We start from the raw sequence: 72,089 nt of genomic DNA on the forward strand, positions 1-72,089 counted from the left end.
GAACATATTAATGGAAAAGATAATTTTCTTGCGAGATGGATTATCCAGATCCTTATTTGGAAAATAATTTGCGGGGAACTAGATTTGGCTGTTTCCCAGCCCAAAGATATGGCTGATTCCCAGCCCAAAGATTCTGAAGATACGACTGGTTCCCAGTCAAAAGATGCTTCTATTGAAGAGATTATAGCTTCTGTGGTTAATACCCGGAGCAGCAAAGATAAAGTTCCTCAGATGGGAAGTGCTATCTTGAAAAGGAAGCATGTACCAAAGAAGATTATGTATGGGCAGAGATATCTCTATACCATAGATGAAAGATTTCAATTCAAGGTTTTACTTGAAGTTGAAGAAGAAGATAGAACAATTTTAGATAATCTTTGGATTTCTCACCATCAGAGTGTCCAAGAACCAGCAGATAAGAGCAAACGTGACTACTTCGATTCGAGTCATGAATTGCTTGAATTATCGGGATGAACATGGCTTATTCCAAGTCAAAATCCAGTTATAGATATTACGTTGTGTTTAAAGGAAAGCTGCCTGGAATTTATACACAATGGTCAGATGTCTCTGTTTGCATCAGAAATTTTGACAAGCCTCTTTACAAAGGCTATGTTGATTTATCCTGAAGCATTGAAGGATGCCAGAAGACTCTTGGTATAAACTTCTACAAAGACCCGAAGATTGAAAAAGTTGATCAAAAAGATTTCAAAGGAGCACTTATGGCGTGCGATGAGTGTTCTATCACAAAGATGGAGATAAAAGATCTCACTGAGCAATGTGAGATAAACAGGGTGTCTGCACTACGCCTTGTTGAAGAAGTAAACAGCTTAAGGCTTACGAATCGTAAGCTTGAAAGCGAGAAAGTAGAGTTAACAGCACATCTACTTCGTGCCAAAGATCTCTTAGGCATGAATGAGTCAGAGATTATGGCATCATTTGTCAGAAAGCATAAGAAAAGATCAAATGAAGATTCCAAAGATAAACCTTCTACGAGATAAAGCAGTTGTAGAAGCTTTAGAATCTCCTATCCGGCAATATGTAAAATCAATTGATGAAATCTTTGGTACAGGTCAAGAAGCTATTATCAGCGGAAGATGGTGGACCCAGTTCATCCAGTCCTACAGGATCAGATGGCTCGTAGAAGGCCCTCCAGAAGAGATGAATATAATAGAAGATCCAGAAGAATAGTCCTTGCCCAACTTGGAGATATTTCTATTCTAAGATGGGTAAACAGATATGGCCAGATACTTGGACGAAGGTTCAAGAAAAATAAGAAAGCAACCTGTTTCCTGAAAAGATATGAAAAGCAGCATGATGAGAAGGTGACCAAGAAAGCTAATAGAAGGAGCAGATCCCAAATCGTGGAAATGATGGATGATCAGCCCTTGATATACAACGAGACTATTGCAGAAATCATTAGCCTCGCAGCTGAAGATTTTGAAGTGGGACAGGTAATTACCTAAAAGATTCCACTCACAACAAAGATGCCGCTGACGTCATGCTGATGTCATAAAGATTCCACTCACAACAAAGATGCCGCTGATGTCATGCTGATGTCATGTAACCACTAAATAAGAGTCATTTTTATCTTTTATTAAACTACTTTTTATAGTTTTTTGGATTCCACTTTATCTTTTGTTAAATTATGTTGTATAAACTTTGAAGTCCATGGTCTATAAATAGGACTTCTTGTTTTAAAGAGAATATGAATGAAGGAGAGAAGAAAGGGAGCTTGAGAGAGGAGTGAAGCTCTGTAATAGTAACTCTTTGTAATAGATGTTTATGAAGTATCACTTTCAAATATTGCATTTGTCTTGAGAAGATCAAAGCGAAGAAAGACTGCGTCTTCTTCCGTAAGTTTCCTTTTTCAATTTCTTTAAGATATGGGCTTGTAGTAGTGTGATAATTATGTATTTCATGTCATTTGCATGCATATTCGAGGTGGATAACCGTGGAACATGCCTACAGTAGTGCCTCTGTTCTTGGTGACGACCACCACTGCATTCATGTAGGATCATCTGCATCAATAATCCTAGATGAGTAGTTTCAGTGGATAACCGAAACTAGATGTATGCTCGATGAGTACAGGTTGAAAGAGACCCAACTCCATTTGTCTAGAATTGGTGAAAAAGCATTCGAAACGATGTTAAAAATAATCCTAAGAATTATTCAGAAGTTCAGACGACTGTTTATAACCCCGTGAAATAGTCGGTGAGGTGCCTGACGGTCTGAAAGTCTGTTTAAGTCTTAAAGAATGAGTAAAGTTAAAGGACCCTATCTGATAAAGTCAAGAGGTAAAGGCTATAACAGTCAAGGTCGGGTAAAGGCCTCGACAGAGCCGTGAAGGGCAGTAAGTGTAAGTCCCGTTGTGCCGGCGAGGTTGCAGAGGTGCCAGATGAGTCTGTTTATGGAAGCCTCTCTTGACCTAAGGAGACAAGTACCATTAGTTTGGTTGGGTTACTCCTTGAAAATTAAAAATTTTTCACTTGACTTTGCATATCATTTAGACTTTGCATCAACTCATATAGAACTCAATAAGAGTTGAGATCTGGTTGAAAGCAGACAGAAATGCATCCCTTGGCCCAAAAGGAAATGCAGAAAACATCCCTGCTTTGCAGTGCCACTTCCAGAGCGAGCTTGGCTATAAGTCTCGGTGGGTACGATGTAAGTATGCAGGAGCCCTGTAGGCCTTGTGTTTTGCGTCTGTTTGTCTCAGATATACTGATCAAAATACTTTGAGAGTATAGGTCATATTTGCATATAACTTTGCATAGTTCGATCCAGCGAACTTAAAACTTTCTGGATAACCCATATATTCTTCATGATCTACGGTATGCTGGAAGCATATCTCATTAACAATTTCTTCAACTATTCTTAGGAAAAGAAATTGCTTAATCATAACAATAATTATGAAAGAAATATAATCAATCATTTCTTCCAAATAAGTGTCCTAGACATCTTTCAGGAGTTGGTAAGTTATACTTCCATCCTGCAGATACATATCTTTTTACATAAGGATCTAAATCAAAATGGATATTTTGATAATTATCTAGACATTTTTCAAAAATGATATCCTTTACTTCATCAGGAAGTTGATGTAAATCTGATTCTTTGTTGTAAACTATAAATCTAAGAAAAGACTTATAATAATCTTTCATAAAAGTTGTCTGAGAAGCCAAATTCACCATAAATGGCTAATCTATCTATCAGCATAAAAAACATCTGATAAATGTAATACATCAAAGAAACTAAGGGCTTGTTTCATGTAATAATTATGTAATGCAAAACTACTACTTACACAGTCACAGAGAAAGTAACTGCTCTGATACCATTAATATAGGGGTTATCCAGAAAGTTTTAAGTTCGCTGGATCGAACTATGCAAAGCTATATGCAAATATGACCTATACTCTCAGAGTATTTTGATCAGTATATCTGAGACAAACAGACGCAAAACACAAGGCCTACAGGGCTCCTGCATACTTACATCGTACCCACCGAGACTTATAGCCAAGCTCGCTCGGAAGTGGCACCGCAAGCAGGGGATGTTTTCCGCATTTCCTTTTGGGCCAAGGGATGCATTTCATGTCGCTTTCAACCGGATCTCAACTCTTATTGAGTTCTATATGAGTTGATGCAAAGTCTAAATGATATGCAAAGTCAAGTGAAAAATTTTTAATTTTCAAGGAGTAACCCAACCAAACTAATGGTACTTGTCTCCTTAGGTCAAGAGAGGCTTCCATAAACAGACTCATCTGGCACCTCTGCAACCTCGCCGGCACAACGGGACTTACACTTACTGCCCTTCACGGCTCTGCTGAGGCCTTTACCCAGTCCTTGACTGTTATAGCCTTTACCTCTTGACTTTATCAGATAGGGTCCTTTAACTTTACTCATTCTTTAAGACTTAAACAGACTTTCAGACCGTCAGGCACCTCACCGACTATTTCACGGGGTTATAAACAGTCGTCTGAACTTCTGAATAATTCTTAGGATTATTTTTAACATCGTTTTCCGTAACAGTTTTTCACCAATTCTAGACAGCGCTGGAGTTGGGTCTCTTTCAACCTGTACTCATCGAGCATACATCTAGTTTCGGTTATCCACTGAAACTACTCATCTAGGATTATTGATGCAGATGATCCTACATGAATGCAGTGGTGGTCGTCACCAAGAACAGAGGCACTACTGTAGGCATGTTCCACGGTTATCCACCTCGAATATGCATGCAAATGACATGAAATACATAATTATCACACTACTACAAGCCCATATCTTAAAGAAATTGAAAAAGGAAACTTACGGAAGAAGACGCAGTCTTTCTTCGCTTTGATCTTCTCAAGACAAATGCAATATTTGAAAGTGATACTTCATAAACATCTATTACAAAGAGTTACTATTACAGAGCTTCACTCCTCTCTCAAGCTCCCTTTCTTCTCTCCTTCATTCATATTCTCTTTAAAACAAGAAGTCCTATTTATAGACCATGGACTTCAAAGTTTATACAACATAATTTAACAAAAGATAAAGTGGAATCCAAAAAACTATAAAAAGTAGTTTAATAAAAGATAAAAATGACTCTTATTTAGTGGTTACATGACATCAGCATGACATCAGCGGCATCTTTGTTGTGAGTGGAATCTTTATGACATCAGCATGACGTCAGCGGCATCTTTGTTGTGAGTGGAATCTTTTAGGTAATTACTGTTCCCACTTCAAAATCTTCAGCTGCGAGGCTAATGATTTTCGCAATAGTCTCGTTGTATATCAAGGGCTGATCATCCATCATTTCCACGATTTGGGATCTGCTCCTTCTATTAGCTTTCTTGGTCACCTTCTCATCATGCTGCTTTTCATATCTTTTCGGAAAACAGGTTGCTTTCTTATTTTTCTTGAACCTTCGTCCAAGTATCTGGCCATATCTGTTTACCCATCTTAGAATAGAAATATCTCCAAGTTGGGCAAGGACTATTCTTCTGGATCTTCTATTATATTCATCTCTTCTGGAGGGCCTTCTACGAGCCATCTGATCCTGTAGGACTGGATGAGCTGGGTCCACCATCTTCCGCTGATAATAGCTTCTTGACCTGTACCAGCATTTCATCAATTGATTTTACATATTGCTGGATAGGAGATTCTAAAGCTTCTACAATCTGTTTATCTGTAGAAGGTTTATCTTTGGAATCTTCATTTGATCTTTTCTTATGCTTTCTGACAAATGATGCCATAATCTACGACTCATTCATGCCTAAGAGATCTTTGGCACGAAGTAGATGTCTTTGTTAACTCTACTTTCTCGCTTTCAAGCTTACGATTCGTAAGCCTTAAGTCTGTTTACTTCTTCAACAAGGCGTAGTGCGAGACACCTGTTTATCTCACATTGCTCAGTGAGATCTTTTATCTCCATCTTTGTGATAGAACACTCATCGCACGCCATAAGTGCTCCTTTGAAATCTTTTTGATCAACTTTTTCAATCTTCGGGTCTTTGTAGAAGTTTATACCAAGAGTCTTCCTGGCATCCTTCAATGCTTCAGATAAATCAACATAGCCTTTGTAAAGAGGCTTGTCAAAATTTCGATGCAAACAGAGACATCCGACCATTGTGTATAAATTCCGGGCAGACTTTCCTTTAAACACAACGTAATATCTATAACTGGATTTTGACTTGGAATAAGCCATGTTCATCGATAATTCAAGCAATTCATGATCGAATGAAGTAGTCACGTTTGCTCTTATCTCTTGGTTCTTGGACACTCTGATGGTGAGAAATCCAAAGATTATCTAAAATTGTTCTATCTTCTTCTTCAACTTCAAGTAAAACCTTGAATTGAAATCTTTCATCTATGGTATAGAGATATCTCTGCCCATACATAATCTTCTTTGGTACATGCTTCCTTTTCAAGATAGCACTTCCCATCTGAGGAACTTTATCTTCGTTGCTCAGGGTATTAACCACCGAAGCTATAATCTCTTCAATAGAAGCATCTTTTTGACCGGGAACCGATCGTATCTTGAGAATCTTTGGGTGGGAATCAGCCATATCTTTGGGCTGGGAAACAGCCAAATCTAGTTCCTGCAAATTATTTTCCAAATAAGGATCTGGATAATCCATCTGCAAGAAAATTATCTTTTCCATTAATATGTTCAAAGGTTATATCAAAACCTTTGTTAATAATGATATCTCTAAAAATCAACCATCTTCTTTGTGAGATCTTTTTCTCATTTAAGTTTTTATAAAATCGACTATGGCTTGGCGATCGGTTCTAACAAGAATCTTTTTATTTTGAAGAAAAAGTTCAAAGGCTTCTAATCCTTTAATAATGAGACTCAACTTCAAAATCTATTGCTGCCAAATTTTTGTGTTGGTGCAAACCAGAGGCATATCTGCAGATTTCTTCACTGGATCTAGGTGAATACTCATTTGGTCTAATTTTGAGTATTGCTCCCCATCCTTCTTGTGAACCATCTGTTTCAACAATATGGTAATAATTATCTTTGGGATATCTCATGGGTTTAACTTTTGAAATCAATTTGTTTTATTCTTTGGACCAACTTAATGTCTTGTTGGTTAAATCTTTTCTCAGCTTTTGTGGAAGTCTTGGCATATAGGGGGCCTAAGATTTTTCCCAAATCTTTTATAAAATTTCTGGCTTGGTTGACTAAGCCAACAAAAGATTTAATCTGGGTTGTTCCTTCAAGGACATCTGGGAATTCCAAGATTTTTCTCGAAATATGATCTTGTAAAGATATCAGGTCCTTTCCTAAGACTAAGCCCAGAAAGTTAATCTGTTCTTTGGCTATCTCTAATTTTTTCTTAGAAATGACTAGACCATGTTTAGCAAATAGTCTAAAGGTAGTGAGCAAATGCTCAACATGTTCTTTTTCATTTCTGCTAAATACTAAAATATCATCTATATAGACTGCAATAAATTCTCTCGTAATCTAAGAATATCCGATCCATTACTGCGTTGGAACACGGAAGGGGCATTCTTTAGTCCAAAAGGCATTACGTTCCATTCGTAATGTCCTCTCGCTTGTTGTAAAAGCAGTCCATGGAATTGAATCTTTGTGGACCTTTATCTGGTGGAAGCAGATTTAAGATCAAACTTGCTTTGAATATCTCTTGGGATATTGTATGCATCATCTTCAGTATTGTCATTCAATCTTTTGTAGTTTATCACCATTCTACTTTTACCTCTTTTCTTTTCTCGATTCTTTCATTACAATGAAAGCAGCTGACCTATGGGGGCTATTTGAATCTTGTACTAATCTAAGTTCTTTGAGCTCTTTAAGGTGCATATCGAACTCTTCATCATCTTTGGGATTATACTTAGGGTTTCCTGTAATAATCCTCATATCCTGATTTTTTATCTTTAGCTCAATCATTGGCTTATCTATATGCCAGAATTCTAAGGGATTTTTATCCTGTATAATCTTTGATGTTTCTAGTTTTTCTAGAACCTTTTGAATTGTAAGTTCATGAAAATTAGATTCAAATCTTCTAAAATCCAAATAATCTGTTTCAATCTCATAACAAGAATTAAACTCATATTCTTCTTCTAATAATTCTTGTTCTATTCTGAACTCAAAATTTTCATCTTCTTCAATATCTAAAGCAATCTTACAAGAACCTGGTATTTTGCATTTGCAATCAGGATCAGGAATTTTTCTTATCTTATCCACCACGTTTCGCTCGCTACTCTGAGGGCTGGAGTAGGGAAGAGTGGGAATCATAATACTCTGTCTATTAATCTGAACATAGTGCTTGTTAATTTGTAAGGCACCATTAAAGCTTAAAATAAAGTTTAGTCCTATTAGGAGGTTATCCCACGGAGTTGGTCTTGGACAAACTTTACCCATCTGAAACCACTGACTTTGGCCACAATTAGTTTTAAAACTAATTAATGGATTCTTCAGCATCTTATCTATTGTATGGGGTATACCATCTATTCCTCTACTGATAGTGGGTGGTATATCTACTAAAAACTTAGGATCATTGAACCATTTAGGATTCAATGTACTAATGGTACAACCCGTATCTATTATTCCGGTTAAAGAAACTATCTTAGTACCAACTTTGACTTGACATTCTACCTCAATAGATTTCAAATCATCTTTTGTTTGGCAAAGGGGTATCTGTAGTTCTTCGGAAATCTGAGCTGAGGTACTTGGTTGATTGGTAGAACCAAAACCTCCTTTCCTCTTAATTTCAGGGCCAATACCATAATTTGGTACAATTATGATCTGGGCAATCTTTTCTCCTTCGGAGATAACTATCTCTTTGTTATTGTGGTTCATCATACAGATCTTTATGGAATCTGTATAATCTGCATCTAACACACCTCCAAGGATTTGTAAACCTTGTGATGCGTAATAAGATCTATCTTTGACTATCATTCCGAACTTATTACGGATTGTATAAGTAACGAATGTATCAATGATAGTTAACTTCTGGGGTTCTAGGATACAATCATATGGGATAAATATGTCATATCCTAAGCTATATTTTGTGGATTTTCGAGGATGTAAAGCTACCTCAGAAAACCATCTGATATCAGGGTCTGGATCTTCATCTATTTTAGCATTGATAATTGCTAACTCATCTTGTAAAAGTTCTAACTTAGTGGAATCTCTTTTTTCTTGTAATTCCGGGATAGTAATTTTACTTTCCCTTTCTTCAACAAGAATTACTGAATTATCTAGGCAAAAAACACATCTTTCGTCAAGGCAATTTCTGCATTGGTATCTTAGGTCTAATCCAGGGTATTTTCTACAACCTGAACAAGCAATATGGTATCTTCCACCTTTGTGTTTCCACAGATGTTTATCTTTTTCACATTGGTTCTTAACCATCCTGATATACAAATCTGTAGGGTTAACCAACTGGTTAATCAAATCTGGGTATGGTTCAGTATCTTCTTCTTGGATATCTGGTATTTCTACTGATATAACACTATATACTGATTCTTGATCTGACATCTCCTGATCTACTGCAATCAAGCATTCATTGGTATTTTGTACCACCATTGCTCTTTTGCTATCTGTATTGACTAGTTTGGGACATTCTTTTACCAGATGACTGGTATCTCCACAATTATAACATGCCAATCTAGTCTTATAATTCCTATTTGGGTTATATCTCCTAGCATGTTTCTGGGGATCTGAGAAGGGCTTCCTCCTAGTGGATCTTCTTAAATACCAATTTCTCCTTTCCTGGTAGGATCTTTTTCTAGGTCTTTCATAATAACCTATCTGAGGTTTCCTAGGTGCTTGGAAGTATCTAGGTTTTCTCCTTGGTTTGTGATCTTGATTTCTTTCACCAAATGCTTGTGTGGTGAAAATATCTTTACAAAATCCAAAATCTGTACTTTGAAACTGTCTTTGTATCTGTATAAAAGTACATTCTTCAACTAATTTTGTAATTATATGTGTGATTCGTATACACACATTATCTTTTGCAGGGTCACCTTCTACTGGGGTCCAGCTATCTTTAATCTTTGTTCCAAGGGGTCCTGGTAACTTCTTAAATAACTTGTCCATTATCTCCTTAGTAAAAATATTACCACTTATACTGGTATAATAGTAATACAACTTAAGGAATGGCTTTATGTATCTGTAACTCTGAAGGCTTAACTGTTCAAGATTAGTTAAAGCCATAGCTTGAACCTTTGTTTGTGCACTATTGGGATCTTGTCCAGTACATAACATATGGATAAAACTTGTAAAATTATAGGGATTTACTCCTAGACTTACAAGTCCGGTATATGACTGTGGGTATTCTGTTTTATACCTTTCCCAATTAGCTTTCATGGATTCCCCTAAAAAGGTTTCCAAATATCTGTACATCTCTTCTGCCGTCCAATTACGAGTTTCTTTAAAGAATTCGTTAACGACATTCTGTTTCCAAACATCTATGACACTGTCCCACCTTTGAGGATCATGGTGTCCTAGGTTCAGTAATCTTCCTGTTCCTGTGATAGTATCTAATCCTAATCTCACTGGAGGCTCTACAGGCATCTCTCTTCCTCGAGGCCTGATTATATCTCCTGGTCCAATTTGTTCAACATCATAATCTAATTTTTCTATCTTTAATCTAGGTCTGTCTCCAAACCTCATATCTGAATTACCTGGTCCATATGGCTTACTAGGGTCATATGGAGCTCCTTGCATATTCATTCCTACAAAATTTTCTTTGTCTAATTCTTCACCAACATCTTCCAAATCAGAAGGAATCTGATTCAAATCTCCATCCTGCTTATCCATTCTAATTCTTATGCTGTCATTGGTCGATTCAGGGATTGACCTTATCTCATCTTTTTCGGTAGGCTCATCATCTATTTTTGCCATAAATTTGGATTCAATCTCAGCAGCTTCTGTATAGGTATTATCTTCAAATATGATTCCTCGTTTTCTGAGAACATCTTCTGCCATTATCCTCATTCTTTCATCTCTTCTTTTTATAGCTCTTTCTCTAATTTCACAGAGTTTTCTGGTTTCTTTGTCCATCAAAGTCTACTCAAATTCTGATCTTATGCTACTACTATCTTCATCTCTCCTATCTGTAGATACTCTTTGTTGAGTTTCTAAATAATTATGGAATCTAAGCAAAGTATTACCTTGCGAATCTTGGTATAAGGTATTCTCTGTTGGAGTAATTACCTTATTATCCTTTTGGTGGATGAGTTGTGTGACATCCCATTCTAATCCTGCCAATCTTATCGGGTCAATCATGCCGCCGAACGGGTGAGAACCCAAGACCTCCCCTAGGGAAGTTTGGCCTTTAACCGCTTTAGTAACCCATCATTGGCGTAAGTTCAGAAGTTCCCCACCTCATTCCCTGCCTCCCTCTCTTGTTCGCCCATCCCTTGCCTTGTGCACCGGGGAACCCCACCCCCTTTGCTGATGTACCCTAACAGCAGCATCCCCCTGCCCCATGGCTACCCTAGTCGCTTCCTCTATGCCCCACGACTCTCCTAGCCCCTTCCTCTATTTCCCCTTAGTCCCCATGACTTGCCCACCCCTCTCTTTTACCTACAGCACCCTAGAAACCCTTCACCTGTAGATTCCAAACCCCAGCCTCATTAACCTCTTTCCCCTTCCAATGGGTTGCACCTGGTACTAGGTTGTGATCCTAAAGTAATTTTCCCAAAACTGCTTAGTTTTCCTGACTTAGAAAACTCTTGCAATTCATCTTCTTCAGTAGGAAGTTCTGCAAACTTTTTTCAACTTCAATAATCCTTAAGGCTGAGTTTGTTTGCAAAGGTGGGGTGGGAAAAAAAAACATGTGGGTCCCATGTGTAGTGGGGTGAGGGAGAGGAAAGAAAAGGAAAGGGTTTTGTGGAAAAGTGATGGGGTGGGTCCCACTTTTTACTTTTCCCAACTTTCCCACAAAGTCCCACCAAATATGTGGGGTTTTAAAATGGGATGGGGTGGGAAAGTTGGGCTGCCACATCAGCAGACAAGTTTCCTTGAATCAAGGAAACTTGTCTCCCACTTTCCCACCCCAAACAACCAAACAATCTACCATTTTGGGATTTAAGGGAAAAGTAAGAAATCTACACTCTTTTCAAGAATTTTCCCACCCCTTTTTTCCCACCCAACCTTTATTCCAGCAAACAAACGCAGCCTAAGTTTCTTAATTCCCAGCCCTTCATTCATTGAAATCAGGTTTTGAAATTGCAGAACAGCAGCACCATTAGCTTTGAACTGCAAGACAGCAAGACTCCCTCCCTTCCCTAACCCCACCCGAACACTCTAAAACCCTAAAATATGAATCTGGCAAATAGCCAGAACCCTGTTCACACTGTGATTGAACTAGAAAGTGTGAATTACACCCTTTGAAACCCTAGAATCTTCATCTTTATTTGCTGGAATTTCCTGGGCAACCATAAGTCTAGGGAAATTACCTTTATACCCCTAACCCTATATCACCTAGACTAATCAAATTTTGAGCAACTCTGGCAACTAGATTGTTGGAACTTGATAACCACATATGTATCCCAAAACCTAAAACCCCAAAATCTTGTTTGATTTTGCGAACCTATCTCTCTACCTATTTTTCCCTTTTTGGTGAACCATGAATTTATTTAAATTTAACAAGGGTAAGATACAACCTAAACAATCTACGGTAATTGGTTGACCTCCTACCATTTGGTGTGACAACATTGGTGTGATGTATATGATGACTAATCTTATATTTCCTCACACCAAACACATTGAAATTTATTTTCATTTTGTTCAAGGTCTTGGTCTGCATGTTTGGTTTGGTTTGTAGCTGAGTGCTGACCTGTCCCATTACCTGGACGTTTTCCAATTATTGGGCAAATCTTTCTTTTCTAACCCGTTCTAGAGAGATCCATGGCAACCAAGGTTTGAATGATCGTTTCATGTCGCCGTGTCGGTGGCTGGCGAAACCACCGACTCGGCGACATTTTGCGATATGTCGACCGAAATAAAACCCCAGGTCATTGCTATTTATCGATTGTGAGTTTGAGAGACACAGAGCTTGTTAGAAGGACGGTTAGCTTGTTGCAGCCTTGCAGGTGTAAGTTTGAGAAACAGAGAGAGAACGGCAAAGAGGAGATCGCAGAGATGAGACCGGCAGAGATGAGACCGGCTCTGCGGCAGAGAGATCACAGAGATGAGAGAGATAAGAAGATAGATTGCAGAGATGAGAGAGATAAGAAGAGAGATTCCAGAGATAAAAAAGCACAAAATTCTTCCCTCTCTCAAGGTTTCCGTCACCGTCACCGCCAAGGTTTCAGTCACCACCATCGTTTCTCCGTCACCGCCATAGTCTCCGTCACCACCGTAGTTTCTTGAAGAAACTTACTTCCCTCTCTCAAGTCTTTCGATCTACGGTGTGGTTCAGATGTGAGAGAGAGGCACGCATAACCGACCTCATTTTTCTCCCTCACACGCATGACAGACCTCGTTTTTCTCCCTCACACGCATAATAGACCTCGTTTTTCTCCCCCACTCATTCTCTCTCTTCGATATTTTGAATATTTTCAAATTTTAAACTTTTGATATTTTCGAAATCTATCACGATATATCGAATTTTTTTAAATATATCGCGATATTTCAACGATTTATCGTCGATTTTTTGTAAATTTCGTATCGATGCTCGTTGTCGTGTCGCCCCCCAGCGACATGGCGACATATCGCCCTGTGTCGGCGATATGTCGCCGACATTTTGTACCATGATGGCAACAATCTAATTCCTAGATATTGATTTTTATTAAAATCATATCCTGTTTTCTCCAATTCAAATTGGTTATTTTATTTTCAACCTCCATCCACACCTCACACTGCACCCAACAAGGAAAAAAAGAAAAAGAAAAAAAAGAAAAGGATGTTGAGTTAAATTAATGATTGTCTTTTTTGAAATAGTGAATGATGTTTCGCAAAGAATTAAAATAGGATGGATGAAATGGAGAGGTGCAACCAAGGTCTTGTGTGATTGACGTATTTCTTTAAAGCTCAAAAGAAAATCTTATAGTTCCGTTGTATTCATAGTTGTCAAGGCACCTTGGCGTCCTGGCAGTGATAGAGAGGCTGAGGTGACGAGCGCCTCAGGAGTCGTCGTCGAGGCGTAGAGACCCGGTGACTGCCTATGCGGTTTTTAAAGAACCACCATTTTTTTATTCCAAATCAAAAGCGAAAAATGAATTGGAAATTAAATTTCAATTGGAATCATCTAATGGCTGGGAAAAATCGAGAATCAGTCGGGTGAAAACCCGAAATCCCTAATTCCCTAATCCCTACCGTCTATCTTCTTCCTCTCTGCGTCTCCCTCTGCTACTCTCTTCCAGACAATCGACGACGACCACCAGTGACACCGGCGACAGCCAGCGACAGCAGTACAACTGCTTTTTACTTCTGCGACTGCTAGCGACACCTGCTACTCTCTTATTTCTGCTTTTTTTTTTTTCGTCATACAAAAACCACCGTAGTTGCAGCGGCAGCAACTTCCGGCGGCAGCAAGTCAGCAACCTCCAGCGGCAGCGGAAGACTGTAAGAGCAAGAATTTTTTCCATTGTATACTTCTCGCTTTCGGTCGCTCTCGAGTTGGCAGCACTATCAGACAGCTAAAGTTTGTAACTTCTCGACTCGCCTTCTTTTCCTATTTCTATCTTTGATGAAATCGTAGGATTTTTTCCTTTTTATACGTTCATTTAGCCTATCAAGATGATTGCATTAAAATTGATGTTTGGGTTTACTTGCTGGTTATTGGCTTGTGTGCTTTTGATCACCCTGTCGTTCTTATTAAATAAGTAGGATTGATCACCATTGCTACTAGTAGATCCCTGCAAACAGCCATAGAAAACCTGCAGTATTTTTGTTTAGACTTGGATCAGTTAGTTGTCTTGATTGATTGGTTTTCCATACTTGACGATATACTGGAATTCTAGCGGAAGAATAAATTCAAGAGCCAGAATGGGTTTTTTCTCAAGTTAGGGAGCTTTTGCTCTTCTGATTGGGAAATTAGAAATCAAGACTGAATATCTGGATTGATGCAGGGATTTTAGAGTTCAGAATATAAAATCAAGAATGACCAAAATTATTGATTATGAAGTAAACAGTAACGAGATTCAGAAGAAGAATGACTCAGTTTAGTTTAGGAATCAGAATTTCAGGAACTTTAGTATGTATATGTTGGATGACTTGAGGTAGGCTAAATTGCTAATATTAATTTTTTTTAATTATATTATATATGATAAGTTTATAATGAATTAGTGTATGAGATGTACATTAAAAGTAAAAATTTAACTTAAAACGCCTCAATCGCCTCAAAAGTGCCTCGGAGGGTGCCTTGTCGACTCATCGCCTCAACTAGCAAAAACCGCTTCGCATTGCCTCGTCGCCGTGACAACTATGGTTGTGTTATGATGTATGGTATAGAGTGTTGGCCTATTAAAAAACATCATATAGATAAACTTAGTGTGATTGAAATGACGATGCTAAGATGGATTAGTGGCAGAACTAGGAAGGATAAGATAAATAATGATCATGTTAGAGGTAGTCTAGGAGTAGCTCTGATAAGTAATAAGTTTTGAGAAAGTCGTTTGAGGTACGGCGGTCACTTTCAATGGAGGCCTATAAATGCCCCTATATGTAAAAGTGATTTAATCTAGATTAAAGGAATTAGAAGAGCTAGGGGTAAACCCAATATGACGTTAAGAGATGTGCTGAGAAAGGATATGCATAGCTTAGGCCTTATATCTAGTTTAGCCATAAACAAAGCTGATTGGAAGACAAGAATCCATGTTGCCAACCCCGTTTAGTTGGGACAAGACTTGTTGTTACTGTTGTTGTTGTATCTATATTTACATTGAATTTTATATTTGTGTTTTCTTCTAGTGTTATGGCATCTTTTAATTAATATTTGAATCCTTACGTATTAATTGTTTTATGCTCATTCTTGACTTCTTCTAGGTATCTGCAAAATGGGGAAACTTGGCAAGAAGGCTAGGAAATTCGCAAAGAAGAATCTTCAATCTGTACTTAAAAAAAAGCGGAAAACTAATTCAATGTTCAAACGGAAAAAGTCATCAAGTAAGGTTTTCAAATGATCTTATTTGCTTTATGGATTCTTGTGTATGTTTTCTCCTGCAGTTTCTTATTGCTTTATTGCTTGAATCATGTTTATTGGGGTCCTCTGAGTTGCTCATCTGATACCTATCCATCTTTGACTCTACCTTGAGTTTAGCTGTTAGGAGTTTATTACTGAAGCAAACTTGATTTAGAGAACTGCTGGCATACTATGAACAATAGTTCACATCATTGGAGGAGCCTAATCTTCTTCTGTTTGAGAGTTTGAGACTGAATCTCATGTGGACATGTTTTGGAGGACTTGTGCAGTATAAAGATATAGAATGCTAACAAACAAATTTTTTATTTTAAGAATTCATATATACTTAGGGCAGGGGCAAAGGCTGATATCATATCTTTTATGGACTTTATAGAAACTTGCACCATCAAGGAATAGTCACATTCTGGCATACCATGGTGTAGGTCATGGTTCTAAGTTCCAATACTTGCATTTAGGTCTTTTTATTATCATGCTGAAATGATCGAAAAGCACCAAAGTGACTGAAACAATGCATTTTGTGCTAAGCTATTTGGTTGGCCATTTCATGTGGCAAATAGCCATATTAGGCTCTGATTGTTTTCGTGAACCTTATTTTTGCCTGTCTAGTCATTTGTAGACCTTCACATGGCAAGAAAGGTCAAACAAATTTGCACCCTTGATTGGTAGTATATGCTGAACCAGTTGTATTTAACAATTTAAGAACCTGAGAACCAGTTCATAGTCAATACCCACCCCCTCACCCCCTCCACTGTCTCTCTCTTGCTTGGAAGGTCATAACATTAGGTCCATATTTCTAATAGAGTCAAAGATAGAAAAAGAAATAACTTGGGCTAGCTTTGGTACAGGTCAAATTTATGTCTATTGGATATATAAACGTAAAATGGGATAAGGGAAAAGGCTATGGTTTTTTTTGTTGTTGTTGACATATAAATGTAAATAGATATGTTTGGTATGATTTATGACCCCTATTTCTCATTGAAATAATTGTTGTAAGCATAGTCCAAATTCTGGTCGAACCCACCGAGGTTTTGGCAAAAATTTCAGTTTTTTGCCCAGCCGAGACAAAAGCAGTAGGCAATTTTTTCCCCTGGTTTCAACCAAGTTTTGCAAAACCCTATTTAAAAGTCCTAAATTTCAGTTTCGCAGAACTCCCTGGTGCCACTGGTTGAACTTTCGAGGATTTACCCCATTTCCCCCCCCCATTTTGCCTCTTCAGCCTCTTTTTAACTGAAAAATCATCTCTCCTTTGTCCTTCTTCACCTCGTTTGTGGTTATAGTCCTTTTGGAGTATATGGTGGAGTTGCTAGATATTTGTGGGGGGGGGGGGGGGTGTTGTTTATCAGCTGATGTTAGTAGTATGTCTACATATGGGTATGGGGATGGATCAGGATCAAGTGCGTCATTTGTGGACTCCATCTTTGGATATCCATCGCACCTAGTTGGGCTAGTTCAGCCAGCATCCTCTTACAGTCCATTCCCTGATAATACATCCCCTAAGTTGGGGTATTTAGCTTATGCTGATGATGGCACCTATAGATTCATAGTATCGTAGTACTTGAATAAATATTCCAAGACCACGACGTGAAGGTCTTTTGTCCAATTTTTAGAGTAGTGGATCAAATCTTATTAGTACTATGCGTCTCATAGGATAGATCCACTGAGGAACTCAACTTGGAATTGAGTGAAGATGTTAGCAAAAGCTTCTGATGTGAACCAAATTCTAGGGCTTAGCTTGTAGGATGTTGCCCTATATTTAGGCTCGCTCTAGGATCCTCTTCACTAGAATCAGTAGTCAATTAGGGTTTAGAATACTTCAGAGTTGAATGGAATGGGTTGGGTTATGTGTAAATATCACTTATGGTTTTGAAATTTTAGGGTCAGGGTTGTTAGGGTTTTGCCAATTTTGGGGATATGGGGTTCCTTTGTTATATGGGTTGTGAAAGGATGATTTCCTAAGGGAAAAGGTGAGGTTAATGTTGTATGGTTAAATATATTCTCCCCCCCCCCAAAAAAAAAAAAAAAACAAAAGAAGAAAGAAAAAAAGAAAGAAAGAAAGGAAGAAATAAAGAAAGAAAAGGAAAAAAGAAACCCATCCCATGAGGGATATGGGATAAATTGATGGAAGCTTGGATCTAAAGGTGTCAGAATGGGTTGAACTTGAGCAAATCTGGGTAATAATTTAGGGATATGATTCCCCAAGCTTGGTAGGGGTTTGGATGGCTAAATTGAAAAATATATAGGTTCTTGTTTTTAGGGTCTTGGAAAGTACGAAATTCAAGAAAATAATTAAGTCTTGAAATTGAATGTTTAGAATGGAGTCGAATTTAGATCTAGGGTTATGGAGTTGTGGAGATGAAGTTCTTAAAGTTTGGGACCAGTCTGACGGTTAGATTGGTGTGGAATTGAACTTAAAAATTGGGTCTTTAGAAGAGTCTAAAAACTCAAGAAAATTCAAGAAAAATGAAAAAAGAAGTGATGGATGGGGGACGAAGAGGGAAGGCTAAGGGTGGGGTTGGGCATGCACCACTTGTTGACGGAAGTAAAATTGCTGAATTGTTGAATTGTTGCCGAAATTGTTTAATGTTTCCTGAAAATTGCTGGGTCTTGAAGACTATGACTGTTTACTTACTCTAACAACCTTGTGGTCCTCCCAAGGAAGCCCATGACTTCTCCTTCAAACTCAAAACTTTTATTAATCAATTCAACTTAATTTTACAGAGGATGGAGGCTTTATATTATAGCCTTCAAAAGAAAACATTAAAGGATTCAAAGTTGGAAAATCAATTAGGACTCTAATTGGCTAACCAATTATAACTCTAACTACTAATTGACTAAGGCTTTAAGTGTAGAAGGAGCCTCCAGAAGTTACTCTAAAGGAGTCCAATTCAAATTCTAAGAATAGATGTAGAGTCCTAATAAAATGTAGAATCAAAGTTGACTCAAATTAGGGGATCTTAGCAAAACTAGGAATCATACCTAGATAAGGACTCTTCAATAACTTTCAAAATATGGATTCAATTATGAAAACAAAATTAAATCTAGGATCTAGACAATAAATTGGACTCAATGGGATCCATACCTAAGTCACCTAAAATTTGCCAAGATTACCATATACTTTGAAGAAATTACTGGGGAGCTGGTAGGGCCGCATGGTACTATTAAATCCTTGGGCTCTCTTTTGGTGTTCTTGGCTTTAGTTTACATCAGTTTCTTTTTGGTTTTTTTACTTTGTTGCTATTGTAATTGTATGAAACATTTAAAGCTCAAAGGAAAATTCCATAGTTGTCAAGGCAACAAAGTGAGGCTAGGTGATAGAGGGCAATGAAAACAAAGGCGACACCAAGCAAGGTGATCAGGCATCGCCTAGGCAATAAGGCGACTCCATGTTGCCTTAACCCAAAAATGGGCCCAGGCGCCTAGGCGACCGCCTGGGAGCTCCTAAGAGGACGCTTTGACGACCATAAAATTCTATAGAACCGTCATTCTACTAGCTTTGATGTATGTTGCAGAGAGTTGGGCTGTTAAAAAACATCATATAAATAAACTCAGTGTAGTAGAAATGAGGATGCTAAGATGGATGAGTGGCAAAGCTAGGAAGGATAGGATAAGGATCATATTGGAGCTGGTGTAGGAGTAGCTCCGGTAAGTGATAAGCTACGAGAAAGTAGTTTGAGGTGGCACGCCCATGTTCAACGGAGGCCTATAAATGCCCATGTATAGAGAAGTGATATAATCTAAATTGAAGGAATTAGAAGAGCTAGGGGTAGACCTAAGATAACCGTAGAAGTGGTGAAAAAGGATATGCATTGCTTAAGCCTTGTATCTAGCATGGCCTCAAACATTGATTGGAAGGCAAGAATCCATGCAGCCGACCCCATTTAGTTGGGATAAGGCTTCTTGTTGTTGTATTTAAAGTATTTTTGTAATTTGTTCAATTCTACAAGTCTTAGTATTTGTTGGAACCTCTCAAGTTTACTACCACTTGAATGATAACTCTGTAATTTGTATAGGTTTTCTTTAGCAAAACATCTGTGCCATTGGCCCGTTGTGTCTTTATGCTTTAAGTAGGTTGTATGCAAAAACCCAGATAAAAAAACTATGAAAATTGGGCCAAAACCATCCATCGAGTTGTCCTGGGAAAATTTCCAGGTTTAGACTGAGATGGTCAATTTCTTATTTATTTTTAATCTCATCTTGGTTTCAAGGCTGGTTGAAACTGGCCTCAAAACTGAGATTTCGATCTTTGGTTGTGAGCTTAAATTCATAAATAGCTTGAGAGTTGTTTATGATTAATCACTATAAATTGCTAATTTTTGTTTATGTGGGTACCATTAATGAACATGTATAGAATTACTATTAAGTAGGAGAAAAATGGTAAAATTAACAAAATTTAGAATAAAATCTTCATTTACTCTTCCTCCAACCTATACCTCACCCCCACATTCTTTTTATCAAATTTTAGGAGTGTCAAAATTAGTCAAAGCCAATAAAACTGAGTCAGGCCAACCAAAATTGAACCAATATGAACTTATAGGATCATGTTCTGGATAGAGATTTTGTGAAATCAAAACCAAACCTGACCATTCCAAAGCTATAAGACATTGAAAAAAATTTAAATCAGAGATTCAACACCAATATCATCCAATAAGAAATAGAAGCCAACTTGGAATTCATTAAAAAGAGAGACTTTTTCTTTTCATGTTTCTGATATGGAAGATAAACTGAGCCAACCTGAAACCAAACTTATAATACATAATATATTAATTCACTCAACTATAGGAAACCTATTTTTCATTATCATCCATTAAAGTGTTGTAGTGAGCAAACAATTATTGTTTATAGCCCATAACCTATTACCAGACTATTTTATAAAAGTATGGTTGAAAGAATAAGACATGTATCTTGATGAGGTGTTTGTCAATCTCTACATGCTTAGTCCTATCATGTTGAATTGGATTGATTGTTGGTTATTCGTAAATATGTCATAGACATAAGCATTAACTATATGGCAAAGACAGCCTTAGAGACCAACCTACTATTCCTAAACATATTGGACTCCAAGGAACTAAATCTCAATTGATCAAGGAAATACTAAAAACAAGAGGCATTTTCAAAGAGTTCTGTTCTTGTTGAATGTTTTATGCGGGATTTTTATCTACACCTAATGTCTTTTCCTCTTTCTATTTTTTGCCTCTTTTCTTCCTCTCAAAAGATTGTTCTCATTTCTTTTCCATTGATGTCTATAAATCTGATTTTTGTAAAGAAAAAAGTAGTTTCCTTCATCTTAGATCTGATCATGGATTTGATTATTGGACCTGCTTGCTTTAAGATCCATAATCTAGATTTCCACATTACATCAAATACTTATCTTTGCTAGTTTTAGTTCTGTGACCTGTTTGTTCTGTTTTTCTTGTGATCCTGAGGCAAGATTTCTTTGTCGATATGGTATTTATACTGGAGTTTTCTTACCATGCTTGATGTTCATATGCAATTGATAAAATGAAGAACTTGCATCCTTGAATTTAATATGCTGTATACTGACAAGTTTTAAACAATTATAGGAGACAAAGGTGATGCATTTGATGACCAATTTGGATCCACTGAAGACCTAGCCAATGGAAGGTGAAAATGTGATCTTAACTCTTAAGACATACTCTCATTGCAAAACTTTACAAAAATGTAAGGTTGTTTTGCTTTGTTTAATCTATTTGGACATTATTGGTTGAAAACCTCTTCTTTGAGATTACTGACAGTGCAAATATGACATGGTGAGCAGCGCCAGCAGGTCAGGTGCCAACCTAAACTGAATTAGACTTGTAAATAGGCTAGGCCAATGCCAAAATAAATTAACCCCTTGGATTTAAGTTTACCCAAAACAAATGAAACTCTGGTATATTTCTCAGATTCCATACATTTCCTTTTGAGTATTGTTGACAGTAGTGCTTTCCTAGAAGATTTTAACATGGTGTCCAATAGTTTCTAAGATAGGATTAAGAGGGGGAAAGCAAGAACTACCGGGAGTACATGATCTAATATACGACTATAGTAGGCCAATGGTCCCTATAGTTTCTAACAGTTTTAGCTATTTTTTAAGTGTGACAAATCAAGATCTTATACGCAACAGTGCTCTTGTACTGGAACAAAAACAGAGCTTGGTTGTTTGCTGGTCTCAAGTTGTTCTTTGGGAAGGGCTAGCAGGTCTTCCTCTGAACCTGTCTCCTTCTGATTGGTGTGTAGAGTGTGCTCCTTTTGCATCTCAACGGGTAGGTTAAAGGTTGAAGTAGAATATGCTGGCCCTTGTGCATGAAGACTCACTGGTTCTTTCTTGTCATTATATGCTACTCCATATGTCCTATAAATAGAATGGAACTGCAGGGGTACTAGACACCTTTGATTAAGTCCTTGCTTATCACTAGTCAGACAAGATATACTTTATTGGTTTGTGGTTGTTTCTCAATTCTCAGTCTAGCTCTTTCAACAAAATCCTCAGAAACAACATAAACACAACATTGCCTTCAACAATTGCCTGGATGGTTTGTTCTCTGGACTTAATCCCGGTGTAGAATATGCAATCATGCTGCCAAGCTTCACCTTAATTTTCATCTGCTAAGACTTTGGCGGCCACAAAAATTTCTTGATAGTTATCCCTGTAGTCATCCTTCCCATACATGATTCGAGATCAAGATCATCTATTGACATAGATCTAATCCCGCATTTTCTTTCTTTGCTATCATTTGAGTCTTGGTTTAGGTATGTGATGTATGTGGCCCAAATTTTGGAGGGTTCTAACAGTTTGACGTGTTTAGGACAAGTATAAAAATTGGAATCAAATTGAGCTCAAGTAGATAGAAATAGTCCAAATTGGAAAAAATATAAAAGTGGTGCTTGGGAATGCGCAGGGTGGGGGCAGCATAATGTAGGTCTATATGTGCATAGTTGCATGGCCTGTATCATAGTTGTCATGGCGACGAGGCAGGCGGTTTAGGCCAGTTGAGGCGATGAGTCAACGAGGCGCTTTTGAGATGATCAAGTTTCATACACTTTAGTTCATTATAAATCTATCATATCTTATATAATGAGAGAACTAACATTTGCCTACCTTAAGCAACAAAACACTGAAACAGGGGAAAGCAATCACTGATCAGAGAGAAATACAAGCTTACAGATTACTTCCAAGCAACAGTAATCAGTAGAAGTTAATAAACTGGTCTCTTTAGTCGGTTATAACAACATTAACAGTGACAGAGTTCGGTTAAAACAGAAATAGAGTTTAAAAAAAATGAGAAGAGTTTGCCAAATACATACCATTGCCTGAGAAGACGGTGAACAAACACGCAAAAGATCGCTGGAGTTTACTGCAAATCGATTATTGATTTTGTTAAGATTGCTAGGCTTAACAAAATCACAGATTAATGATAGGGAAAAAAGAAAAAGAAAAGGAAAAGAAGCGGAGAACAGCATCGCCAACTTTTGCGGCTTTGCCTGAGATGAATAGATGATTCAAGGAACCGTTGGAGTACCGCTGCAACTTGAGTTAGTTCACTACTGGTGCTGCAACTCAAGTAACGGAGGTCTATAACTTCGTACCAGATTTTTTAGGGAAAAAGAAGGAAAAATAAGAAGAAAGAAATTGCTGTAGATAGGTCACTGCAACTATCGCCTTCTTGGTCGTTGTTGATAGGTTGCTGCAGTCTCATGGCCTTGCCTTCTCCTCTGAGTCTTAGGGCATTAGGAGTTATGAGTTACTTCGAGTTTAGAGCCTCTGGGCTTTAGACTCAAGTCATTCGATTGTCTTTTTCTTTTTGTTTTTTGTTTTTTTATTTTTATATTTATTTTTGAAGTGGTTAATGTAACAATTTGATCCCATATAACATCACTATGAGTATGCATATTACTTCCAACTGGTAGTTAATTTCCAATCAGAATCTAATTGCCAATTGGTTCTTTGCCTTCAATTTGGCATCATTGATTTGTTTTTTTTTTTTTAAATAAAAAAATCGGCTGCCTTGGGGTCTAAGGCGTCTGAGGCGATGGTCTCCTTACAGCCTCCGAGGGCGCTTGGACGCCTAGGTAACGCCTTAAAAACTATGGCCTGTATGCTAATTCACATGTGCAATGTTTGCTATCATTCATGTGAAGTGCACCTTACAGTGGTCTGGATGATCCATATCTAATCTGAATCTTGACTGTTTTGCAGTATGCCAACCAGGCTTGGTTTATAATTGTTAGGTTTTTCTCCCCTTGTAGCATCTGATTTTAGCAACTGCTTATCCTTCTATCCAAATTTCATTATCCTTGATGCCTTGGAAAGGCCTTTCTTATCACATTCCAATGATTGAAAGTTAGAAACTGTTTTTTTTTTTGATGAATAAATAATTATATTAAAAGAGCGGAAACAAAGAAACAAGGTCTTTAAGAGGAAGACCAAAAAGAAGAGCTGAGAGCCCAGGAGACAACAATGAGTTTGTTCCTTGGGGAATCATCAATAGGGGGATGAGGGGAAGCTAACAGCCTAGAGGAAACATCAAAATAGATGGCATTCCAAATCAAGTCAATAGAGCGAGATTTGGATGTCCATCTTCTGAGATTACGCTCCCACCAAATGTGGTGAATAGAGGCACAGAAAACAAGCTTACCGATTGGATCATAAATGGAAGAGCTTGAAAAGTTTCTCACCATCCAAGACCAATCATGCGCAAACCCATAGGAGCGCCTCGAACGAGGCCAAATGGAAGCAAGGGCTTTTCTCTAGATAGATCTGGAGAAAGGGCAAGAGAAGAAGAGGTGTTCGGGGTTTTCCAAGTCGTTTCAGCAAAGGATGCAGTTCGGATTGACTGGGATATGGTGGCTAATGAGGAAAGATTGGGTGGGAAGAGCTTGGTTGAGAGCTCTCCAAAGGGTAAGGGAGTGGCGAGGGATGGAACCTTTGAACCAGTTAGAAACTGTTTTGGTTATAAGAGAGTTTGAAAATTCCTTTTGAAAGTCTAGGCCACCATGTAAATGGAGTTGTACTATAAATAATCTCTAGATCAATCTCTTTTCCAAATATTTTCGAATTCTTAGGTCTTTATGATCAGACATACCTAATCATGGATTTTGGTCAAATTTTGTGGTTGTTTGACCAGTCAACCCTTCTAGGGCATTTTGATATAGCTACCGTCACACTGCCAATATGCCATCAATTACTTTGAGATTACTCAAATGTCAAATGCTAGTTTTTCTTTTTTGGGGGGTGGGGGGTGGGGGGTGGGGTGGGTGGGTTAAACAAGGCCTGGAACGGGAAAAAAACATATCTCCACACCTGATCATATGGCATCCATTCATCATCGATGTGCAGGGCAAAGAAAGGAATTGTCTACAATTTCCATTTCTCATGTATCATAATGAAAAGGATTAAAAAATGACAGAACGAATCATTTTTCAAGTCATGGAGCTGTAAACAACAGATTGCAGTAGTACCACTTAGCTGTTGTGCTGAGGCTCACCCACTGGTGGAAGGAAGGGAATGAATCTGGAAATAATAAGTCGTTTGAAAACCCTGCCAGATATCGACATGCCACATTATGAGAGAGATCCTCTCCCAAGTCAACATTGGAGGATTCATTGTATCCTTAGTGAAGCTTATCTACTTTCGTCACTATGTATTATTTTCATATTTTGGATGTACTAGCAATATCTGTTAGATATTATATTTATACCATAATAACTGATATTATGGGACTTGTCAGATTATCCAGTATGTATAGATGCTGTCCTTTGGTTATGTTGAATTGCTTCCTGATATTTTACTGTTGTTTTAGACGCTCTGATGGTGAAGCTTTTGGAGATGCTTCTCTTGATGCTATATTCAGTGAATATGGTAGTGACACAATGGAAGATGCCTCTGATAGTGATGGATTTCTATCTGAGGTCTGTAGGAGTGATTCTTTATGAAACCTTTTTTTTAATAAATAGAGTGACATTGCTCTTGTTTATTTTCTATTAAAATACAAACCAGGATGCAAGCTGCCCTTACTTTGCTCAAAGTGAACACGATAATGATTCTGATGGTAAGGGTTTTACGATAAGGCTTTTTAATAAACTCAAATTTTGTCATGTAGCCTCTAGGGTTCTGTTTCTGCTTTTGCTTCCTTATAATTGGCAGGAACCTCTACAGATACTGTTGGTTGTAGCGCATTATTGGGACATAACAAAGAAATTCACTTGGAACTTGCCAAGCAGAAGAAAAAACTGGACATTTTAAAAAAAAAGGTGAGTCTTAAAGTGGTTCTGCAAAATATTGAGATCAATAAGGATGTGCAAACTCTCATCTGATTGGTAGTTCTAGTTTCTTAACATTTGTCAAAGGTGCATGGATGAGTAGTACTATTTTTATGATTTGTCTGTGTTCTATACTTCTATTGGAACGAAACAGGAGCATCTTCTATGTCATATTATTATGCCTTTGCACAAATGGAAACATGACTCTAATTTATCAATACTTATCAGGAAGCGTTTACATTTTCCATATAGCGGCTAGAACTGAAATATCATGTTTACCTTTCTATTCTTTTGTATTTGTATTTTCTAGATCCGAATGGTTGAATCCATGATTCATGTTGTAGATCTGAACACTGAATAGCACATGATAGAGAAAAGAAGGGTAGAGCAGAACTGATCAATTAGTGGGTAAAAAGTTGCCATGGTCATCAAGGTGACAAGGAGGACTGCTTAGGTGACAAGGTGATCTAGGTGTGGATTAATGACTATATGTAATAAAGCAGTGATAATTTTACATAATTATTTCTATACTCAACATAGAAGCCATATCAATGTATACAATGCACTTATGCTAATGACTATATGTAATAAACCAGTGATAATTTTACATAATTATGTCTATTTTCAACATAGAAGCCATATCAATGTATGCAATGCACTTATGCTAATATGGCCTAATATGAAAAAAAAACAGCATATAATATTCATAACACTGGATAATAGGCATATTCAACCAAAAGCAAAGCAATGAATATAAATTAATAAAATGTCAGCAGGGTATGTTGTTGCCTTTGACAGCTGGGAGACACCTTGACAACTTTGAAACTTACCCTACCAATCTGGTTACTTGGTAGTATTTGGTCAATTATCTCTTAAAATGAAGTATCCCTACTTAAGTCGGGGACCGATTGAGTACTTGTCACCATCATTCTGAATCTCAGTTTCCCAGATCAGGGATGGAACTTGGTAAAAGTTAGTTTTCGATTATTTCTAATCATAATTTGTAAATTTCATGACTTAATTAGGTCATATGGCCTCTGAAACCAAGAGTTGAATGCCATCTGGTGTTTTGGTCATGATCTTGAGTATTGAATGCCATCTGGTGTTTTGGCTGTGACAACTCAGTTATTGGCCTGGCTAGAACCACGCCTTGAACTGGGACCTCGAACCATGCTTCTCAGTTTAGTTACTACTGTTGTTAGTTGAGGTGCTTGCTTTCTCTTTTTATTGCAATATCCTTCATTTTCATGTTTATTCTTACTAGTCTAATAATATATAATTGTTAGTAAAAATTTTACTTGAAATTCACTTATGTTCAGGATCCAGAATTTTCAAAATTTTTGGAGAGCTACAATGAAGACCTTGAGCGATTGGGTAGTGAAGCATCTGTAAGTTGCTAGCTCTCTAAAAATCATGTTTAGCATAATTGCCACTGGTATTTTCTTGAGTCCTATTTATTCTGAAACACAATTGAGAAGTTCTTTCGATTATGGCCAGATGCATAGTTCTGCCAGTTAAGTGTGTTATATGTATCTGTGGACCATATTTATTTTATCTTGATTTGCACACACTGAGGTTAAATCATGAAGGATTTGTTTTGTTTAATATTTATGTTAGAAGATGATGAATCTAGGTATTGTTATTCTGCTAAAATTGACATGGTACATGAGTAATGTGACAGGTGTTGTTTAATACTTATATTATGTTGTTCATTATCCTTGATCCCTGAGGCATTGTTTGTTTGCAAAGATGGGGTGGGAGAAATAAACATGTGGGAGCCATATGTAATGGGGGTGGGGGAACAAGAAAGGAAATGAAAGGATTTTGTGGAAAAGTTTGAAAAGTGGGTGCCACTTTGTTGTTTTTTACACTTCTTTCACAAAATCCCACCTATTTTGTGGGGGTTTTGAAAAGGGTGGGGTGGGAAGTTAGCATGCCACCTTAGCGGACAAGCTTCCTTAATTCGCTTCTTAAATTAAGGAAGATTGTCTTTTCCCTCCCTAGTGAAGCAAACAAGCCACACTTTGGGATTTTATGGAAAAATATGCTTTTTCAAACTTTTTCCCACCCCACTTCAGATCCAGCAAACAAATGGTGCCTAATAGACCATTTCCTTGTTGGAATAATATGGAGTGGACAAAAAGGGGTGGAAAAAGTGTAGTGTTTTTAATGAAATTCCAAAAGGTCACTTTGTTTGGCTTATCGGGATGGAAAAATTAGCAGACAAACTTCCTTAAATTAAGGAACTTGTCTACTGATGTGTCACCTAACTTTTCCCACCCCATGCTTAAAAAGAGTCCCACCATTTTGGGTAGACCTTGGTGAACAACTTAAATAAACTCGTGGGGCCCACATATTCCATGTTTTCCTTCACTGCTTCTTTTCCTTTCTTGTTCTCTCACCCCACTACAGTGGATTCCACTTTCTATCTTTTCCAACCCTTTGTCTCTTGCAACCAAATGGTCAATAACTCTTAGTATGTGATAGAAGAGGGAGTGTGAAGGAGACATGGAAATTGACCCCTGGGTGCCAGCATGTTCCCTCACTTTTTGCTAGTTCTTTTCGGAATGCAAATTTTGGGACTTTGAGTGGTTTTTAGTCCCAACCTTGCTGCCTCTGTTACTGAGATATGGAAAATAGCCAAGAGGTTGGTACTTCACTCTCTCCAAAAAAAGGATAAGGAAATTAAAAAAAGAAAAGGAAAAAGAAAAAGAAAAAGAAAATGCAGGCTGCAGGCAAAGAGATGTGATGCATGGAGGGGATAGACAAATAGGAGGTGGAGCTGTGGAGGGCTACCTGGTTGATCAATTCGTGTTTGTTTTTGAGAAGCTTCACCGACTATAAATATGACAAACAGAAGTCCATGGACTACTGTTTCACACATAAAATAGGCCTTGAAAGGAAAGATATTTTACCCTGGGTTGGTTATAGGGATTTGAGGAATCACTTGGTGGACCTTCATCATGGGTTTGAGTCTGGGAATAGCCTCTCTGCGAAGTTAGGAGTAAGGCTGCTTACATAGATGATCCTCCCTAGAGCCTATAGTGGTGGGACCCTCGTCCAGTTGGTATGCCCTTTATATAACTGGGAATTAGATCCACCTGACACCCCCCCCAAAAAAAAAAAAAAAAAAGAAAGAAAAAAGAAAAAAAGAGAAAAGAAAAATAAAAAAGAAAAAGAAGAAGAAAGAGACAACAAGAACTACTCATGCCTTATCTCTACTAAACGGAGATATTGAATTTTGCGTTGAGCAGACTTGATTGATAGGAGATCAACTAAGAGCTAGTTCTTTCAAGGTCTCAAATCAAAACCAAACTCGATTTTGTGATTTAGGGTCAGGGACAAATTCAAATTAGAGTTTGTGATAGTCAAAACTATTGTGGTTTATAGATGGAATTTGGGGCTGGGTGGATCGAACTCTGATTTGTGGGGGTAGGATTATGCTCACCAAACTAGCCAAAAGTTTTGGTTGGAATATGAGATCTGAAAATTGGGTCTTCCCAAGAGAAACGGGTAAGATCCAAATCCAGGGTTTCATTGACATGTTGGCCTGTAACTTGGATTGAGTGTAAGGGCTGCTCTGTAGGAAAACTCATTTGAATATGGAAAGATTTTCTGATGGGTGGCATGGCTGGATTTGAAAGATGAATTGTTTCTTGGTTTAGATTTTCTCTGCGGCTTCTCAGTGAACCTCGTAAAGAAAAGAGGAGGATGGAGGGTAGAAGAAGAATTGGATCTCCTAACTAAGTAGCAGACTTCCTAAGGAGCAACTTGTAGGGCAAATTTCTGTAGAAGAAGACTGATTCTACAGTCAAAGAGGAACGTTATACCGCTAGCACCCACAACTCTTCTAGACTTTGAACCTCCAGGGTAACACACTCGTACTTCAAGCACGAAGCACTATCAATTAACTTTTGCACCAGAAAACATTCTCTCATAGAGAAGGAAGGCAGTAGCAACTAGCAAGCTTTATTCAGTGCAAAATTCGATCCTTTGAAGGAAGTCTAAATTTATATTCCTCCAGAATGGTTATGTATAGCTTTAATCAACCTTCCAAAACGCAAGTCAACATAAAAATAGAACAAGGAAACTCAACTTTAAGCCCAAGGAATTAAGTTACTAAAGCTAACAAATACAAATAGACTCAGTTAGTGTTCCGATCTACTTTCTAATTGACTCAATTGATACTAGGTATCCTTGGCAAACTTCCAACTGACCCAACTCTTTCAAATGAACTCTTAACTTCAAAACATAATTAAACTAATTAGATAGCCATTTTCGTGTTCAACTTAATAACCCATGTTGTAGGTTCAATAAGTTGGGCGAATACAATGTAAACCCGAGGAACCAAAGGCCAATAACCTATATAACCTTTCCATTGGCTATTTTTTAAGAAAAGAAGCCCAATTTGGTGCTGGATCTACATCAATTCAGGACTCATTTTTTGATAGGGGCTTATCTCAGGTAGATTCGGCAACCACATGGAATGAACTGGTATGGGACTGATGGAATTTGTAGGATGTTGGTTTAGTATACATTGTAGGGACATTGAATTTGAATTTCCGTGGATACTGGAGGATTTCGCATTTTTGACTCCAGTTTTCTTGTGTTGTTTTGTCACTGAACCTTTGATTGAGCTGTCCTTATAACTTCTCATGCATTTTTATCTGACAGGACTCTGATCTAGAAGGTGAGGAAAGGGACCAGGGGAATCAGGAAGCTGGTGCAGGTGAAGATTGCTCAAATTTAAGTGATGGCAAGGTTTTTACTACCTCCAGTATTGACATATGGTGTCAATTGGTCATTGAGCAGAATAACACTTCTGCCCTTCCTAATCTACTAAATGCATACCGCACAGCCTGCCACTATGGAACTGATAGCATGGATTCTAAGTTGTCTTGGAGAATTCAGAAGAGCAATACTTTCTGCAAGATACTGATGTTCATGCTTGGTGAGGCAGATGGTATATTTAGAAGACATCTGGGAATCTCAATTGCTAATAGCAAGAAAGAGAACATATTGGAGTTGAGTAAAAATTCAAAATGGAAAACAGCAAAGCCACTGATAAAGTCTTATTTGAGGAGCACGCTTTTCCTTTTGAATCAGGTCACTAATTCTGAGATTTTGGGATTTGTGATGACTCGTCTCAGAGCATCTACCATTTTCTTTCCTGCTTTTCCATTTTTGCTGCATAGACTCATCAAGGTAAACTCCTCTCATTAACTTTATCGTTTATCTTTTTAATTTTGATGATTCTAATAAAGAAATTACCAGATGAATTTATTTTAGCAAAATGAATATGTAATTGCTTTAACTCATGACATTACTCAATGAAATGTACCTAGTATTTCATTAATGGCTGAAGGGGAGGGCCAGTCCTTACTTCCAACCATTAAGTACATAAAAGATAAGAAGGTAATCCATTGGAAGCAAACGAGGAAAGGAAAAAGAAATACTTGTCATATTTAGGAAATGACAAGCTTCAGCCCACCAATCAAGTTCATCTCAAATGCAGATTTATTAAAGCCCGTTCTATAACCTTCATTGGCAGGACAGTCTGCATGTTAGTTAATTCTCCCAATGTCTTGAAAGCGCTGTGCGTTAAGCGATTCTTGCTAGGTACTTGTTCATACCAATTTTTTTTTCCTTTCCCCCCTGTTATTAGCTATGGGGAAAAAGAAATTCCATTTCTAATGTTAAAAAGGAGTAAAAAAGTAGTAGTTGCTTTTTTCCTTAACTGGAATGGTGGACTCACTTCTCTACAAGTTGATTTTGATATACATCATATAAGAACTTCTTTAGTGAAGAGTAGAGGATAATCCTAATAAGATAGGTCTCCCTCAGCTTAAATGGATGCACTACCCATCCCATTGGAGGCCTTAACTGTTTCCAAGGATTAAGGATTTATTTAAACCACTCCTATATTCTTCACCTGAATTCATTTGGATTGTGTTTACTATTGAAAACTCAAGATATGAATCCTTTCTTCCTGTATAGCCATGTTTTAAACTGTCATAATATACCCCTGTATGATATGCAACAATTAACCTGGATACTTTTAAGTTTGAATTAGAACTGTTTCCAAGGATCAAGGATTTTAAGCCACTCCTATTATGTATGTTCATTTTTTGGGTTCTTGTTTGGATGACCCTGTAAGGTATTTGCAGCACTGCATTGATGCACAGTAACAAACATGTCAGTATCCGCATCTCCTAGCATATGGTATACTTTGCATCTGTATTATAGCATTATACAGCCTTGTACACTTTGAATTCACGTGTTGTGCTTATAGAGGAGCCATACCTTTCTTCATGATGTGTGGCATCTACTTTGGTGCTTCTCTAACCTATGAAATTGGCTGTAGGTTTCAGTTCATTTATGGGCAACTGGAGGAGGCACTCTTTCAGAATCCTCATTTCTCATCATGTGGGATGTAGCTCTGTTACAATATTCAGATTGCTTTGATGCCTGCTTGGGTAAAGCATATAAGTCTTTTATTTCACATAGCAAGTTTGTGGAGCCCGCCAATCTGCAGCATGTGCAATTTCTGTCCAACTGCCTTGTCAAGCTTTGTTCTGCGGATGTGCAGAAGTCATTCAACTGGGCGCTGGTCTCTGTCCAACAGCTAGCAAAGATAATGCAGCACAGTTTTAAAACAAAGAGAAAGGTAAGCATTAGGTATCAATCATCTAAAAGCCTTGGTGCTGCATTGTTTAGAGTCTTGAGACTCAATAAAATCATGACTGTTACACCCTGTTGAGACGCCATAACCTTCTTATTCACTTTTTTATGGTTCTTTGGCTTGTTTGTGGACTGTGCTTGAGAAAATGATACCCTGTTGCCTGTTAGTTAAAATCACATGTTTGGTCAGTTCTTGGCCTACGTTGGGATTGTAGTCTCTTCCTACCTAGCATCAAATCTAGTAGGCTGAACAACTTGCTTGCTTTATGCAATTCATACTATGGTTTTTTGTACTCTAAATAATTTTAAATTTCATTTAGTTTTCCTTGATAAAATATGAGCAATTGTTTTCACATCTGTATTCCAGTTGTTGTTACTAGTTGTTTTTATCTGTCTTATTAGTAATGTTGCGGTATAAAGCATACGTAACCTTTGTGTGGCAATCGGACTTCTCCATGTCTCTGACCAAAGGTTTTGAAATTGATTTAAAACTTTGATTGTTTGAAAACCTTGCAAAATCAAAGAAGGCCCATATGTGTACCCATTTGATAAAAAAAGGGTGTACCCAGTGCCGAAGCTCCCACACTGTGGGGTCTGGGGAAGGGACTTTCTAGGCAGCCTTACCCCTGCTTTGCAGAGAGGCTGATTCGTACCCGCGACCTCCAGCGCACAATGGAGAAACTCCACCATTGCGCCAGGCCCGCCCTTCATGTGTACCCATTTGATGTTTCAGAATAAAGCTTAAGAATAAGCCTTTAAAAATTGGTGAAGTCAGTGTGTTCAATACATGGTTGAGATAAATTTGGATGTCCTGGTGCATAAAACCATTCATGCAGCAGTAGCAGGGAAGAAGGTGCTACATAGCCATCAGATTAGTATGATAGCCAGCATGATTGCGATTCAGGATCAGTATGCACTGCAGGTTATGGTGCTTTCCATGTTGTCATGAACCTGGAGGAGTTAGCAGTCCAAATCATGGGGTCTTCTAGATATTATTTCTTCGGTTTAAATGGTTACATCAGATGAGAGACCAACGAATTGAGTATGTCCCCCAAAAAGGCTGGAGTGTTATATCTCCCCCAAGTTTGTCCTGACTCTGGCTTTTGCTATTGTTAATTCAATCCAGATTTCTTGATTGGCTATTAACAAGTGTAAGGCCTTCTAAGTATTCTGTGGATTGGAGAGTGTTTTACCTGCTGGGTTTTGGGTGTGGTTTTGGTGTGATTCCTAATTTGTTCTTCCTTACCGTCTATCATCACATCATAATCGCTAGTCAGCTCCAAGCCTCCAACTCTCTTGTACCCCGTGACCATACTAAATTGTCAATCTCGCATACCTGGTTTTTATTTTTTATTTTTATTGGATGAATAAAATCAGTTCCATACCTGATTGCTTTACCTGTTTACTGTTTATATTCTACTAGGTTTGATTTGAATTTTTCTACCTTAGTCTCAGATGCATTTTCCTCTGGAAATCTGCTAGATACCTGATCATTCTTATTGTTGATTTCCTGATCTGATCTTAGATTCAAATTCTTTTTGCTTTGAAAATAAGCAATCCCAGCACCTTTCACAACTATCCTGATGTCTCAATATCTAGCTCTTCCCAGTTCTTTCTACGGACACTTTGATACAGGTGAAATGGCTATCTTAGTAAATGATGGCAGTTTTGAACGTGGTTCCCAGAGAGGGCAGTAGGGCTCTGATGCAGCTGCAATTTAATGATGACCACTTCTTCCAAGATTTTTTCAATAGAACCAACTTATATGGGACTAAGAAAGGTTTCTTTTTTATTTTATTTTATTTGTTTATGGAATATGGGGTTCCCATGATTTGGACTGTCATGGCCGTATGGTATTTTTTGGGAAAAAGGTTCGGTGGCTTTGTGGTTAATGATAATACACTCTTTAATGATATTTAGGATCTCCAAGGTACATAGCCCTTCCCGTAGGAGATTGATAAATTCATTGAGATGGGAAACTGGGTCACTAGCGGTCAAAATGGGTTTAAACTTGGGAAGAAATGTGGGTAATAATATTTATGTACCCCAAGTATGGTGGAATTAGGATGGCTAAATTGAGATATATGAGGAGGTTCTTGTTTTAGGGGTTTGAGGGAGTACAAAAATTCAAGAAAATATTTATATCTTGAGACTGGACGGTCAGAATAGAGTCAAATTAGGATATAAGGTCACTAGGGTTTGGGGGATTGATGTACCAGAATTTTGGGACAGATTTGACGGTTAGATTGACGTAGATATGACCTTGAATTTTGGGTCACTTGAAAAATTCAAATTCAAGAGAATTCAGGGAAAAAGAATGGGATGATATGAGAAGGGAAATGGAATGTAGGCTGCCAAAACCTGGATGGAGTTCACCTTAAGATGGAGATCAAAGGTGGTCTCCTATACAACCGCTATCAAGAGTCTAAGCTTGGTTTCACTTAGAATTTTCCTGGGGTTTGATTCTTCAGACTAATTGACACAACTGGAAGTCGTAAGACTTGGATCTTCAAACTAATTGACAGAACCAAAATAAAAACACATAGTGCTCAAAGGGAAGCTCTCATTCAACATTCACCTCTCTTCTCTAATCTAATCGATGGGGGCTTGTTTATAGCCTTACATAAGAAGTTGTATTGAGATTAGGGCAAAGAAACTGATGTAAATTGAGAATATAGATATTAACTAGCCTAGACTGACTTGAAAAGATTTTTCTGCCCTTATAACTTAGGTAAATTTTACATTAGTTAAAGCAATTAATTAAACTATTTTCGTACTTGACCTGAATTTTGGGCCCATAGAATAGGTCAATGACCACACAAACATATTAAACAAAGGCCTAACACTTATATCTATCAAGCCTAGGTTAATTTCAAGGGAAAATAGGCCAATCTGGTGCTGGATCTGCATCGGGCTCATTCCTTATCCATCATCATATAATTATTTCTTCAACTATGAATTTTGGCATTGCACCTAGTGTTCTGGAAACAGAACTCTGAGGCATCCATGATGGGATTGAAGAAGCATTTCATTTGGGATGCAGATTTTTTATTAATTGGAGTGGTTCATGTAAATAGAGTGAAAACAGAGCAAGGAAGAAAGAAGACGAGCAAGAGGCACAGCCCAATAGGAAACAAAATATATATATCAGATAACCAAAAAAGGTGGGCAAAACCCTATCTTGGGATTAGCATGTGGTGCTAATTCAAGACCTCTATTTCCTTCCCTTTATGCCCCTTATGACTTTTCTAACAAGTCACAACAAGCTATCCAATGGATTATAGAAGTGAATGAACACCCTTGGCCTATGGATCTCTTCAGTTTGCTTTTCAGTATCAAAATTTCCTTGAGTTTATTTTCAAATGTTATGTGAACAGCATAAAACACTAGTTTCTCCAGCTCACAATTTGGCAACAGTTGCTAGACACTTCAACCAATCAGTAGAGTCAGTCTAGGACTGTAGAATCAATCCAGGACTTATTATGTTTTCTTAATTTTAATTTTCTCTTTCCACAAAGAAAATTAATTTTGCTCATCTGTCAGTTGACTTAAGTAAACTCTGTTTGCTTTCATCTAAGATGGTGTTCTTGGAAGTCAGTGTAGACGAGTGGCGGGGCAGTAGGTTGAGACCAACGAATTGGGCTTGTCTTTGCAATTAATTGACAATTAAAATTTGTTTTTCTTAAGACACATAAATAGAGCAATAGACAAGACATCAAAATTCTATAATGGTTCAATACAATTGAATCTATGTCCACTTTCCTTCTAGTCCTCTTGGAAAATTTCACTAATATTCCCCTTTCAGTATGGTAGGTAGGGACACAACACCTCTTACAATCCTCTTTTTATAGGCAGGAGCATCCAATAACAAATAATGAATTTAAATAAAAGAAAATGCAGTCTTACAAACCTTAAGGTGGTACCTCCCTTTGTATGTAATGAATGCAATAACAGCCTCAGACTTTCTCCAGTCTCTACCTTGAGATCAACACTACAATCTAATTTTTTTTTTTTCGTCCAACAGAAGATTTATATTAGATACTCCAAGGAAACGTCCTTGAAGCCAACAAAGTTATGATCAAACATGAACAAAGGTGGACAGTGCCACCAGACCCTAAATAAGTTAAACATTTTAGCCCCACGGGCTAAAAAGTCAGCATAAATATTACAATCTCTATTAACAAAGCTAAAAAAGACCGAAATAAAGGAGTTTTTAAGTCTAAGAATTTCATCTATCAAGCAACAACATGCCCAATCCAAAGAGTGGCCACTACCATTAATGGCATCAATCACACTCTTGCAGTCCGAATGTAGAACTAACTTAGTGATTTGCAATTCTCTAGCAAGTAGCAAACCATCCCGAACTGCTTCCAACTCCACCATTGCAACCGAAGGGTTCAAACCATGACATGATTTTGCTACCAAAAAATTTCCATGGAAATCCCAAATAATACATCCTCGTCCTCCCTTTCTGCTATGTTTATCCCAAGCTCCATCAACATAAACCTGAAAATGAAATTCAGTATTAGGAGGATTAAGGGAAGAAGGGGTTGTATCAAGTATCTCTCCAGGAGGATTGGATGTATATAAAGTCACATCATTATAGAGAGTCCAAAATGCTCTTAGGGAGCCTTCCAAAGAGGGCCGCTTCCCTTCAAATAGGCATTCATTCCGAGCTCTCCAAATAATCCAGCAAAGAGTACTCCATATAATGTCAATAGATGGTAAATCATCTGTGTTCTTAAATTTGGCATGTAAGAAAGCTATCCAATCATGAATAGATGACCCAGTAAATTCTGAAACGTTAAGTCTAAGTGGGGAAGCATGCCAACAGTGTTGTGAAAAATCACAGAAAATGAGAGCATGCATTGTAGATTCAATAGCTTGACCACACAAGAGACATAAAGGAGAAAGACAACTTTGCCTGTGAAATAAATTTTCACTAGTGGGAATGGCCTCACTAGCAGCTCTCCATATAAAGTGTTTGATTTTTGGGAGACTGGGGATGTTCCAGATCTCCTTCCAACCTGATGATGAAGAGGAAGAGGAGGCCATAGAACTAGTATTAGGAACCTGTGAAAGGCATAGAAAATAAGTTGACCTCACTGTGAATTTGCCTTGTACTTGCTTTGTCCAATACCAAGAGTCAGGGGTAAATTGTGATAGTATAGGTAGCATCATAATCTCTTTCACTTCCAGTGGGGAAAAGAGGGAATTCAAGAAAGGTTTGTTCCATGAATTTTCATTCCAATTTATGAGCTCACTAACATAATTTGGTCCATTAGGGACGGGATGGCTCACTATAGTTTTACAAGGAAGGGAGGGAATCCAGGGATCAAGGTAAATGAGTGTATTTGTGCCATTACCCACTTTCCTTCCCAATCCCGAAAGCAACAAGTCCCTCCCTGTGAGGACACTTTTCCAACCCCAGGAGCCACTTCTTGGTAGTCCCACTCTTAGAAAATCTTGGTTTCTAAGGTATTTGGCAGACATGACCCTAGCCCAGAGGGAGTCAGGGGTGGTAATAAACCTCCAGGCCTGCTTGGCCAACAAAGCCTTGTTAAAGCAATTAAGGTCCCTAAATCCCAAACCCCCATCCATTTTCCTTTTACATAATATCTCCCATTTGATCCAGTGCAGTCCCTTCCCCTGATTGTTTTTCCACCAAAATTGTTTGATTTTCTGATGGAGTTTATTACAAAGATCCTGAGGCATCAAAAAACATGACATAGCATACATGGGTAAAGCACAAGCCACAGCTTTAATGAGAATTTCTTTCCCCGCTTGGGTAAGATGTCTCTCCCTCCAACCAGATAACTTAGAACTAAGTCTATCTAGAATGAATGAAAAAGTACGAGATTTTGACTTACCAAAGGTAGTAGGAAGTCCTAGATAGATGCCATGTGAGTCTACCTCCTGGATATCCAGTGTAGAGATTACCTCGATTTTGGTGGTGGGGAGAGTGGCAGGACTAAAGAGTACTTTGGACTTTTCAGAATTGATGTGAAGCCCTGATACTGATTCATATTCCTGCAACAAAACATTTATTTGTGAGGCATTTTGGATAGATGCAGGTGTAAAGATGAAAGAGTCATCTGCAAAAAATAAATGATTGATTTCAGGACCATGTCTAGCTATGCTGAAGCCTGGTAATCTGGGTATTCCAACATTTGAGGAAAGCCTTTGGCTAAGGGTCTCTTGGCAAAGGATAAAAATATATGGGCTCAACGGGCAACCCTGCCTAATACCTCTCGAGGAATAATCTTTTCAGGTTAAGTCCCCATTAATCTTTAGCTGATACTCCACTGTTGTGATACGTTGCATCACCCACCTAGTCCATTTGTCTGCAAAGCCAAATCTCCTAAGGACAGCCTCAATGAAATGCCACTCAAGTTTATCATAAGCTTTACATAGATCAAGTTTCAGGGCCATGTAACCTTTTTTTGATTTAGACCTTTTCATGAAGTGCAAGTACTCATGGGCTAAATAGGAATGAATCTTCAGTGGGACTTTAGATTGAAGGAAGGCTAGATGGCTAAAGTGATGGCACAATTATGAGGGCTTTTCATATATTGGAAGTCATGCCTTAAGAGTGTCATAATGAGCCCTATTTAAGGCAAAAGGTTGAGTCAAACTGGGTCCCAACTGATAGAAAATGGTCGCATTTTGAACTCATGGTCGACCTTAAGGATTTCCTTGTCAACCATCTCATTAAAGCGGTTGGAAACTAGCCATTAAAAGTGACAGCTGTCTCCATGGCCAATTGACGGTCGACCTAGACCATCGACCATGGGGTTACTGACTCTGGTGGTTGACCAGAGTGCTTTCACAGTACGTACCTTGAGCTCTCTGGAACCCTAGCAGTTGAGCAACCGGCTCATGATTGAGTGACATTCAAACAGTGGGCTTTTTTAGGGCTTTCCAAAAATATTTTTGAAATTTCATTTACACTCCCTAGGGATTGAGCCAATAGTCCATATTCCCCATATGATTAGTTTCATGAAACTCTTTAACTTGAAAATTTCATGCAATTACATGTGCCATTTTCCTAAACTACATGCATGGTCTTCAAGTATGGTTTTTTTTTTTTTTTTTTTTTTTTTTTTTCATTCTTTGAGTCTTGAAATTTTATTTGCATATAGGGATGTCCATTCATTGATCTTCCATGCCTTGAGTCCTTAAAATTTATCTTTCATGCTAATTAGACTGCTTCCATGCAACGTGCGCTTTGATGGGTGTTTTGCTTTGTATTGTAATGGGTCTATCTTAAACATACAAGTAGAATGTTAGATCCCAATTATGTGTGTTTGTGATCATCAAAACATTGAGGGTAGTTGGGTCATTTCCCTAAGAGTTCTGAAATCCTCAACTTTCTAATTGATTTTTTCCTCTGTAATCCAGCTTATTATAACTCTCTTGGATTTTCTGGATCTTGAAATCTGCCAATCAGATCTTGATAAAATTTTACCGACTCGTTACTAAGATAGAACAGTCCCACTGTTTACAATTTCATGGCATTCTGGTTTCTGCCACTGCATCTTTAGCATAGTTGTCAAGGCATCGCCTAGGCGACGCCTTGGCGTCCGGGCGCTCGTGGAGCCTCTGAGGTGAGTGTTGCCTCACTTATAACCCATAAGGCAGTTGCCTCAGGCTCTGAGGCGTTGCCTAGGCAATGCCTCAGGCGCCTCGGACGCCTTGGACCCCTAGGCGACCGCCTTTGTGTATTTAAAAAATAACGATATTTATGATTCCAAATCTAAGGTAGAAAATGAATTGAAAATTAGATTCCGATTGAGAATCAATTAAATCTAAGGTAAAAAAGGAATTGAAAATTAGATTCCGATTGAGAATCAATTAAATCTAAGGTAGAAAAGGAATTGAAAATTAGATTCCGATTGAGAATCAATTAATGGTTGAATACGTACATAGGTGTTACATGGGATCATTGTTACATTTAAAAAAAAAAAAGAAGCAAAATTTGAAGAATTAAAGAGCTGCTTGAATCAAAACCAAAAACTTCCCGTAAAGCTCTTGGCCTCTACTACTCTCTTGCTCTCGATTGACGACGACGACGAACGGTGAAGACGGTGGCGACAGCAACAACGACGATGAACGGTGACGATGGCGGCGACAGCGACGACGACGACGATGAACAACGACGGCGACAGTGATGACGATGAATGACGACGGCGACGATTTGTTGCAGAACTTGCTGCGACCATTTCCTTTGATCTCCGGCGACTTCTTCTGCTGTTTTTTTTTTTTCTTCTAAAAAGTCTGGTACAAAGTTGCAGCGGCAGCAGCATCTCAGGCAGCGGGAGCAGCACTCCAGCAGCAGCATCTCAGGCGAAGGTTCCGCTGTTGTTTCTTACTTTCTTCTTCTTTCTTCTGCTTTTTCCCCCCCCTAAAAAGTCTGGTACAAATGCTTTTGCGGTTGCGACCCTCAAATCTGAAGTTGCAGCGGCACTCCGGCAATTCTTGCATCGCCGCGTCTCAGGCAAATGTTGGCTACTTCAACTTGGCGATGTTGTTTTTCTTATTTCTTCTCTGTTAACAGATTTTGTTAACACTAATAGCAGTAAACTCCGGTGATTTTGTTCACCATCTTCTTAGGGGACGGTATGTCGCCGGCATTCTTCTTTTTTTTTTTTTCTTTCTTTCTTTCTTTCCTATATTTGTTATAACCTATAACTTATTAAGTATAACAGACTAACCGAGACCAGTTTATTAGCTTATAGTCTACTGATTATAAAAGATATGATACATTTATAATGAATTAGAGTGTGTATACACTAAAAATTTCACTTAAAACGCCTCGACTGCCTCAAAAGCGCCTCGGAGGGCGCCTCGTCGACTCATCGACTCAATTAGCCTAAATCGCCTTGCATCGCCTCGTCGCCATGACAACTATGATCTTTAGTTTACTGTCACTTCTGTCTTCTAGGTCATAATCCTTTGACCCTTTATTTCTGATCTTCTGTTAAAGTTCTTTTCTTAGGAGATAAGAATCCCAGTAAGGATGTAATACATGGCAGACCAAATTGGTGATTTAGAGCAACAATTTTGACAAGTCATCAGTGGATTCTACCCATCCAAATTTCTGAATACATTAGCCCTGCCAAGTGGGCTCAGATAGATAAGCCTGCAGACAAGCTCCCCTGAACAGCTAAATAACCAACTCAGACAAGATTCCTTTCCTCGTTCCTTTTTCCCATACTGCTATTGTTGGTAGTATCTGATGTGGCCCCAATTGGATTGAAGGCCAATTACCAAGATGTCCTCCAATTTGGTGACGCACCTGCATCAATGCCTCATATATTTTAGAAAATATCAAACACTGTGAAGGGCTAGAATTACAGAAAGAATGGCCAAAGATTGGTGACCGTCGATGCTAATTGTGACAAAATAGCAAATATATTAACAAGAGATTATATGCAACAAAGAAGAGGGAGAAGGACAAAGAGAAACTGTTTAGAGTAGCGGTTGCTCGAGAGCAAAACTCCTTCACTTTTTCAATATATAAGTGAGAAGTACAATATATTGTAAATGAAGTATCCTAATCTGGTTACATATGGAAACTAAACAATGGCTACTAGAACACAAAAAATAGGAAAAGAAAATATATCACAGTAGAAACTGTTTCATGACATTGTTCACGTGAACAGTGCTGTGAACCACTGAATCAGTAACTTCTTACATGAATCATTGGGGTTCCTGACTTACTAGGATTGCTAAGTCCTGGTTGACTGGATTGTTCCATCTCAAACTGCATATTAAGACAATTCTCTCCTCACTGCAGACCAAAAAGCCTCTCACTGACTTCATATTTCAACCTGATGCTTCCAACTATTAAACAGATAAGTGAAAATCTTTTAAAAATTTTGATGTAAAAACATAACTTTTTTACTTCATTAATTCAACCTTTAGCCTTTTTCATATTGATTCAAGAGTTTCATTTCCAATGTTTCTACTGTGATCTTGTTAGCAGAGTCTTAATGGCAGCAGAGTTGGGGGAATTTTGTCGACACCCAAATTAGTATATCTTTCTTTTTATTTTATTTCTGGGCATCAAGTTAAAGTAGGCTCCCTTAATCGCATGTTTTCTTACAAGATGCCAGCAATATGGCACTGTGAACCCATTGATGCCATGGCAATACGGCACTAATTGTAAAGTCAGTGTGGATGGTTTGGGGTTCTCTTAGTTTTACATCATATTATGTGAAGCACTAAGATGGTGTTCTTATGTTTTGATGCCTGCGGTTATTTATTTTTTATTGGCTTACAATGAATTTCTTTTTCTTTTTCCATCTGGGCTTACGATTTCATATTATTTTATTGATGCAGGAACCACTAAATAAGATATCAAACTGGCAGTACATTAACTGCATTGATCTCTGGGCCAAGTTTATATCCTCAAACATTAGAGATCATGACTTCCAGCAGTTGCTTTATTTGATCATTCAGGTTATAAGTGGTGTAGCTCACCTTTTTCCTGGGCCACGATACTTGCCGTTGAGACTGAAATGTGTACAAATGCTCAATCATCTTTCCGTTTCTAGTGGGGTTTTTATTCCCATCTCGTCGTTATTGCTGGATTGTCTGGAATATGGTAGAACTAGCAAGCCTGATGAGATACATGGAAAGGATTTCAACTTTTCATCTATCCTGAAGGTTAGGAAACAGAGAATTTGATAAAGCCCATTTTACGTATTTGGTTTTCTAGTTTTGTGTACTTTGTTCATTATCTAATACCTTCCTGCTAACTTTATTTTCGTGTTTTAGATTTTCTCACTGTTACTTCAATTATTTTTTTGAATTGTTGTTGAGTGTATGTGATTTCAAATAGAGTTGAATGACAAAGCAAAATTCATTTAGCTGACCAAAATTGATTGGGATGCGGAGTTGTGTTATAAGACTAGGTTTGACTAGGTTTGACATGTGTGGTATATTGGATAAGCTAATACGCATCACATAGATGTTCTCAATTTGGTGGAGATGAGGAGAACGAGTGGCTAAACAAAGATCGCTATTGAGCTGATATGAGAGTAGCTTTGTCACATCATATGCTATGAGAAAGTTGATCGAGGTGGAATGGTCTTGTTCAATGTAGACCATTGAATACTCTAGCATGGAGGAGTCATTTGATTTGGATTTAGGGAGCTAAAACAGCTAGGGAAAGACCTAAAATGACTTTTGGAGAAGTGAGGAAGGACATGCGTAGTTTAGGATTTCTATGAAGTATGACCTTGATATGGCTGATTGGAGGGCAGCGATCCATGTAGTTGACCACAATTTGTTGGAATAAAGCTTGTTGATCTATTGTGAAGCTGTATTCTTATTTGCTTGTTTCCTTGATCTGTTGGTTACACAAGAACTGAATCTTAGTTGTCAAGGCGACCTTGGGTGTCAAGGTGCACTAGGTGTGCATCTATGAGTATGTGATGTACAGCAATGATAATTCTAGTTAATTTATATGGAATTTATGCAACATAGAATCTGTACTAATGCAATATGAAATAAGTATACTAGTCATGGCCCATTGTGAGAAAACCAATTTTTATCCTAAAACAAAGTGATGTGAAGTGGAAGGGCCAGCCAAGAGAGGCCCCAAGGGAAAAATAGGGCCTAGGGATGCTGCCCCAGCACCCTACGGCCCCAAGGATGAACTGAACCAGATTAAGGGTGTTCTAGTAATTTTGGCCATGGTACAAATTTTGGTGGAAACAAACCGAAAATTTTCATTTTTGAAAAGTCATAATGAAAATCATGAGGACTGAAAAAAAGTCCCCAGTTTCGATCGAAACTTTCGAAACTTGTCGAAACCTCGAAACATGTTGAAACTTGTCGAAACCTGGTTCAACCCAGGTGGACCAGCAGGTTCATGAGAAAAAAAAAATTCCCAAATTTCGTGGGAAACATGGGAAATTTCGTGGAAACTTGGGAAATTTCGTGGAAACCTGGGACTTTTTCCTATAAATTTTGTAGCTTTCCCAAATTTTCAATTTTTTTGTTTATTTTGTGTTTCCCCAAATACCACGACAAATACCCCCTCCATCAGGACTTCCCTATCCAAATTGTGTATTCCCTTAGACTGGTTATCTTAAGCATGTTGATGACCAGACTCATAAAGTTACAGTTGTCGATTACCTTGACAACCCTTGGCATAAAATGTCATGGGATGTCTATGTTCGTTGGTTGGAGGAGAGGATGTTACAGACGTAGTACTATTCAGCTCACAAGATGGATCCACTCTTGGCACTCCTCTTGGCACTAAGTTGTACTTTCCTTTTATTGTTAGCTATTTTGAAGTTAGAAATTATATATTGAATGCTATGTGCTTAAGTAGTTAAGTTTATAGTGTACTTTTCGGACAACTTTACATTGATGTTATGTACATTGAATGACATATTTACATTGATTTTTTAGCAAAATACAGCCAATGTGTTCTTTATACTCAAACTAGCTTAAATGCAAAGTCCCACCTTAAAATACTCCTTAAAACCTACCGAAACTTCATGTCGAAACTTGCACGAAGAAGTCCTAAGTTTCCTCAAAATTTCCCAGTTTCTCACCTAGGTTTCCCATTTTCATCTGGTCGAAACATGAGTTTCCCTTGAATTTTTTTCTATGATTTTGGGTATGCCTAGTCCAACCCAATTTGACCTAGTCTAAATCAACATCTTGTTAGGTGTCTAAATCTTCTTTGTCAAGTTATGAAAGAGTCCTAGTCTAGTTAGGAATGGTTAAAATGTTATCCTAAATTGGATCCTTCTTAAGTTAGGAGTTCTTTAAGTGTGCAGTTGTTATTGAATTAGGAGTTTCTTAAATAGAATTCCTTGTTTGATTTACTTTCCAATTTGAGTCCTAGTAGGATTCCTTCATTGTAAGGCTATAAATAAAGCCACGCACACATAATCAAGTCACTTTTGATGATTAATAAATTTGATTGAAGGAGAACAGAGTGGGTTTTGTAGGGTCTCCAGGGGAGGAAACCTGTGGCAGCCTTGAAGCATTCTAATTTTCTTAAGTTCTTCCATCTTCCTCTCCTACCAACAAGTACACATCCCTACCCCTGCCCCTACCCTCCTGCTTCTCTCCTCCCATCGCAACCTAATTCCCTTCCCCCTCTCTTTTGCGGCAACACCTTCCCCTTCCCCAAAACCTTAAACCTAGTTCTTCAAATTCTCCACCCTAATCCCTTCCCCTTTTGGCTGCAACATCCCTTCCTGTCCCCTTCCCTTTGACCCCAACCCTAGCGCTAGTCTGTTCACCCAAAACCCTAATTCTGCATTTCATCTTCTTCACACAAACCCTAGCAACCCTAATCTCCCAATACCTATATCTCCCTAACCCCTTACTCCAATTCAAGTCTCTTTTGGATTCCTCGTCTCCTTTCCCTCCTCTACCTGGACCTTAACCCTAACCCTAGCCACTCCTATAGAAACCCTAGAATGGAGAAAATCTTAATTTTCAAACCTTAGAATTCTGAAATTGAATCTGAACCTTAAAGTAACATAATTCAGAGTTGTTTGTCTAATATCCTACCCTAAGCCTACTCGCCGAACCTAAAACCCGAAAATTCCCCCTGAATCCCTAGAAATCCTAGCTGCAGGATTTAGGAGTCAAATTCCCATAGCCACAGGGTGTAATTAACGTTAATTTGCTGCTGTTCATTTGTTTGATCTTGGAATGTTCCTGAGAAGCCCTACTTTGTCCTGTTGATTCATTAATTGATCCTGTAGTTGGCCTTCTGTTTCGGGTGTTATATCACTAAGCAATAAAGATAAATCAACAAAAACTCTTGAAATGCCACAAGGTGTGTCATCATCGCCTGGATGCATAAGCCATGTCTTGAGAGAGATGAACCAGATTGATGACACTCCTAATGATGTCTGGGCTATAAATAATGTTTCACAAGCATTTGTTCTTCTGTTGAACGGCTGACCTTGACAGTTCTGAGTAGAATATTTGTCTCTGTTATTACCAATAATGGATAACTCGACATTAGAAGTTAGCAGGCTATGTACCAGATAAGTTTTCTTCTGTAAATTTATAAATTTCATTGAAGGGGTGTAGATGGTGAAACAGAAAAAATTTTAGGGGGGGTTATAGAGATCTTTTGGATTGCAGTGCCATCAAAATTTGAGACCTTTTTTTATTTATTTATTTTTTTTGGGGGGGGGAGGGGGAGGGAGAGGAGGGTGTGTGAGAATTTTGAACCTCATGAATTGATGGACTTGGCAATTTGATTGGATGGGTTACCACTGAGGTAACAAATGGGTGGGTCAATGGGACATTTTAGTCACCAATATTGAGGGGAGTACACCTTAAGGGTAGAGTACAAGGGTGTGGTAGGGATCAACTCCAAACATGGGAAGAAACCTTCTGCTCGCCTACATGGAATGTAGTTTGTAGGATTGCGTTTGTTAGGATTTTGATGGGGTTAATATTAAGAGGGTTGAGTGTGACTATGAGAGGGGGGAAGTCAATCAGTATTTTGTTTGGGGGCAAGCTTGCTTGCTGGAAGGGGAAGACCCTTGGGGCATTTTGAAGAGTGTATTCAGATCTGGAGTCTCGTAATAGAGTTTAGTTATTGAGTTTGATGCATTGAATACACTTCGTCTTGTTTATAAGATTTAAGTGTTATTTGTGTTTGAGTGAATCCATTTAGAGCTCAATCCAATGGCCTTAACAAGTGGTATCAGAGCCATCACAATCCCAGGTAGGCAATATGGCATTGTCTCTATCTTCTGGTAATGGGAGTGCACGAGGATGGCTTCTAGAAGTTATGCTCTTCTTATTGGGAACACCAAATGGGGAACGGGCATATGCTGGGAGTAGCTCTCTAAAACCTGGAAGGAGATGTGTTGGATTGGGCTTAAAGGAGGTGTTGGCTGGAGTTTACTTGGGGGTGCTTTAAGGGAGCCTTGAAATTCAGTTCGATGATGGGAAAGACCTAAAACCAAGCTCAGGTTTTTGAACCTCTACAGTACTAGATTGGAAGCGAGTGGTGATGACTGCAATTTGAATGGCTATGATGAGGGGAGCGAGGTTGTACTAAGAGACTAGGCAGAATAACAGATCGAAAGACGGCGAGGAACAGAGGGCAGAGGGGAGCAGTAAACGGCTAGGGCTCCTTGCCGAACTTGGTGAAGAAGCGGAATAGGAGAATGGAACTTCTTTGTTCAGGACATCTACCATACTTAAGAGTGAGGGTGGTGGTCGTGCATTCGAACTAGATGACCAAGCGGTGACATTAAGGTGAGGTATAGGGGAAATAGTTGTTGGAGATGTACGAGCAGTCACTAGGAAGCCATTTTGCCAAACATGGAGAAGATGACACGGGGGGGGGGGGGGCTTGGGTGTTTGGTCAGTCTACTCTAGACCAGTTTATGCATTTGGTTCAAACCCTGAAGGCCAGAGTTTTAGTTGCACAAGCCAAAAACCAGGCCCACTGTGTTTCAAGTTCAAAGCCCAAATGTTGTTGATTGATCCAATGGTCAGTCGCTGGTGGGCTGTTTAAGAGCTCAAACCCTTGCTCGCCACAATATCGATTCATATACTGAACCTGGCCATCTGATCCAGGCCCAACTCCAATTGAGCCCAACCCTCAAGAGTTTTGTAACTGGGCAACCCAGTGTTTAGTTTAGTGCCCGTGTGGCCCCAGAAACGACTCTTAACACCCAATGGCCCATTTTTAAAAGAATATGAATAGGGCTATTTTCCTCAACCCCCCGGTCCTACTTCCTCCATTGTGTTGAGAAGGGCTCAACAGCTGAACCAAACAGAGCCGCAAAGGGTGGCATAGGAGACTTCAACTCCAATGACGGTGGTGTGGCTTGTCGCCTTTAAAACAAACTTGGAGGAACTATGAGCGACAACAAGTTCTTCAGGGATTTGTTCACCAGGATGCTTCTAAGGAAGAGATAAGTTTCATGCACTGAATTAATTGTCGGCATATGTTTTCTGCCTTCCATGGTTGACAATGAAGCCATAGAAATTGTTATGGCTGAGAGGTTTTCAAGCAAACGTTTGGTATGCCTTTTTTTCCTGTGTTGGGGCAATTGTGCAGAGGGAAAACCTGTAGATTTTTGGCAGACAATGAGGACCATTGCAATAGTATATTGTTTACCCAATAATCAACAATATAGACCCAACTGCCTTTTTTGGGAGACAAATGAGGCATCATGTGGGCACCTGTGTCAGGAACCTATTTCTCTAGAAGAGTTCTCTACATATAAGGGTGGTTAGGGTGTTGAACTCCATAACTGGGCGGAGAGTGTCAAGGTGGATAAACCTTCATTTTCTACTAAGGTAGCAGGTGATGGTGCATCTGTTGCTGAATTGATTAACAAATTTCATATTGGGCAGATTACTGAGACAAGAGACTGGCAAGGTGATTTTGGGATTGTAACTGGGAATTGGGGCTGTGGTGATTTCATTGAGATAGAGCGTATGTGTAACAGAATTGATAATTCCGTGCTCGAAACGCTGTGAGTGGGTTGCCAACTTTTGGACTTGGGCCGGAGCAGTGGGTCTTTACTATTGTCTTCAAGGATTGAGATAATGCAACACCATGGTTGGGTTGATTCCCTTCAATTGAGGCTTCGGTGAAGAATGGAAAGGATCAAAACCTGCGAGTCGTTTAACTGGGAATTGGCATTGGGCACTAGTTGCATCCTTGTGAAATGTGCCTGCTACTGGGCCTCTGGAAACATTGACATGGTTGTGCAGCAAGCATGTGAAGATCAAGCTTCTGATCTCACCTCACCTCAAGGATGATGTTCCATTTCACCTTGACAGGAAGGTGAAACTGAAGGGAACAGTTGTTAGGACACCAATATTGAGGGGCGTACACCATAGGGGTAGAGTATGAAAGTGTGGTTGGGGATCAATTCCAAACATGGGAAGAGATCTTTTGCTCGCTACAGGAAATTATTTTGTAAGGAATGCGTCTGCTAGGGTTTTGCTGGGTTATATTAAGGGGAAGAGTGTGACTGCGGAGGGGGAAAGCCAATTTGTAATTTGTTTGGGGGCAAGCTTGCTTGTGGAAGGGGAAGACCATTGAGGCGTTTTTGAAGAGTGTATTTAGATTTGGGGAGTCTTGTAATAGAGTTACAGTTATTGAGTTTAATGCAGTGATTAACCTCATCCTTGGATCTTTTTTATAGAACTTGAATGCTGTGTGTGTGTGTGTGTGTGTGTGAATCCATTAGGGCTTCATTCAAGGGCCGAACAGGACCATTCAGGCTTTTGCTGAGGTATGTTGGCACGGAACATCATCCTTGATATGAAATATTTCCGTAACTAATATCTGTATTTGACCAATGAGTGGACCGGCTTTTTGGGCAAACATTATATTTCACTGGAATTATAGTCTAACATGTTAGGGTTTTGTGTTGTGTGGTGTGGTGTTGTGCATATGCCCTACAACTTGTGCACCTCTGCCTGCTCTCCATGCCACTTGATAGCACTGCTTTGTGATGGTGTCCTGTGCAGAGCCATGTAAATGTCTACACATGGGGTAGGTTGGTGTTGATCATGTGTGTTGCTGTATGTGCTTCCTAACAGCTCTAGCTTTTGGAATGAGCGGTTGTAACAAATATATTGTAAGAATTGTCATTTAGTTTTTGTTGTTGATTTATATAATTTCTCTTGCTTCACAATATTTTTCTTATGTGAAAATAATAATTCTATGAAGGGAGATGAGAGAAGCAGGGCATATGGTTGGGTGCCTTGTAGGAACCTTCCTTGGCTAATATGGTTGTGTCAAATATTAGGTTTGTATGAGTGGATAATTTTCTCAGGAGCCAGAGGTGACTCTGGAACTCAGTAATCATAATTAATTTTTTTCTTTCATTCAAGCCATTCTTCCAATGCACTGCGCTTCATTCCCATAATTTAGTTTACTGATCCATCTCTTTCCCTAGGTATTTGTTAGCCTTTCATAAATGAAGTTGCCATGTAATGGATTATGTATTTATTAATCATGTCGTAATTAATATTACAATTTATGAACACAGGTGCCAAAGCAGTGGTTGAAATCACTGGAATTCCACGAAGTGTGTATCCTTTCTGCAATTGAGCTACTCGCAGCGCACTTTGCTCAATGGAGCTATCACATATCCTTCCCTGAGCTAGCAACAATTCCTTTGATTCACTTAAGAAAATTCCATGAGAAAACAAGTGCTGAAAGCTTAAGGCGTCCAGTGAAACGTTTAATAGATCAGGTATATTTTTGGATGAAGTTTATTCTGAATGTAGCAAACTGTGCATGAATCCAAAATAAAAACTAATCATCCAAGTTTTTCAGTGTGACCTCATGTTGTCCTCATAACCTTGATGTTTTGGTAGTTTGTTTTGGAATATTTTGTGGATAATGAGAAAACCCCATAAGTTTTACAATTTAAACATCTATCTGTTTAGGTTTCACCATATAGACTGTACATGGCTAGAAAATATGCATGCAGTCTCACTTCATCAATTATCTGCTTCTACTGATTTATGAACATGCCTCAATTTCTGGTATGCAGGTTGAGCAGAATGTTGAATATGTACAAAAGAAAAGAAATGAGGTTGCGTTTTCACCAAAAGACAGGGAACTTGTGCAATCATTTCTTCAGGTTGGCTTTAATTTATTCTGATCCACTCATAAGGGGGATTTTTTCAAATATTATTTCTTACTATCTATCTGTTTACTCTGCAGCTTGAGAAGTGTAGAGGAAATACACCATTTACTCAGTATTACACGAGCATTATGAAAAGATCCTCCCCAAGATGTGGTCATGAAGAAAAGATGAGGTATCATTGACCAGCCACTTTTTCTTTCCTATGCTGTATTAGTCCACCTACTGTTCTGTTCCATATGAACTATTGGTATGAATATTCCATGAGGATCAACAGTGGCTCATGAGGTGCGGTTGGGTTGCACCGGTTGAGTATTCTGTTGGGACTACGGTAGGTAATGGGTTGAATCGGACAATAGGTTGAGCTATGGTGACTCTTTGAATTTGAGCTTATGGTTGGAAGGTATTGTTGTGAACAATCAAATAGATATAGTTCAGTTCTTCTTCTAGTTCACACCTGTTACACAGTGGTCTGACATACGAGTAACTAACTTCCCATTGTCATGAAAATCTGTTTTTTCTTGCATTATTATCATTTTATCCATGTATCCGGCACAAAATGTTTTCTATGATGCAGAATTTAAATGAGAAAGGTATCTCTGGAACTCATAGTTAAGTGGAAATGATCTTTTTATGAAGGATTTATGACCAAGCAAAGAAAACTTAATTAATGTGCACATTAACAATTCATATTCTATTTTAAGCAAATATTCATTTTCCCCTATTGGAATTTGAAAAAAAGGGGGGGGGGGGACCTGAAAACTGTGAATTGCTGGCATGTTTCTTTTCATTAAGTTGAGCTAATTAACTAATGAAAATGCTCTCTTTTCTCAAAATGTTATGTCCGCCTAAATGACCTTATAGTTCATGTCAGAGCCGTTCCTTGGTTACATTTAGAGAAAAAGGGGTTGTATATTTCCAAATACAATTCATGTCAGATCCTTTTTTTTTGGTCTTCCAATGATGGGTTATCTTGCTTTTTGATAAATCCTTTTGTCATAATATTTGTAAAATGCAGTGTGAAGAACCAGAAAGATTCAAGAAGGAAACAAGTGCAGGCTCATGAGCATGTGATGGATGTCACTGATAATGGTGAAGTTAAGAATGAAAATGCGAATTCAATTATCAACGGGAGAATGAGTGGCAGGAAAAAGAAGCAAAGAACTTGATTGAGGAATTGGCCAGGCATAGGTTTCAATGCGTAGCCATGTGAAAGTGGTGAGAAACAAAGAGAGTTGGTGAGAAACAAAGATAATTGGAAGAAGTCAATTTATCTTTGTTTCCTACGGGAGCAATACTAGCGGTTGTGGAAGGCTGAGGACTTCTGCAGACCTGTGGGGATTCATGTTGTCTTTGAACCTCTCCTAGTCAATTTTTCTGTTCACAGGATTTGTGCTGCTTTGCACCTTCATGTTTTGCATTTCTGATGATAATTCTGCTGCTCTTGTTTTGGAAACAAATGCATCAAATTTTGCAGAGGGGAGAGAGAGAGTAATGTTGTATACAAAATGGTGATATGATATCAAAATTTATATTTATGGTTAGTTGCTGATCTTTCAGAAATATCCTCTGTTACCACTGGTTTCTTTCTAGATATACGAATTCTCATTGTTCATGCGTTGCAATTTGAAGATTTCCTCGTGTTTTGAGCCTTAAAAGTCCATCTGGGCAGATATCTATGATAGTCCATTAGGTGTGCACTAGAATGAAAATTTACTTGCAAATTCTTTGTCCTCTTGTAGTCTCTTTGGGGTTCCATCTTTTGCTAGGTAAAAGCAGTTTTAAGATGTTTTTATTAATCATGAGAGGGTATACCAGTACGGAAGAGGTATTTGTACGTAGGTTAGGGTTCATGAGAGGGTCAGATCTTTATAGTTAATCTTCCTTTACGGAGTAGTGGGTGACTTCCCTGATTCACCGATCTCTTACTCTTGAGTGCATGGCAGTTACCATGTCCTGCACAATCGCTAACTTCCATGAGCAATAATAACCGCCTCTTGACTTGTTATTCATCCCGAATTTCATGGGTTCATGCTTGCCTTCTGGACGTGCGAGGTTCCTTCATTATCACTCTATCGTTTATTTCGGTTCCTTTGAACCTGACACGGTCGGGCCGTTATCGACTAGAGTCAAGGTTTAAACCGAGGATGGATCCGGTTCGATTATGATTTTCCCGTATCATGAGCCCCCCAGACCAAGCATTCGGGACACCGAGGGCCTGGTTTGGTTTAAACGGAACATGGACTGCTCTGATGAAGAATGTGAATGGTCTGATGCTCGCTTGAACATCAAGTTGCATTTATTATGTTGCTTTGCTGTTTTCCTTGGGCCACCCAAGCGTCTCGTATTTTATGCGGGAGCCGACACGTGTTTGCCGTGATCATCATTGTTTTGAAATTTGAAACGATAGTTTTTTGCAAACGTTAGTTCCGATTTGATCCTATTTATAATCTTTCGAAGCATCTCAAGGTTGCGACTGCTGATTTAAATTGATCCTGACCGTTCACGCATTCGTTTCTTTGCCTATTTAAAACTCGTCTGCCTTTTTCGAATTTCATCTCTTGCGATTCGAACTTTGTTGTTATTTCTTCTGCGCTCTGCAAGTCTTTTGCTCTTCAAGCTTTCTTCTTCTTTGGTGAACAAGTAAGTTCATTGACTCTTTTCTACTTCTCTTTCTTGCATTAGTTACTCCTTTCGCACTCTCATTTTCTTTTGATTTAAAAGCAAAACCCAGACTCTTCTTGCTATGGGTAGCGATAAGACTTTTGATGAGGGCTCCTTCGGACACAATGCCGGTCAGGGCGATTCTGATGACGAGGCTACTGCTTTTGTCTCCGTTGAGCAATCTGGTGATGAGGGGCACCGAATAACTGATAGATGGCTTGAAGAAGTGAGCAAAAAGAAAAAACCTAAAGTTCCACCCCATTCCCGATCATCGAAAACTTCAAAATCTGCCGCCAAGGGCTCCCGGTCATCCAAGAGACCTTCACAAGGCCCAGGTTTTTTTGTTTCTCATTATTCCGAAGCCGAGCTGGCATCAGCGTCCGAACACTATTCCATTCCTTCCTCCTACCTCCTTCGAGGTCCTAATCCCAAGAGAGGGCTAATTCGAATCCTCCTGATGACTTCTCGCTTTACCTGGATACCCTTGAAAGTGGTGTTCGGTTTCCATTTTTTAACTCTTTGTTTTCTGTGGTTTTGAATCATTGGGAGATTTGCCCTGAAATGCTCCTCCCCAATAGCTGGCGTCACATCGTCGGTTTTCTCAGGCTATGCTTTGAGCTGAGCATTCGGCCCTCTCTTGCCTTGTTTGTTCATTTTTATACTTTATCTCAATCTAACCCTCCATGTTGGGTTTTTCTTTCCAAGCATAATAAGACCGACCTCGGATGGTCGGGCAGCATCTTAGCCAGGGGCACTTTCCCTTCTAACCACAAAGGGTGGCATAATCGGTATTTCTTTTGTCGAGCACCCGTATCAGATCTAAACTTCCTGATCACTTGGAACCAGCTTGATTCTTATACCGACGCTAACCGTGCTCTCCCATTGACCGATGCTGAACAAGCTACGGCTGAAGAAATTAAGTCGATTGAGTAGTGCCAAGAGATACATGGTTTGGAGATGGAATATAAAGTTGTCCTTCAATATTGGGGGCTGGCCCCTTGTGAGCTCCTGAATCTTTGTGCTCCAACTGATCCTAATATGGCTTCATCCAATGCTCTAACATTGGCTTTCTTCGCAGTTCCTCCGAAGTGTAACTCGAATGCTGTTTGGGCCAACGTGATCAAGTGGATTGAGGTTGTGGAAAAAAGGTCGCCTTGTTCGAAAAGACAAGAGGCTTAGAAAGCTACCTCCCCCTCCCCAAAGCCTTCCTCAGAAACTACAAGGGGAATCTTGAGAGCCACAAGTGAAGGCTCGGGAACAGGTAAAATTCAGGCCGACGAGGAAGAAGTTGTCCCTGCTCTTGTTCAGACCAAGAGGAGACATGACTCGACTGATGATGCTACTTCAAAAAAGCAGCGAAAGAATCAAGAATTGGAGGACACCTTCGTTCCCCAGTGGACTTTGAAAATGACCGATCGGGTCACTTAAGAATATGAGAAGGCTTCTGAATGAAGCTCCCTTTGCCTGATGCCAGCCGACTGTCAAGTCCTTGAATCTCTCAATGATGATGCATTCGTTCGTACTTCTACCAGGTAACTAGTTCTCCCGAGTGAGTGATTTTTTGAGTCGTAAAACCCTTCTAAATTCTTTGATAATTATTTGCTTCCTTAGAAACGCCGTGGAGGGTTTTCATCGACATATGGAGGCTTTGAATCGAATTGGGCGTATCAGTTCTCGACTCCAGTATTATGAAGAGCAGCTTGCGCTCGCGGATGCAGATGTCACCCGATTGAAGAAGGAAATCACCATACTTGAGGGAGAAAATGCAAAGGTTACTAGTCTCAAGAAAGATCTTGACTTGGCTAACAGCTGAATCGGGGCCTTGAATTGGGAGTTGAAGAGTCTTGAAGGGATAGCTACTGATTATAATACCAGGTTTGATGCCTTGACCAAAGAGAAAGAAGATCTCCAAAACTTGGTCGTTCCTTCAAAGCCTGAACACGTTCCTAAGAGCACTAGGAAAGCCTGCATTCAAAAATATCTATGCAGTGTGCCTTTCAGCGATTTGATGATTCCTTTCAACACTCAAGCCTATAGGGATGGGAAGAATGATGTATGGAAAACCATTCTTTCAGTTGACCCCTCATTTGACACTACTCCTTTTCAGACAATTTGCCATCTGGAGGTATTCGAGAAACTTCAAATACCTCTTCCTGAGTGGGCTCAAGCAGATGATGACCCTTATTCGCCTGACCCGGATATAAATCTTTATCTTAGTGACTCTCCAGCTCTCCCTGAAGATGAAGTGGCTCGTGCGAACCCTTAGAAACAAAGTCTAGCAACAAATCCTTTGGCGACACACTTTCGTGGTCCTACTCGAGAATGAACTTTCTGCTTTTTCTCCTTTTTCTCTTTCTTCCCTCTCTCTCTCTCTCTCTTTTTTTTTTTTTGGGGGGGGGTAAGGGTTGGCCCCTTCTGGCCGCATTATGCTTTAATGAAAAAAATCATTTGGCCTCATTATCTTCATAAGAGTTTGATAAGGATGTTGGAATTCCCCTGTGAAGATAAAATTTGAAGCCTCATCTTCGGAAGTCTTATTCGGATGAGATCGATGCTTAGCTAGGAGGTCTCATTCAGGCATTGCCGATGCCTTTTTAGGAGGTCTAATTTGGGAATAGCCGATGCCTCTTTAGGAGGTCTCATTCGGGCATAGCTGATGCCTCTTTAGGAGGTCTCATTAGGGTATAGCCGATGCCTCTTTAGGTCTCATTCGAGCATAGCTGAGGCCTCGTATCTTGGAAATTCCTTGGAATTTTGAATTGATCCGTCTTTGTTTCCTCAATCTCCGGGTTGATCTTTCAAGGAAGCTTAAACGTCACTTCATTATTTTTTGAATTGATTGACGGTTTGTTTCTCGAGTTTCCTGTCATTGTAACAGGTGCCGATACTTCCACGTGTACGCGTACGACAGGTGTTTTTACCTTTTGTCAAATCCGAATTGTCATTGATCGCCAACCGTTAATTTTTACCTGAATGATCGGTATTCGAACTGTCGCTCATTCTTGTCCCTTGATTTGGATGAATCCTAGCCTCATGCTTTATCCTTCGAGGTTATTTAAAGCCTCTTCTTTCTTGATTTTTACTCTCACTTCATCATTTTACAAACTCATTTGCACTCGAAGCTCGAGGTTCTTTCTTTGCAAGCTGCTCTCCGCTTGGGAACTCCATTCGGTTGAGGACTCCACAAGTAAGTTCTCTCTTTGATTCTACTGTTTGCTTTGTAACGGCTTTTAGATTCCTTCCGTTTTTTCTTCTAAGGGTACCTTGAGAGTTAACTCTTCTTATTTCTTTTTTGTGAGGATATGGGCTCTGCCAACTAGTTGTATACTGGTGACAAGGAGAAGAGTTAGTGTAATGGCTTCATCCCTTAGAAGCCAAAAAACCAGGTTTAGAACGCTTCAAAGAGAAAACATAAGCCTTTCTTTTGTCTCATTTAACAATCGACACCGCAGGATTTTCCCGAAATTTGTGTTGTCCATTTGAACTAGTCTGGCTTCCCGATCACTACGAAGTTCTCCTTGTGGATCTAGGTACTTTATTTTGCTGACTTGAATTCATATAATGTTTTTCTTCTTCTTTTTGTAGTGCCTGCGAAGTATAACCCGGATGCCGTTAGGGCCAACGCTGCCAAAAGACTTATTTTGGCCAAGAAAAAAATCGTTCGGACCGAAAAGGAAGACATTACTACACCCTTTGAAGTTCAGACTTCGAAAGAGTCTGATACGACCGATCAAGTACCCTCGGTCAAAGCTAAATCCCCTCAAATTTTAGAGGATGCCACATGTTCTACTTCCCCTCCAATGAAGAAGAATCAGGAGGCCGAAGTCCTCATTTCAAAAAAGGCATGTTCATCCCAATGATGAAGCGTATAAGCCTTCCTGGAAGTTGAAAAGGTCTGACTTTGTGATGGGCAATTTTGACAAAGCATTAGAATGGTGCACTTTTGCTCAGATGCCCGCAGAAAGTAGAGCTTTTGATTTTGTTCCTGACGAAGCCTTTGTGAACTCATTTGTAATGTAAGTCTTTTGATTTTATATCCTTTTTCTTGATGAAGTCTCTCTAATTCCCGAACAACTCTTTCGGTATTGCAAGAGTATTGTTGATAATTTCCACAAACAAGTGGAGTCAACCTTTCGGATCGGGAGAATGAACTCTGATCTTTGCAAGCTTCGTGAAAAAGCCAAGGTTAAGGACATCGAGATCAAGCGCCTTCGGGACAGGCTTTGGGATGAAGTCAAGGTAAAGAACACCGAGATTGAGCGCCTTCGGGGGGGATCCCAGGAACTTGAAAAAGTTTCCAAGGACCTGGAAGTTGCTAAGGGGAGTATCCGTGGTCTTGAACGGAAAATTGTGAGGCTTTTGGGGGAATTGAAGGAATCCGAAGCAAAGATTAATGAACTCCATAATCGAGCAGCTCCTTCTTAACCTGAACATGTTCCTGTCGAGAGTCGGAGGGCTTGTATCTTCAAGTATTTAAATAGCAAGCCCTTCTATGACTTGTTGTCTCCCTTCAATACTCAAGCTTACCGAGATGGCCAAAATGAAGTTTGGAAGTCGATTATGAAAAGAGATCCGAATTTTGATACGGTTCCTCATCAAAAACATTGTCATCTCGAAGTCTTTGAAAAGCTGCAACTTCCACTCCCTGATTGGGCCAAAGACTTGGTGGACCAGCCTATTCCCGATCTCTATCTAAAGCTTTATCTTGATGATTCTCTGCCTTTGTCTCCGATTGGGGAAGAAGATGAAGAAGAGATGGTCCCGAACACCAATATTGCTAAGGATCGGGCTTCCACTTCGGTTGATGGAGTTGCTCCTACGGAGGACAAGGCCTAGAGTTCGTCATTCCTCATGTTCTTTGTTCTTCTTACCTTTAGTTGGGGGGAGCTTACGGAACTCTTCGCAGTCCCCAAGGATGAAGCTCGGATAAAACCTAGAGTTCGTCATTTCTCACGTTATTCATTCTTCTTACCTTACTGAACGAAAGCATCCTGTGATTGAGATACATAAGCATCTTTAACTTTGTAAAGTTTGGCCTCCTCCTTGGCCCTTCAATGTATATAAGAACTTTTTAAAGAACTTTTTACTTAGTCATTATTACTGCCGAATGCGACAAGTGTGTTGTAGCTTTCGAGAGATTCTATCAACCGAAGGCTTTGACTTAAAAATTCCTTAGAATTTTTTCGAGGCATTCACAGGTCTCATTTGGTGTTACCCGAAGCCTTTTACCTGTAAAATTCCTTAGAATTTTTTCTAGGCATTCGAAGCTCTCATTTGGTGTTACCTGAAGCCTTTTACCTATAGAATTCCTTAGAATTTTTTCTAGGCGTTCGAAGGTCTCATTCGGTGTTACCCAAAGCCTTTTACCTGTAAAATTCCTTAGAATTTTTTCTAGGCATTTGAAGGTCTCATTCGGTGTTACCTGAAGCCTTTTACTTGTAAAATTCCTTAGAATTTTTTCTAGGCGTTCGAAGGTCTCATTCGGTGTTACCCAAAACCTTTTGATTCTAAACATCATTCATCATGTTCTTATATGATATACTGCCCCCAATCAAAAGATTTGGTGTTTGAAATTAGAAATTGCATTGAATAATTGTAGATCTTCTACATCAAAATTTAAAAATGTTGAATCCCTAAGGATAGTATTTCTTCAAATGTCTTGCATTCCATGACCGATCCAGTGTACGTTCAATTTCTATTTGCTTTAACTTGTATGCTCCCGAACCGACTGGCTTGACTATCATGTAAGGACCTTGCCATGAAGGATCCAACTTCTTTTGATGACACGGTCTGATGCCAGAGTGTTCCTTAGAACTAAATCCCCTGATCGAAATTGTTGATGTTTCACTCAGGTTTTATAATGGGATGCTATCTTCCACTGATATTGCTGAGTTTGGGCAACTGCCTTTGCGCGAACTTCATCCAATAACTCTAGGCTGTCTAGCAAGCCTTGTTCGTTCGCCTTATCTTCAAATCTCTTTCTTGAAGAGTTCTCGCCATTATCTCGATTGGAGCTAACGCTTCCGATCCGTACGCCAATCTAAATGGAGTTTCGTCGGTTGGTGTTCAGACTGTGGTTTAGTAAGCCCAAAGGACGTTCAACAATTCCTCCACCCATAGGGCTTTGTCAGAATCAAGTCTCTTTTTAATCCCATCTAATAGGGTTCGGTTGGTAACTTCAACTTGGCCATTGCTCTGGGGATAAGCCACAGATGACATGCGATGCTGGATCATGTATGTGCTGCAAAATTGCTTGAATTGGGGATTGTCAAACTGCGTCCCGTGGTTGGTTACTAGGATATTCGGGATTTTGAACCTATAAATAATTGACTCTAACACGAACTTTTCGACCCTTTTCTTCGTGATTGTTGCCAAAGGGGTTGCCTCTACCCACTTAGTAAAGTAGTCGACGATAAGATACTCCCGACCTCCAGATGCCTTGGTAAATTTTCCCATAATATCAAATCCCCACATCGCAAATGGGATTGGATCAAAAATTGATGTCAAAATTTCTGCAAGCTTTTTTGACACTGTTGAATGAATTTGGCAGTTATTGCAATGACGGACATATTCCATCGCATCCTGTTGAATTTTCGGCTAGTATAACCCAAGCCTTAGGATTTTGTGTGCCAAGGCCCGACCTCCGATATATGCCCCACAAGTTCCTTCGTGAACCTCTGCCAATGCGGTCTTTGATCCTTCAGGACCTCTAAACATCTAAGCAAAGGTCCAGAATAAGATCTTCGATATAATCTTCCATTTTGCATCGAATCTTGACGCTCAAACCTGAATCATTCTGGCCTCTTTTGCATTCTCGAGTAACTGGTCGTCCCGAATGTATTCAATAACCGGGTCCATCCAGCTTATTTCGGTTTCAATGTACGAAACCTCCTGTGCTTGGTTACTTGGAGAAGGCAATTCTTCGATGTACACTGATGGTTCCAACGTCTTTTCTTTTGCGTTAGCTAATCTTGAAAGTTCGTCCACCATTGTATTCTCCTTCCTCGGGATTTGACATACTTTAAGATCCCTAAATTCCTTCCTTAATGCCTGTATGATCTCCTGATATTTTTGCATCCGAGGTTCCTTGGTGCTGTACTCTCCCTGCACTTGATTGACAATAAGTTGGGAATCACTATAAATAGTGATTTCAGCTACTGCCAAAGCCTTAGCCAAATGAAGTCTTGCTATGAAGGCTTCATATTCAGCTTCATTGTTGCTTGCTTCAAATGCGAACCTCTGAGCGTAACGAATTACAAAGCGCGCTGGACTTTTGATTAGGATTCCTGCTCCAGCTCCGTGCTTATTGCTTGAACCATCTACATAAACCTCTCACATCATCGGGATGTAGGGTTCGGTTTCTTCCTCCAATGGAGTTGTTGTTTCCAAGACAAAATCTGCTAAAGCTTGGGCCTTGATTGTTGTCCGAGGTTTGAAGTTCACTTGAAACTCCTTAAGCTCAACCGACCACTCGACCATCCTCCTAGACAAATCAGGCTTATAAAGAACTTTTTTCAGAGGAAAGGTGGTCATTACCTCTATGGGATGTGCTTGGAAATAAGGCCTTAACTTTCTAGCTGCCACCATGAGAGCTAAAACTTGCTTCTCGACCGATGAGTATCTGGTTTCTGCATCTAGGAGGACATGGCTAACGTAGTAAATAGGCCATTGCTTCTTTTCTTTTTCTTGAACGAGAACTGCACTTACAGCCGAATGAGATGTTGCTAAGTACACTTGTAAAATTTCAGCTTTTTCTGGTTGGGATAACAAAGGTGGTTTCTTGAGCATGATCTTCAAATTTTCGAACACCTTTTGGCATTCTTTAGTCCATCGTGCTTCTTTACTCCCCTCAAATCCTTCAAAGCTTTGAATAAAGGGAGACACTTTTCTCCTAACTGTGATATAAAGCGATTCAATGCAACCGCTTTTCCTGTTAAGCATTGCACATCTCGAATGGTTTTTGGAGGCTCCATGTTGATCAAAGCTTGTATTTGGTTGGATTAGCCTCTATACCCCTCTGAGAAACCATGAATCCTAAGAATTTTCCCGAGGATACCCCGAAAGCACACTTTTCTGGATTTAACTTCATTTGATATTTGCGTAGCACTGAAAATACCTGTGTTAGGTCAGTAACATGCCCCGATCATACTAAGCTCTTTACCAGCATGTCATCCAGATAAGCCTCCATGCTCTTCCCGATCAGATCTTTAAAAATCTTATTTACGGCTCTTTGGTAAGTGGCTCCCGCATTTTTCAAACGAAATGGCATTACTTTATAATAGACTTTTATGATTGGTCATTAAAGTTGTAAACTTTTCATCCTCCCAACTCATTAGGATCGGGTTATATCATGAATAGGCATCCATGAAACGCAAAGTTTCATATTCGGCCGTGGCATCGATTAAAAGATTGATTCGAGGTAAATGATAGCAATCCTTCGGGCAGGCTTTGTTGAGGTCAGTGTAGTCGGTGCACATTCTTCATTTTCCATTCAACTTTTTGACCATTACCACATTGGCCAGCCAGCTCAGGCATTCAATGGGTTCGATAAACCCTGAATTCTTTAACTTCTCAACCTCGCCTCTAATAGCTTCGTGCTTTTCCACTGAGAAGTTTCTTCTCCTTTGAACCATAGGTTTGACCTTTGGATCTATCCAAAGCTTGTGTTCCGCCACCTCTCGATCTATCCTGGGCATGTCTTCAGCCAACCATGCAAATAAATCTTTGTTTTCCTAGAGGAATTTCTTCAATTCTTCTTTAAACTCTTCTAGTTGCTCGGACCCGAAATGAGTTGTTCTATTTTCATTCTTCGAATCGAGCTGGACTTGTTCCAATTTTTCTACTGGTTTGGGCCTTTGCATCTCATCTTCATCCCGATCGTCGCGTATCTCAATTGGCAATGCCGTGGCTTTTTTGGGACCAATTTTATCTTTGAGATATGCAATGTAGCATTGTTGGGAAAGTCTCTGATATGAAGTTACCTGGCCAACTCCTTTATCAGTTAGGAATTTTATCTTCATATGCTTCGGTTTGATTACCGCACCTAACTTCATTAGGGATGGCTTGCCGAGAATGATGTTGTAAGCCGGAAGTTCTCGAACAACTAGGAAATTCACCAAAATTGTGGTTTCCTTGGGGAAATTTTCCACTGAAAGATCCAGTTGAACTGACCCTTCAACTACAGTTGACGAACTAGCAAATCCATAGAGATGCGTAGACGACGACTTCATTAGATCTTCCTCGACCTTCGGCCTTTGGTAGGCTTCGTAAGATAGAAGATCTGTTGAAGATACTGGTGTCGACCAAAACTCGTGCACCTCTTGGCGTCCGATTTCTACCTTGATCACAACCGCATCATCTTGGGGTGTACACACACCCCTTTCGTCCTCCTCACCAAAGGTAATAGGGTTTTCGTCACTTGGTTTCTTCTGCTTTTACGTCTCTCCCGTTCCAACAAATTTAGATTTGGCCTTTAGCTTTTTGAGGGACTCGGGCTCGAGACCTCCAAAAATGGTAATGATGGGAGATTGGGTAGCACCGACCGCTTCCTTTCCCTTCTTTGACTTAGGAATTTCAATCCGGTGATCTCTGCTCCCTGAGCGCTCTCTTTTTTCAACAAGTTGATTCAGTCGGGCGCCCTTTGACAAAACTGGATAGGTGCCCCTGAGATATTAATCTTTTGATATCAGTTTAGATGTCTACATTCATTGGTGTAATGTCCGTAATCTTTCTAGAAACGGCAATACTTCTCCATATTCTTCTCTCCTGGTTTGGCTATCATTTTTGGTGGCCATTTCAAAATGTCCTGATTCTTAATCTGTATTAAGATTTTTGATCATGGAGCATCCAACGGCGTGTATTCACCTTGATCGGGAGAACGTTGCCTCTAGACCAAGCGTGTTCTCCTTGCCCGATCATGGTTAGACTGCTTTGGCTTTTGATTTCTTTCAGGGGCCTTCTGCTCTTTGTTGGTGGTTTTTGCTTCCCCTTGACGTGCATCAAGAATTTCAGTCACTTCTGCTTGCTTTTGATACCTTTGCACCAACTCGGTATAAGTTGCGGGCATATCTTGAAGTAGCAACTCCAATAGCCTTCAGTTCGTGAGTCCGGTAAAAAAAGCAGTTTTGGCCACCTGCTCATCCAGATTTTCAATCTCCATAGTGACCTTGTTAAATCTCTTCAGGTATTCCCGAGTTGATTCGTTCTTCCCTTGCTTGATAGTGAATAACATTTCCTCCATCTTCTTGATTTGAATTCTACTTTGGAAACATCCGCTAAACTTTTGGGCCAACTCCTCAAAATCAACAATTCTTCTTGAAGGAAGATTCAAGAACCACTTTTGCACTACCCCAGTCAGGGAGGAGCTGAACACCCTGCAAAGAATTTCATCAGAATTATCGGCTCTTGCCATAGTTTCCTGGTAATAACTGATATGGGCGATGGGATCATCCCCTGAACCGTCAAATGAGGTGAAAGTCGGGAGTCAGAAATTATGAGGAAACTCGAAACCCTACGATAGCCTCAACGAATGGCGTCTTCTCGATGAACGAGTAAATGTAATCGGTCATACTTCTTCTGGATAGTTGGCCTAACCTTTGATTTATATCAGCTAGCTCCCGACCAATATGCACCTTTTGACCGCCATCTGACCGAACGCTTTCTTGTCTTGTGCGTCTAGAAGTTGGCGAGTGAGTGTAACTCCTCTACCGAACCTCGTTACTATCCTAGTTCGGCTCATTTGCGGCTGATCACGCCGACCTTCCCTCTTGGGCAATTCGCCGGTTCGTGATTCTCTGGATCGCCCTCGGGGATTCCTTTGAAAGTTCTGGCCATAATTTTGGCCTTCAGCTAGAACAAATGCTCTCATGCTGGGGGTATAAGCGTCTCTGCTTCCCTTGCATGTCTTCTACCCTCCTCTTGATCAAGAACCTGTGGAGCCACCACCTGCCTGACCAACATACAAAGTGTCTGTTGCATCTCCAAAAATTGGAGCTGCATTTGTTCCATTTGTTGTTGAAGAGGATTTGGATGGTTCAGGCGGTCGTCATTGCCTAATCCTCCATTCTCGCGAACCTCTCGAGCACGACTTCCTTATGGGATATCTTCTAGATTATTCCCATCTGCAGGAAGAATGCTAAGTTCTCGTTGAACCGCCACAGCCGCTATTGCTGATCAGGTAACCATGACTTTTTGAAGCGATTCCCACAGACAACGCCAAATGATGCATCCAAAATCTGCTCAGCCCTTGGATCACTGATGAATGACCTGCAAAACAAGATTAGATGTGGCCTGACGGTGGGGGTCGGGAGGCCACCTTCGAAGGCTAAGTCAGTTAAAGAACTCATCAAAAAGCTCTGGCTAGTTGCAGAGCAGAAATTTGAATACGATTATTGGAAATACGATTCAATTATCTTATTTGTACGTAGGTTACAGTTTCTACCTTCCAATCCCGACCGTTAGATTCGTTCGTGCCTTATCTTGGTGGCTGTCAGATCTTTACACTTAATCTTCCTTTACGGAGTAGTGGGTGACTTCCCTCACTTCACACGATCTCTTACTCAAGTGCATGGCAGTTACCATGTCCTGCACGATCGCTAACTTCCATGAGCAATAGTAACCGCCTCTTGACTTGTTATTCATCCCAAATTTCATGGGTTCGTGCTTGCCTTCCAGACATGCGAGGTTCCTTCCTTATCACGCTATCGTTTATTCTGGTTCCTTTGAACTCGACACGGTCGGACGTTTCTCGACCGTAGTCAAGGTTGAACCGAGGATGGACCCGGTTTGATTATGATTTTCCGTATCAATATACAAAATAAAAATTTTATAAAAGAGAAAGAAACTAAAAAATAAAAAGAAAAAAACATAAAATGTTAAAACATACATCCAGATATGTGGATTCTAAAAGAGGAAGAAAATGAAGAAAAATAACAAAAAAATAGTTAAAAAATCAACACAATTGATTGAAAAGGTAAAAACAAAGGATATTTTGGCTATTTTAAATATCAAGGAAGCAAGAGAGGTACAACCATGGTACCGTGTGTCGGTGATATGTCGTCGACACACGGTGATTATTCGACATGTCGCTAGGGGGCGACATGAAACCCCCAGCGATATGACTTTATCCTTAAGTGGGCGATATATCGCCAGAGTCGGTGATATAAAGGGGGGGGGGGGGAAGTTCGGTCGATATTCGACCAAATTTCCCTTCTTTTTTTTTCATATTTTCTCTCTCCTGTCCATCTTCTCTAGAGCTTCGCTCTCTTATTTTTTGCACTTTTCACCATATTTTAGTCTGATCTTCAACATCTACGAGTACATCTTGCTTCGTTATTGCTGAATATCTTGTTGTTTTTGTTGATCAGCAGGGGTTTCACACAGATCTGAGAGTTTTTTCATCAAACAGGTAACCATTCTTCTCCAACTAATTTTTGACAAAATGCATGCTATAATGTTGTTGGATGATTATGAAATTAATGTATGCTGAATATTGTCAGCCGATCTACGATCTCATAGAGTCGGAATTTTTTTCGCAAAGTAATTTTTTTATTTTATTTTTGTGAGTAAAAAATTATATTTGAACACTGAAAATGATTACTTTTTAAGTGATATAAATGTTGTATTATGATAGAAAAAACATATGTGGAACTCCATGAGCCAATAAATAATTATTTTATTTTTCAAAAATATTAAAATATTAATAAAAATATCAAAAATTATGAAAAAATGGAAAAAAAATAGGGGAAAATGTTTTGAAAATTATGGAATAATTATGTAAGTATTTCTTAATTGTTGGTGTGTTGCCCATGTGGCTTCATCGCCGGTTTTGATATGGGCAGCCTATTTTTTTTGCCGAGAAAATTGTAAAAATTCATTTTGTATTTAAAAATAAGATGAAGAATTGCTACTTAATACTTAGTATTTAATACTTAATAGTTATATACTTATACACTGATGCTTAGGTACATCAGTACATGATTACATATTTACATCATACCTGCAATATTCATGTATGATTGTTTATTTATGTATAGAAAATTATTTTTATGTTGTTATTTGTTAAGCGACTTATGCGGTTATGCCATCATTTTGAATGCAACGGTCATCATGTCTGCTAGTGGGAGTTAGAGGAAGCTAGGTCTTCCCAGGGTGGACAGGGACAAACACAGGGACAAGCACAGCCACAGAGACTGCCTGAGAGACTACTAGTAGGAGGGAGGACTAACCCAGCATACTGTGTGGCTATTGATGGAGACAAAAATAAAACACAGTGTAATTTTTGTGGGAAGAGAATATACTTAGGTGGCATCAGCAAGTTCAAGGGTCACATCACTGGGAGTTCAAAAGATGTGACTACATGCACGGAGGCCCATTAAGATGTAGTGAAGGCACTTAGGGATTTACAAAAAGCGAAGGGGAAGAAGAAAGATGATGGGAGGAGAGTCAACACTTAATGATGTAGTGCGGGGACCGTCATCGTACGTAGATAATTCAGATGATGATAGGGATGTTGGTTCTGTTGATGTGGCGAGAGATCAGGAGGAGAGGGACATGCGGTGGGCCATGGCAGAGAGCACACAATTGCATCATCATAAGCAAGGATATGGCCGAGCTAGAGCTTCAAGAGCTTGTCCCTCTAGGGTTTCAGGGGCTAGACCTTCTAAATTTGAGGGGAGAGGTGGTGTATTTGGCATGTTTGGCAGATCACAGAGTCTGCGGTCCCCTCGTACATCAGGTTCAGCACCGTCGCCACCATCAGATTATCCGCCATGGGGACCTGATCATGAGCAGGATCTTGATATATTCAGGAGGAAGGGGGCCAAGCAGCCCAAGATTTTTGTTGCATGAAAAGTTATGGCCAAGAAGGTAAAAAAAGTATAATCAAAGTGGATATATTACAGTCACATCCTAGCAAACACAACACAAGGTCCATACTACAGGCATATGATTGATACTATTGCAAAGGCAGGCCCTGGATATGATGGTCCCAACCCAACATAGTTGATGACCACCCTCCTTTAGGAGGAGAAGCAAGAGTTGTAGCAGTATATTGACAGTATAAAACCCTTTTGGGACACTTATGGATGCACCATCATATCTAATGGATGGACTAGCTAGACGAGAAAGTCCATCATCAACTTTATGGTATACTATGACTGGAGAACCATTTTCTTGAAATCAGTGGATGCTACTCGTCATATAAAAGACCATAGATATATCATGGGTCTCCTACAAGATGTGACAGATGAGGTTGGCAGGAAAAATGTGGTGCAAATTGTCATTGACAATGGCTCCAACTTCAAGAAGGCTGGTGAAGTGTTGATGGTTTCGCCTGATTATCATCTTTTGTTGACGCTTTGTGCTGCTCATTCTATAATGCTGAAGGACATTGAAAAGATCAGCATTGTCCAAAACACAGTTGAAAGGGCAAGACAGGCAACCAACTTCATCTACAATCATAACACTGCTTTGGCAATGATGAGGAGATCATGTGGAGGTGAGTTGGTGTAAAACCCAGCCCTAACCTTGACCCGGAAACCTTGTTATTTGTAGGTCCGATGACCCGAAGTAAAGTAAGAAGTCAGCTTTGGGCCATCCCAGTAGAGGACTTGGTGTCTGGCTTTGAATCCATGAAAGTTGATGATGAGGTTCTATTTATGGAAACTGAATCCTGATGAAGATCTGATTAGTTGATGGACTTGGAGTGCTCTCTATCTTGGTTTGAAGGCATTTCTACCTATTAGGTAAGTCACTTGACTTGTGTGCAAAACCCCTTTAGGATTGGATTTGATCTGGACCTTCAATTCCCTGTTTTGGTCTTCTTTGTCGGCATTGGTCGTTGATTGGTCGATGGACCGATCGACCAATCCACTCGACCAATGAGTCTTGTCTTTGGCAATTAGGTTGTTCTTGCTCTATTTAAGTCCAATCTCGAGTCCACTTCGTATTTGCTGCCTCCAAACTCTCTGGAACGAACCAAAGACCTCTGCAAGTCATCTCTCTTGCATCCTTGGTGTTTTCTTGACGGATCTTCGTCGAAACTCTTCTTTTTGCATCAAAAGGTATGTCTACTCTCTCTTCTTCTCCTCCATCTTTGTTTTTCTTTCCTTTTTGAGTTGAGACAGGTAGAAGAGATGCTGCATTCTCTGTTGCAAACATCTCGAACATGTTCTCATGATCATCCTAAGGATTTGAGGCTAGAACAATGATCTTAACCATGATCATTGCAAGCTTTTGAAGGAATCATGATCAAACCATGATCTAATCTTTGTTAAACTTCTAATCTGAATTCCGATCTCTTTGGATCTTCTATGTTGATCATGTTAGTAGTTAATTCTTGTGTTTTCTTTCCATGATCCATAATCTATCAATTTCTAGTTGTTCTCTTCTACCATACTATGTGTTCTTCATGATGCATGGTAGTTACATATATGGTAGGTTTTATTTCCTTATTTAGATTTATGCTTCTAAGCCTTATTCCATGAAGATCTAAGTATGTTTTCATGATACCTTTACCTGAAGCAATGATCCATCCTCCTATTGTTCTTGTCTTTGTTTTCTATTTCAAATTCATCAAGATCCATGGTTGATTTAATTATGGTAACTTTTTGTTTCCTAATTTGGATCTTGATATCTTGATTGGATTAGTGTTTTGAGGTCCCCTATATGTTAGAATACTACTGATGTAGTCTACCCCTTGATTAGTACCCTTTTGAACCACCAAATTCGGATTTCATATCTTAAAACTCTGTTTTTAGGCTACTGTCTGCATTGGTCGATTGATTGGTCGTTGGACCAGATCGACCAATCCACTCGACCAATGAGTACAGCAACTCCAGAATTGGTCTATGTTGGATGTTTTGGTATCTTTTCTGTTAGGGATCTTTCCTAATATGTTGTATATACTTGTTTAGGACCTTCTTCTCAAGTTTGCCGAGATCTTACTTGATTTCTTAGGATTCCTTTGCGAGTTATAAAAGGTAAGGATGGTTATTTCCTTAATTACATAGATAGCATGAATCTAATTTCTATATTTGAATATCATAGATATGATTCCTAAATTAGATTCTTACAATGATATACTACTGTTGCATAACTTTGATTACAGTAGCATTACTTATTCATATTAAATTGATTCATGTATGATTTACTTACCAATTATATACAAGTGATTGTAATTATTGATTTCTTTCCATATATGAAGTTACCATATATGTGATGATATGAATTGATGCATGTGTATGCTTAAGTATGGTTTGGAAAGGAGAGGTGTCCTTTTGACATTTTCTGTCCTTGGACTACTACGGGAATATTATGGGATGTTTCCGGAGATGCCCTCTGGACACCTTCCTAAACTGTTGGATGACATATCTAGGATTGTCTAGTAGTGTTTGGCTAGGATGTCCTGTTATGTCGGACCCTAATCGGAGGGGTATTGAGACCGAACGACCCGTGGTAGCAATGGGGATTCATGGGCGCTCAAGACCGGTAACCAACCCGTGAGAGGACAGGAATCACATTGTGGGGGCCATTTATTGGTAGGGTTGCATATGGTTAGACTTGGGCTCACGGGCGCTTAAGACCGGTAACCAACCCGTGAGAGGACGTGAGAGCTTCCCGTTTACCATATGTGGATGATCAATAGGGTTGGTGAGTCCGTAGTCGGGGACTATGAGGACTCTAGTGTGAAGGATACAGAAAGGATCGTCGGGGACGAGGAATGGAAGTATCTGGATCTGACTTGATGTAACTAAGTAGAAGACTTGCATTTGGCTAGGTTTTACCCCGACATGCGCCAGTACTTATACCAAATGGTTGTGAGAGAGTGTGTTGACTTAACCCCCTGCCATGGTTTGTCTGAGGGATGAAGGACCCATTACCAATCGGCTGCTCAAGACCGGTGAAATGATCCGTGAGAGAATCCAAGATATCTTAAATGGTTGAGGATGTGAGTGGACTTTCCTAAAGAAGTACGGTGCTATGACTTAAAGCATGTCGCCAATAGAGACCAGCATACATAGAGTTAGATTCATTCATTCATTGCTTGTCTCATATCATATTGCATTTATGTTTGTTACGGAATCCTGCCATTTATGTTATTATGGATTTTTAATCGCCTTACTTGAGTTTCTTTGAAACTCATTCCTTTATTGTACAATGTTGTTAGACTATCCCTGCAGTCTTGAGTACTATGACGGTCCCTATGAAGAAGCGCAAGGCGAAGAGGCATATCTCCAGGAAGGTGATTGCGGTTACCACAATTACTCTGAAGATCCCGCGAGTGGTTATGCTCCGTACGATGCTTAGTCCGACCATTGAGTGGAAGCGTCCTTGTGCCATTTATGAGATTTACACTTACAAGGATGTTGTCTATAAAGTGGAGAACAATTTAGATACCCAATGTACTTGCTACTGGGATTAGGTTTTGTCTAGTTTATTCTTTAGAGCTACTTTTCCGCTGGATGTAAAGTGGGATTTTTGCTTCACTTTACTTATCTGTTTGATACTCTGATTATATCTATTATTCTAATTCATTTATGATTCATTCTTTCTTTATTGGATCTATGATTTATCTTCCGCACTCTTGTTATGATTGTTCATGATTATGTTATTGTTTATGTGGGAGGTTGATCACTCGATACCTGATCTTCGGGCTGTGGATCACACTCTCGGGTATGCCAGATAGGGTACCGGCTGGGAGGGCGTGACCGTTGGTGCGACCTGGTCCAACAAGATTTGCAATGAATTTCGTCACCTTGAGCAGCATGCAAGAGAAGAAGTCGGGCCTCAGATCAATGTTTACATCTCAGGAGTGGTTTGATTGGGCTGGATCCAAGTAAGATAACTATCTACTATTTCATCTTATAAATTATTATATTTATACTTTTGAGTTTATGATTATCTTGTATCTAGTTATCTATTGTCTATTGGCTTAATGAGTTTGTGATAATTTAGCATGCCCAATGGGCGCGAGGCACAGTACACAATATCATCTGATGAGTTCTAGAGAAGTGTTACTGTGGTGTTGCAGACCTTAGAGCCTATTGTAAAGGTCTTGCATATGGTGGACTCTTCCTTGAGGGGACCCACTATGCCCCACTTGTATGCATCCCTTGAGCGTATGAAGGTTTCTATACAGGCAACAAACCCTAGAGGACACCGGGCTTTCTTAGATATTGTGGATGCATGATGGACAACTCATTTGATGCATCCCTGCATAGGGCCGGTAGGTAAATATTGTGGGTTGTTGACATGTAGTTGTAGCC

General features: G+C 39.3%; 1 protein-coding gene across 1 annotated transcript; it reads left to right on the top strand.

Annotated features, from left to right (window-relative positions):
* The first annotated feature begins 13,565 nt into the window (after nt 1-13,565).
* LOC149023961 (protein REBELOTE-like) lies at nt 13,566-53,176 on the top strand. The gene is made up of 14 exons (XM_089144383.1): nt 13,566-14,092; nt 15,436-15,555; nt 21,154-21,214; nt 25,393-25,501; nt 25,590-25,641; nt 25,749-25,843; nt 27,172-27,240; nt 30,527-31,057; nt 32,217-32,519; nt 42,878-43,204; nt 50,557-50,763; nt 51,067-51,156; nt 51,240-51,334; nt 52,178-53,176. The coding sequence occupies exons 2-14, from the start codon at nt 15,447-15,449 to the stop codon at nt 52,326-52,328; spliced, it is 2,199 nt and encodes a 732-aa protein (XP_089000509.1). The 5' UTR covers nt 13,566-14,092; nt 15,436-15,446; the 3' UTR covers nt 52,329-53,176.
* The last annotated feature ends 18,913 nt before the right edge of the window (nt 53,177-72,089 follow it).

This window comes from Hakea prostrata, chromosome 2 (assembly GCF_041222555.1).
Source record: "Hakea prostrata isolate BN-2017 chromosome 2, UWA_Hpros_2, whole genome shotgun sequence".
In the NCBI taxonomy this organism is placed as follows: domain Eukaryota; kingdom Viridiplantae; phylum Streptophyta; class Magnoliopsida; order Proteales; family Proteaceae; genus Hakea; species Hakea prostrata.

Coding starts and splice junctions, on each gene's coding strand:
- LOC149023961 (XM_089144383.1), top strand. CDS start 15,447: ATGGGGAAACTTGGCAAGAAGGCTAGGAAATTCGCAAAGAAGAATCTT. Junction 25,642..25,748: donor ACACGATAATGATTCTGATG/GTAAGGGTTTTA, acceptor GAACCTCTACAG/ATACTGTTGGTTGTAGCGCA. Junction 43,205..50,556: donor ACTTTTCATCTATCCTGAAG/GTTAGGAAACAG, acceptor TTATGAACACAG/GTGCCAAAGCAGTGGTTGAA.